General features: G+C 44.6%; 1 protein-coding gene across 3 annotated transcripts; it reads left to right on the top strand.

The window, feature by feature from the left end:
• The first annotated feature begins 14,159 nt into the window (after positions 1-14,159).
• On the top strand, positions 14,160-69,787 carry LOC122940155 (junction plakoglobin). 3 transcript variants are annotated; one of them, XM_044296559.1, is made up of 15 exons: positions 14,160-14,272; positions 41,410-41,624; positions 46,188-46,438; positions 46,597-46,835; positions 46,934-47,135; positions 49,016-49,160; positions 50,859-50,962; positions 56,141-56,479; positions 56,686-56,841; positions 59,151-59,270; positions 62,285-62,435; positions 62,524-62,645; positions 62,772-62,811; positions 66,978-67,129; positions 68,083-69,787. In XM_044296559.1, exons 2-14 carry the CDS (start codon positions 41,417-41,419, stop codon positions 67,112-67,114), a joined length of 2,214 nt encoding a protein of 737 aa, XP_044152494.1. In that variant the 5' UTR covers positions 14,160-14,272; positions 41,410-41,416; the 3' UTR covers positions 67,115-67,129; positions 68,083-69,787. The 3 variants fall into 3 exon arrangements, with proteins under 3 accessions (XP_044152494.1, XP_044152493.1, XP_044152495.1); XM_044296558.1 differs by lacking the exon at positions 14,160-14,272 and adding an exon at positions 39,253-39,386; XM_044296560.1 differs by lacking the exon at positions 14,160-14,272 and adding an exon at positions 39,276-39,415.
• The last annotated feature ends 2,302 nt before the right edge of the window (positions 69,788-72,089 follow it).

Raw genomic sequence — 72,089 nt, 5'->3', positions numbered from 1 at the left:
TGTTTAGACGTCAGGAAAACTGCCTCGTGACATAGCTCTTGACATAGCCACATTAGACACCAAAAATCCAAGAACCTGTTCCAGATTAGCTAAGGAATGTGGAGAAGACACCAAGCTATCACCATCACCAGTTCCTGCTGCAAGAACAGAACTAGCTCCCATTCCTGATCCGTTACAGTGGCTTCTGAGACCCCCTATGCCTTTCATGGTCCCTGTGGAAAGTACTGCTCCAGTTGAACCTGCTGAGGCCAGGTCATTGTAGAAACTAAAGGACCAGTGCCTGGAGTTCCTGATAATCTGCAAGTGAGGGGATCAAATAGATCCACTAAGGGTAAGATGCTTGACAGATACCAGGACTAATCAGTTTGTGCAACATTTAAGACCCTTTGCCATGAACTCTCATGTACTTAAGCCGCAATGTGTCCTAGTCTTGCAGTATTAAGGACATTTAACATTTACCAGAGCTGCAAAACCAACAGTGAGCCAAGTACCAATCCGAGGACAGCTTGCCTTTCAATAGGGGGCTGTGCAGTACCCTAAAGCATGGGGGTATCTGCATTTTATGTGATATTATGTTATGCTATTGTGGGGATTAGCTCTGGTAGTTAGGACTAGCGGTTGCAGTATAGAGGCAAAGTACACAGTTTTTGAATCAAACAGCGTGTTTATTCACACATTGGTGTATAACAAAATGCAGATAAGGTGTATTACAAAACGCAGGTGGCTTGGTGTTTGTTCACACACAAGGAAAGTCCATAAACAATAAAAGTCGCCTTTTCTCCTGGATGTTAATTCACACCCTGTTAGCAGTTCAGCCTCATCAAGTCCATAGGCGACCTGTTCGCCTTTAGAGGGGACAGAGTCCTCCAGCCCGGCTTAAACCTGAAATCCCCAAAGGGAGGTAAATCCACACACCTGGCAGTGCTGGCTGGTTTTTATGCCTTGCAAAACCTGGTCTGGAACATGGGGAGTAGTCACCCACTCAGCACTTTGACTACTCCCAGTAAGAGCTGCCCCGGATCAGCTATAACAGCCATGCTAAATCTTTAGGTGTCAATTAGCAATAGCTGCTGCTGACACATAAAATACCGGCTCTTACTTCACCGAGGCCAGGAACCTCGGTGACACATACCTTCCATCCACCATGATTCCAGGTACCTTCTTACACTAAGTATTGCACCCAGTATGACCAGGTATGGGTGGCACATCCATCTTATCAATCCTGGTCAGTAAGGTAACCTGCTACCAAAAGCTGTTAATACTTTACTGCAGTGAGAGACACTGTTAAGACACCGTTCACACCTGGACATGACCTGGCCAGTCATATATCTAAAACCCTGTATCCCTCAGTGGACATTACAGCCACTGTCTAAAGAGTATGATTGCCTGCCATTGATTCTGCAGAAAGAGACTTCATCTCAAGAAGAGGGCCATAACTCTCACCAGTACCTACATCTATACATCATTATCTGGGAAGAAATGCACTGTGTATGGTTGGAACTGTGTTTTCCTATCGTTAGATGTACTACAACTTCTATTTTGCACTTCAGTGAATAGAGATGTTTATTCTGCTACATCAGGACTAGTTACTGACTCCTGCACTATACACCAGCTATTGAACCACATACGCCCTGCCTTGCATCCGTACAAACACTTAACATCACCTTCACCCCCAACTACCATCAGTCAGGAGCCCTAGAACCAGGAAAGAAAGGGGCGCAACCTCCTTTCACCGCACTGCCCTAGGGAGCAATGGTGTGAGAAAATCCACCGTGATTGACTGTGACAGCCAGAGCCACTACCACTCTTATCCTTGACTCTAGCTTCTCCTTTGACCTGCTGCAGTAGCAATGGTTCTTCCCACAATTAGTATGCATCAGCCTCTGCAATCAGGCTGGTGCAAACGACGAGTGCTGATGGATGTCTTATCTTCTATCTGAGCTCACAATGCTCGAAGATTGGGCAGCGTAATACTGCCTTAACATTTGGACCCTCACTGACCTCCAAGAATGGGATTGTAGCTGCTCTCTTTACGGTGTATGGAAAGTACAAAATCAGATAAGGTGGCATGCTTGACCTGTTTCTTGCCTGGGACACTCCTTTAAGCTGTGTGTCCTCGTTTTCCCACCCCCCAGGTCCCATAGTAGCTGCAAATACTTGGTTAGATTTTTGTCATCCATTTAGGTTTATCTGCAGATGTTAGGTGAAGGAAATATTACGCTGCTCTGCCAGTAAAACAACCGCTATCTGTATTATAGTTAATTAAAAGGTTTGTGCTTTCATTGGCAGCTCAGAAATATGTGAATAAATAGAAAAAGATGTATAATCAGATGAGATGACCGCATGATGCTGAAGTCATATTATATCAAAAATGTCAAGCTCGTCCTAGAAAAACAAAAACATTAATGGCTCACAATAACACAGTCTACCCTCCGTAAAGGCCTCCATACATAATCTGATGATTAACCCCTTCATGCGATCCACCACATGTATACAGCAAAAGGCAGGCTTTAAACAATCCTGAGCAGGCACCATAGAGAGCCGGTGAATTATGTGTTATATAGCACGCGCCTGACAGCAGTGCCCATGATCGGCGATAACTCCAATCATGAACATTTAACCCCTTAAATGCCATAGTCAATTGCAACCACGTATCTGAGGGGTCATTTACCAGGAGCAGGCTGCTCCCCGTGACTGAATGGTTCCTCCGTAGTTGGGTGAATTTTTGTGGAAGAACTTGACTGGCCCGCACAGAGCCCTGACCGTAACCACATCAAACACCTTTGGGATAAACTACAACAGAGATTGCGAGCCAGGCCCTTCCATCCAACATCAGTGTCTGACCCCACAAATGCTCTTCTGGATGAATGGGCAAAAAAATCCCACAGACACACTCCAAAATCTTGTACAAAACTTTGCCAGAAGAGTGGAGCTGTTTTAGCTGCAAAAGAAAGAACCAACTCCATATTAATGCCTATAGATTTAGATAGAAGCTCCTGTAGGTGTAATGTTGTGTCATCCTTCCATAGGGTGAAACAGGCAGAATAATCTGCCCTTGTGTCAATGCCCTAAACTTGTCCGCAAACACTCAAAAAACGAGCAAGCACTCATTTTTTGGTTGATCACATCTTTTATGCACCAGTTGTCGGGACCACATTGCCCTGTGTAAATAGGGATGTGCTGCCGGCAACCATGGAACTGGATGTACTAAATGATCATTTGGGTACATACAGTGTCAATAATTGCTCCATGCAAATGACGCTAAATGAGCACCGATCGACTTGATATATTGTCAGTCGGTGTTCATTGTGGTAAAAAAAGATCTGACTGTATAAAAGGACCCCGAAGATGTGGCCTACTCATCAGTGATGAAGAAAGCCAGCGACTGCTCATCAAGCCTCAGGGGTAAAAGTTTGGAAATGAAGAGCAGTGATGGTCAGTTCGCAGTGTTCGCCAGCGAACACATGCGGGCTGCCATCTTGACTCACAAGTCCGGCAATGCACAGGTAAGCCCTTACCTGTGCCTGTGCCGGGAGACGGTCTGAAATCAAATGCGGTCACCGGGAGCAGGCAGTTCCGAGAACAGCCCGATGAAGGCCCCCGGTGGCTGTTCTCGGAACTGCCTGCTCCCGGTGACCGCATTTGATTTCAGACCGGCTCCCGTCACAGACACAGGTAAGGGCTTACCTGTGCATCGCTGGACTTGTGAGTCAAGATGGCAGCCCGCATGTGTTCGCTGGCAAACACTGCGAACTGACCATCACTGCTCTTCATTTCCAAACTTTTACCCCTGAGGCTTGATGAGCAGTCGCTGGCTTTCTTCATCACTGATGAAGAGGCCACACCTTCGGGGTCCTTTTATACAGTCAGATCTTTTTTTACCACAATGAACACCAAGGGGGCCTTCATCGGGCTGTTCTCGGAACTGCCTGCTCCCGGTGACCGCATGTGATTTCAGACCGTCTCCCGGCACAGGCACAGGTAAGGGCTTACCTGTGCATTGCCGGACTTGTGAGTCAAGATGGCAGCCCTCATGTGTTCGCTGGCGAACACTGCGAACTGACCATCACTGCTCTTCATTTCCAAACTTTTACCCCTGAGGCTTGATGAGCAGTCGCTGGCTTTCTTCCCCCACATCACATTCATAGAAGTCGTAGAGCTGAGTGCTATACACAGCATGCCCATTTATAGGAAAAAGAACAGAGTTATAAACAGAATATTTTGTGGTCACAAAAAATAACAAACACGTGGATGAGAAAAAGTTCTAAAAATACAGTATATAAAGAATAATAAGCCGAGAGGTCACCTCCATTTGTGTTAATGAGGTTGTCCCATCTGGACATTTATCGCATATTTATAGGATCTGGCATAAATGTCTGATAGGTGCGGTTCCCATCCCATCTCATGAATGGGGCCCTGCAGTGTCCTCTCCATTCACTGCTATGGGTTTTCTGAAAATAAAAGTATAAACTGAATGGAAGAAATGCCGCCTCTCTATTTACTGTAGGCGTCCCGTTCTTCAGATAGGAGTGGGTCCCAGATGTGGGACCTGCACCTATGAGACATTTCTGGCATAGTGATATGCCATAAGGCAAGGGCTACATGCGACACCTGTTTCGGCCAGGATCGCTGAGTGGTGGTGATCCCATAGAAATGAAAGGGATCGCCTCTGCAGTCGCAAGAAATCCAAGGGCTACATGGCTACCAGGAGGTCTGCTATGCAATTATCAGAGCTTTGCCCACTATTATCAGTTGGGCATCTATCTATTGAAACCTGCAAGAATTTACCAACTATCCTGAGTCCCCTGATGAACCAGCCTTGACTACATCTGGGGAAACGCGTCGGGACATATTGCCAAAGAAGGGACGAACATCATTGATCCGTTTAGGCAGGGTATCAATAGGCGACAGTGAGGGTTTAGCCACCGAGAGGTGGGGTCGCCCCTTTCGGGGCGGGTGCTCCGCCTGTAGGCAGGGGTACATTGAGGGTTGTATTAGGGATATTGTTCCCTTCCCCTTATCCACCACCTCTCTTTCTACCGTTTGGCCAGGTCCACAGTCATCTAACTGTAAGTTGCCGCAAATTTTTCTATACATCGGACTGCATTATCCTGATACGTCCAAGTAAGGCCTTGTCTAATTATTTGACGTAGCCTAATATATATACTAAGAAGGGGTATTATTTTAACTAACAACAGTAAAAGTTATGTTTTATATGAAAAGTCATTTTTCTCTGTGATGTCGGCCGTGTAGCCCTTGCCTAAATGTTCAGATGGGACAACCCCTTTAAAGGGCATCTATCACCAGATTTGTACCTATGAAACTGGCTGACCTGTTACATGTGCGCTTGGCAGCTGAAGGCATCTGTGTCGGTTGCATGTTCATATGTGCCCGAATTGCTGAGAAAAATGAAGTGTTAATATATGCAAATAAGCCTCTAGAAGCAACAAGGGTGTTGCCATTACACCTAGAGGTTCTGCTCTCTCTGCAACTGCAGCACCCTCTTCACTTTGACTTTAGAAGTCAGGGACAGGAGTGATGACGTTTACATGACGGAGGTATTGATTACCTTCTGCTCGACCCCCTTTAACACTTAACTGACCTCTTAACATCGACCCAATCTATGCCACCCTAGACCACATGTCCCGGACTAGACTTACCCCAATAAGACACAGACACCAAATTGGATTAAATCGGCCATAGCAGCCGTTTTATTAACCAAAAATATATATATACCTTTATTTAATACCATAACCGTAACATAACATGGAGGTCCTTGAAGCCCCAAACAAATGAGTTACCGCGCCGGGGTGAGCCATCTTGCCTCCAGCCGTAGAGCGCTAGCTCGGAGGCACCACTGATGGCTCCCAAAATTCAGTCACAACCGACCACCAACCATGGGAGTCCTGCCCCAACCGTGGAGCCTTCCCATCATCCCCACCTGAGAATCTCTCCAACTTCAAGGACCTCCCACCACCATCAACACACGGGCTTGACCCCTTAAGCCTGCACGTCCCTCCACATCTGTAAAGCAGTCTCGATGCCCACCTGTAAGGCCAGACACCACATATCCAGCCCTACCATGTTCAAGTGAACGTCATCAGCCCGCCAGATACCCCCAACACCTTTTTCAAGTTCCACGTGCCTCACCGCCACTCACCCAGTCCTAGCCATGAAGCACCCGATTGCCCGATTAACCTTCACCCGAGCCCTATTCAAACCTTCCACCGATTGGGCATCCGGCCACACCTTCCGCGGAACTATATCCGAGCAAACAGTCACGAGCCGCGGGAACAACGGCAACAACCATATTATATCAAATTTCACATCCCTCACTAATTCCCGAAAAAGCAGTGCCCCCAAATCGTTACCCTCTACCTGCAACACCAACACATCTGGAGCCCTGTCTTGCTTGACAAACCTGTGGACCTCAGGCAACACCCCGCCTCATACCATCCCCCTATGACCCAGCCATCTTACCACCGCTACTAAACGAGCGAACCCAAGCTGTTGACCATCCGGCCGAACCGATGCCCGAATGGCTCCTCAGAAGACATACGAGTGTCTCAAAATCCATACTAAAGCTGGTTCCGAACCTGCAACGACAAAACAAAACACCAAGAAGCAACAACACCGGAAATACACTATCCTTTTTTTATTTTATTTTTATTTATGAAAATTTTACATCCGCTCCGGACGGATATATGACCGAAAACTAATGGATTCCCACCTCCCGATTCGTTCTAACACTTCATCCCCCAACCCCCATCGAGCCGCCTCCGTCGCAGCCCCAATTCTGAAGGAATGGCTAGAATAACCTGCTTGCCCTACCCCCAACTGAACCAAACACCTCCTGAAAACCCCTGTAAACTGAAACCGGGAAAGGAAAGAACCATCAGCATGTACCAACAAAGGAGAAACTTCCCTCAGTACCTCTGCTCCATGCTCACCCATACAATGCACCGGACAAATCAAGCAGCCTGGGATTGCAAACAACACTACCCTACGCCCTCTACATCCGTTTTTGATCTCCTAATGATGAATTTCTGTCTGGGAACAGGTCCATATCTTCCCTAAACAACCCTCCCACTCTACTCACTGTCGGACAAACCAATTCTCCTAAACGCAACGCCCCGGAAAATGCCAGTGAGAAAGCGATTTGAAATAGCCGCAGCTCCCACACTGAACTACGCACCTTTTCAAAGTGTTCCCCAACCTCAGAAGCAAGGTAAAAGACACCAGACGCCGATCGTCTTCTCCCATCCGCAACCGACACCAACCTTTTAATGCCTGAATGACTAAAAAAGACTTTGTGAAATCCGTAATTTTCCTCAGCCTAAAACCAAGGCTAACTCCGCAATATAACTGTTCATTTTTTAAACTGACCATCCCTCCTCCCTACAATGTCCTATAAACAGCGACAATGGTATCTCCAAATCTTCATTCCCAACACCCAGTCTAGCACTCCACTCTTCCCAACACCGCCAAGCTTTTGAGTATGTCTCCCACGTACCGGGCGCCAATGATGATCGAATGATCCCCACTACTGTGCCTCCAGAAGGACCCATAGGCAACTCGGGCAGTCCGCCCAACCTCCTCTACCTCTGGCGCAAGCTGCCGAAAACGGTCCCACTGTGAACGAGAGAGAGCATCAGCAATATAGTTATCGACCCAGGGTACATGCACTGCCAACACCCATTGTAAGAAGGTACAAGGAATCATTGGATGATAGGTACGTGTCACCGAGGTTCCTGGCCTCGGTGGAGTAAGAGCCGTTTTTTATGTGTCAGCAGCAGTTGCTGTTTGACACCTTAATACATAGTATGGCTGTATAGCTGATCCGGGATGGCTCTTTCTGGGAGCAGTTAAAGTGCTGGGTGGGTGACTACTCCCCATGTTTTAGGCCGGATTTTGCCAGGCCTAAAAACCAGCAAGCACTGCCAGGTGAGGAGGATTACCTCAGTCTGACAGTGGAGCTCAGAAGGTGTGTGTGCTGGGATCTGAGGCTTGTGCCATGCTGGAGGGATGAGACCCATCTGTAAGGGAAACGGGCCCTCTAAAAGCCTGCTATGGAGTGCTGGAGGCAGAACTGCCAACAAGGTGATTTTTGCTATGTGGACTTTCCATTGTGTGTTAACACCAAGACTGCAGTGACGTTTTGTTTTTGCTTTATGAGTGAATAAACATGGAAGTTTGATTTAAGAACTGGTAATTTGCCTCTGTACTGCGTCCGCACACCCTGTCTACCAGAGCGAATCCCCACACCATGTATCGAGCGTCAAACACTCCAATAACAGCCTCTGTACAGCCGTACCACTAACGGCGACCAGGCCGACAACCCATTAATTGACTGAACCACTCCCAAATTGTCCCAGTGGAAACAAACCTTTTTATTTCAGAAAAACTGTCCCCACAACATTACCGCCACTACAATAGGAAAGAGTTATGGGCACAATCCGACACGCAAAATTATGTTTTCCCAGGAGTGACTGAAGCTCCCGCAGCTTAATCTTCCGCAACGTTCGCGCCCTTGCAACCTCCACTTTTAAATCCTCCAACTTATCAACGGGCAACCTACATTCCATCCGAACCGTATCAATCACTATCCCCAAAAAACTCAATTCCGTTGTCGGCCCCATCGTCTTTTCTATCGCGAGAGGAACTCCAAACAAATCGAACAGTACACTCAACGTGTGCAGCAACAATGAACAGACACATGAACTCGGGGGGCCAATACATAGGAAATCATCCAGACGAATCCACTACTGCCCATTCCAGAAATGAGCTGAACGTCTCAAAATACGCGCAGGACAGAGAACAAGCCATCGGCAAACATCGATTCACGAAAAAAAAAACGCCCCAAAAACACCCCAACAGATGCAAACTATCCGGATGCACTGGCAACAACCTAAAAGCTGCCTCAATACCTGTCTTTGCCATTAACGCCCCTTTTTCAAATCAGCTCACCCACTCCATTGCCGCACCAAATGAGGTATAGACCACCGAACATAAAGCCGGAGCAATACCATCATTGACCTACTATACGACCCCTTTGGAAAAGACAGATGATGAATAAGGCGAAACTTATTCAACTCTTTTTTTGGGACCACCCACAATGGCGACAAATGCAAATCCACTAGTGGCGGTTCCAAAAACGGGCCAGCCATCCTTCCTAACTTGAACTTTTTTTCCAATTTCTCCGTAACGACCTCCGAGTGTTCCATCGCCAACTGCAAATTCCTTTTAACTAACAACACGCCAGACGAAACAAATGGAATCCGAAAGCCAAACGAAAACCTATCCCGCAAAAAATTTGCGGCCCTGTTATCCGGGTATCTATCGAGGAACGGTTCAATCCTTTCCAGACGAACTTGTGTCTCCCTCTTTACTATTGGCATCACCCCTTTTCTGTCTGCTTCCCCTGAAGCAACGCGTGGCTCCGTGGGACCTGACACAAGTGGAGCACTCGTGCTTAAACTTTCATTTGACTCCAAATTTACACCCCCCTTCATTGAACAGGAAGCACAATCCCCTTGTGGACGCTGCCGCAAAACCGGATTGTCCTCCACCGCCTGATTCACCCCGAAAGGACTGACCTGACCTTACTGGCGCCATCACCTTCAACCACAAAGTGATGTCTTTGTGATCCCATCTCATATTCGGGCGTACCGCCTTCCGCTGCCTAAACTGCTCATCATAATACAGCCATGTTAGTCCCTCATACACCCGGTAAGCCTCGCCGATAGCGTCCAGATAACAAAAAAGCGCCGAGCAACTCTCCGTCGATTTTTCCCCGATCACGCTTGCTAATATCACAAACGCCTGTAACCAGTCCGGGAACGTACGCGGTATCAAGCGATGTCTACGCTTTTCCTCATCCTCTTTCTTACCCTCATCCTTCCTTGTTCTATCCAAGTTAAACTTTTCTAAGGGGAGAAGGGAAAAAATATCCACATACTCCCCTTTCCAAATCCATTCCCTCACCTCCTGCTTCAAATGTGCCCCCAACAGGCCCTCAAAACAAACATAGACTTCTCCTTTCGCTTCATCCTCCACCAAACCACCCGCCTGCGTTTGAACTGACGCCGTTTTCCCCCTTAATCCTAAAATGGCCCCACCTAAACCCTCGGTCCCACTAGGGCTTCCCGCCACTCCCCACGCTGGCAACAGGAACGCTGCCCCATGCTCCAACTTGCTAATCATCCCGCTAAACCACCCAACAACTGCCCTATCCCCCTACCCAAATCCGTCTGAGGGCCCACAATCCCCCACTATCCGAACTAGCCACCAACTGAGCTAAAGGTCCCCACAGCATCTCACATGGCTGCCTGGGTGCTGTGTTTCCATCCTGCCTCCTGCTGTCCTCTCCTCTGCGCTGATCCAGGCAAAGCATCCTCCAAGAGATGTCCCTTGGCTGAAAGGAATCCAGGGACTTTGACCTTGGCATCTTCCCTCACTGCCTCAGGAGAGGCAGAGCCTTCCACCTCCTGCTGCCTAGAAGACGAGGGCCTGATGCCTCCTGCCACGTAGTGTCTGCAGCAGCCCCATTCCCATAGCGATACTGCTCGCGCTGAGGGGTGCCTTCCTTGCCTGGTCCCAAAAGGGGTCCGCCGTTCCTGCTCCTGCCTCACTGCTGGCCCTCGTTGCTGACTGGGGAGACCTGACATGGCCACCTTGTGAGCTCCGCCTACTGGCCAGATTCCTTCCAGGCCTCTGCGTGCGGGATGAGGCTTTACCCATAAAGGGTCCTGGAAAGGGCTCCGTCTGCAGCGCTGAGCCCAAGGGAGGGGATAGATCCGGGCTGAGGCAGTGTAGATGCCTCTGCCGCCGCCCTCAGCAACTGCTGCACCTGCTCCTGCAGCCAGCCTGTTCCACAGACCGCTGCTGCTGCCCTCAATTCTCCTAACACCTCGTCAAGCTGCTCCATCGCACTATGAGTAACTGCCTATCTCAGCTCTCGTTTTTCACCAAAATGGCCCCTTTCTTCTCCAACCTAGCCTATTTAAGCCCCCAATTCCCGCCCCCTGAAAAAGAAAGTGCCCAATTCCTAACCTCCGGGGTCTCACTGAACCAACCCCCGTCATGTTAGCCTCCCCTAAAGGCTACCGCCCCCAGTCCGGCCATTACTCTGTCTGGCCCTGTCTATCAAAGTGCAAAGGGGGCAGAGCCTCTAGGTGTAATGGCAACGCCCCCGTTGCTGCTAGAGGCTCATTTGCATATAATAAAACATAATTTTAGGGTAACGTCTGCATTGGGTTTTCATGGTCTCATATGTTCTCTGAAGCCACCAGTATTCAACAGCTGACCATACATTACCTCTGCAGCCAGGTTATAGGAAGGGCACACAAAGAGAGATGAAGATAAGCAGCTGCCAGACACCTCTATCTCCACTTATCTCATGGATGTCCAGTATAAAGGCGCATTTACACTGCGTTCCTTCCTGACAACTCTTTAGTGGAGGTGAAGAGCTGCACTTACATGTAGTGATCACCTCCACAGTATGAGGATGAGCCCATTTACACCTGGCCAGGATCAGGTCAATTGTTGGGAACAAGGTGCAGAATTTCCTACAGCGTGTATAGAATTTTTTTTTTTTATCTCATCCACTCATTGCAGACGTTTTCCATCACGAATTCCACGGGTAAATGAAAATGTGGTGCAGAAGGTCAATCGTGGTTGTGGATTTCTGGCGCAGATTTCATCCCTAGAAATGCAGAGGGTGAAATTTGCTGCACTATTGGACGCAGGATGTGTCGCTGCAGAAGTCCACAGCGGGCCCGCTACACGTGACCGTACCCTAAGGACAGGTTCGAAACTGACTGAAAAATCCAGTGGAAAAATCCGCTGCGGTTTTTGCGGTCCTTTCCACAGTAAAGAACAAAACAAAAAATGCAACAACGCTGCAGTGAAATCAGTGGACTCCACCCTCTACACAGCAAAGGCAAGATACCACCCCAGCAGGACCAACTACCACAGTGCGGCACAACACAATGCTGCCCGTGCCGGGGAGGCTCGTCTCTGTCGCGCCCTGCCACTGGCTGACCCCCCCATCGCTGGGTGTTGGCGGGGGGGGGGACATTATAGATCTTGGATGACCCCTATAACGCTGATAATGAACCCATGTGCAGACTGGTGCCAGAGCCATTGCCTAGAGATGCCATGTTCGTGTTCCCAGCCTCATAAGGAAATGAAAAGCCAGAACGGGATTCTTTTTTCCTTTCTGCTATAATGAAGTTGTTCAGAAGTAGAAAAACATGGCTGCTTTCTTCCGGAAACTGCGCCGCATCTGTTCACGGGTTACATTTAGTACCGCAGCTCAGCTCCCTTAAAGGGCACCTGTCACCACATTTATCAACATGAATCCAGCTGCCATGATGCGAGATGTGCGCTTGTCAGCCGAACGTAATGCTGTTGGTCCCATCTTGTTAGGTGGCCGCAATCTGTGTAAATAAGCCCCTTGGTGCAAAGAGGGTGGTGCCATTGCACCTCATTGCACCCAGAGACTCCTCTCCCTATCTCCTATGTCACGCCCCCACTACGAAGGCTGACAGGCCAGGCAGTAAAAACCTATTCACCCCTTGCCCTGATGTCTGGCGGGAGTGCATTTGGCGCATGCACAGTACAGGGATGGCGTGCAAGGTGGTTTCCATCCCTGTACAGCGCGCGCACAATACCACACACAACCTCTGCACAGGTGTGGCGCAGCCATGTTCTCCTAAGGCCTCCTGCACACAACCGTTTTTTTTTTTTCACGTTTACGGGACGTTTTTTGCGTTCTGTATACGGAATTATTCATTTCAATGGTTCCACAAAAAAAACGGAATGTACTCTGTATGCATTCCGTTTCCGTATTTCCGTTTCTCCGTTCTGTTGAAAGATAGAACATGTCCTGTTATTGCCCGCAAATCACGTTCAGTGGCTCCATTCAAGTCAATGGACCGGAAACACAACGGAAACAATAAACGGAACAACGGATCCGTGAAAAAAGGACCGCCGCAAAACACTGAAAAAGTCATACGGTCGTGTGCAGGAGGCCTTCACACATCCGCAAATCCGTTCCCCATTTTGCGGAACGGAATTGCGGACCCATTCATTTCTATGGGGCCGCACGATGTGCGGCCCCGATCCGGAAATGCGAACCCGCACTTCCAGGTCCGCATTTCCGTTCCCCAAAACAATAGAACATGCCCTATTCTTGTCCGCAATTGCCGGTGTCCGTGTTTTGCGGATCCACGGATCCGCAAAACACACACAGATGTGTGAGTGGACCCTAATCCTGAGTTTCTGGACTATCAGATGTCAGAGTAAAGGGCTCATGCACACGAACGTATTTTCTTTCCGTGTCCGTTCCGTTTTTTGGCCGACCGTATGCGGAACTATTAATTTCAATGGGTCCGCAAAAAAAAAACTGAAGTTACTCCGTGTGCATTCCGTTTCCGTATGTCCATATTTCCTTTCTGTAAAAAAAATAGAACATGTCCTATTATTGGCCGCATTACGGACAAGGAGACGACTGTTCTATTAGAGCCCAGCTGTTCCGTTCCGCAAAATACTGAATGCGTCATCCGTATTTTTTGCAGATCCGTGTTTTGCGGACCACAAAATACATAGTCTTGTGCGTGAGCCCTATAGGATTATTAGGTCAGAGTCCCTGTCTTTGGAGTGGACCTTTGTGCGCTGTAATGCCAGCCATGTCGCAGACATACCCAGTACACATGGTATACAGCTGATATAACATAAAGCAGCCACTGTCTGCAGGGGCAGCAGCCCGGCCGCCCATGACTGGACCTGACCATGTCTGCACAGAATGACTAATCCCTGACTCACAAGCCTTTACCTGCCCAGGTGAAACCATCACGTCATCCCTGGGCGGAGCCTATATAATTGCATCTAGGCGGCCGAAAGCCGCTGACAGGCGCAACTTGGTTTGAATGATAGGAGTCCTATCCAATCGTAAGCCAGCCTTTGAACTTGTAACCAATGATAAGTCGGCAAGGAAGAAGAGCGTGCGCCTTAACAAATCCAAACCAAAATGGGCGGGCATAGAAGGGAAGGTCGTATAATAATTGACGGGCGTGTTGTTCAATGAGATTGCAGAGAGGGGCGGTCGGTGGGCGGGGATAGAATAGGGGCGGCTCCTCATTGGCTGGGAGGGGGGTGTCGCTGTCAGCTAGGTCTGTGCTCGGGTTAGTTGTCGGAGCGCTGAGGTCTGGGTGAGTCCGGAGTAGAGTGAGAGGACAGAGGCGCTTCTTCCAGCGACTTTCACCGCAGGGTAATAACCGCAGCCGTTTTTCTTTGTGGGGAGGGCGGCGGCGCTTCACCTTCTACTTGCTTCCTGAATATGGCCATCGATGCGCTTGGTGGAGCACTACAACTCCCAGCGTGCCGTGAATGCGTGCAATAGGCAGTGCTTGCTGGGAGTTGTAGTCAGTAGCATGCTGGGTTTCTGTGGTTTCTTACAATCCTAGACTGATATGACATACCTGTTTCTAATGGGTGTGGTTTGCTACAGATGTAGCAGAGCTGGATTTGTCATTTGCAGCCGCTTTGTTTAATGACTTCTGTGTGGATAAGCTGTGCCCGTTATCCCCAGCTCTGCTACATTTACTTAGGCTTTTTACAGGTAGCCCCATTCCCTGGCCATGTGAAGGTCTAGCAGAGCTGAATGGGTTCTTTACGCTTTGCTTTGTGGCAGTCCTATGTAAAACCACCAGTGCGGTTCAGCATTACCTGACAAACTTGGCTCTGCTGGCTCTGTCTTCTATGACCTCATTGTGGGCAGGCGTTGCTTCCTTTGTGACCCTCCTTACCTGTCCTCCCATTATTCCTGTACTATGTGGTGCAGTATTTGGGGGGTCATTGTAGCAGCCGCTCTGCTATGTCCAGTCAGGGCCCCATCCCTGGGTCTGTCAGTGTAGGCTGTACCCCCTCTGGTGTCAGGATAGCAGCGCATCCCCTTTTTGTGCTCTGAACTTTGCACATTGTGTTTGGGCAGGGTGTCCGCCCACCTACCCGCTGCCCCTGTAGGGAATATTCTGTAAAGTAACCAGCTTTTATTTGCTGATGGAGCAGGACAATGGCCGCCTGTGAGGGGGGAATTTCTGCCTTTGTCATCAGTCGGAGCATGATTTAGGTTGCTGGATGGCTCCGGGCAGTGTGTTGTGTGTGAAGGACATATGTGGGGCGGGCATCGCATTTGGAGACATATAGGGTCTGTAGCCTTTGGGTTTGTTTAGTTTGGATAACCCCCATGGCACGACGGTCAGCTAATTGCTGCGGAGCCCCCCTGCGAAGAAGGCTGGCAGCTGCACATGTCCCCTGAAAAATGTGGTATTATGTGACGCCCGTTCAGATGACTGTGCTATATGGTAGTGTCAAGTCTGGCGAAGGGCTCATGCACACGACCGTATCCGATTTGCGCTCTGAAAATCAACGTTTCTTTTAGTTCCTGCAGAAATGTAATTTTCTTACCCTCAAAACGGACAAGTATAGGACATGTGTGTAAATATATATATATATATATATATATATATATATATATATATATATATATATATATATATTTTTTTTTTTTACATATATATATATATATATATATATATATTTTTAAATAACGGACACACTGAGGCGGACAGCGCGAGGTGTGCTGTCTGCATCGTTTGCAGCCCCATTGAAATGAATGGGTTTGCGTCCGATCCTCAGAAATGCGTTCATGTGGCCTAAGTGCTCACGCGCATGGCCCTATGTATTTTGTGGTCCACAAAACATGGATCTGCCAAAAAAATAAAAATAAAATGGTTTGCATCCGTGTATTGTGCGGATCTGTTGTAACAATGCCGCAAACGGAACGGACACAGAGAAAAAATACGTTTGTGTGCATGAGCCCTAATACAGGGGAGTCCCATGCAAGGGTTCCTGCACCCCTCTTTCAATCCATGACATTTTTTATGTTCACTCCGACCAGCAGGATCAACCCTATGAAGCCAGGCATACTGTAGGTAGGGTGGATCTGGCTGAATAAAACAATACCAGTCTTGTGAAAATCGGTTGCAGAGTTCCTGAGAATAAAAAATATATAAAAAAAATAAAATAAAATATATATATATATATTTATAATTTTTTTTTTTTCTGAAAATGAAGACTTTAGTGCACTGAGGGGCGGGACCTAGCTTTCAAGTTTTCAGGGCCAGTCACGCCCCTCATTTTATAAAGAACAGTCATTCTTTCTCAGGAATGACACAACCAGGGTTCATAAAACGGGTATAGTTTGAATCAGCAGGACCAACCCTATCAGGCGGTAGACCTGGTTTAATAGGGTTGACCTTCCTGATGGTTGCTTTTTATATGCTTGTTGCGTAAATAATTCAGTGGTGACCTTCATTGTGTTCCCCCTTTAAATGATACCCTCAGCTTGGGCTGCAGTTGATGGGGAGCTTTCAGGGCCCACCATTTCCATAGGGAGGCAGTCTGTACTCTGCTGACAGATTCCCAGGACTGTTATATGAGCACTTCCTACTCAAGCACCTTGGTTAATAGTATGTCCCTAGGGCAGGGGTCATCAGTGGTGAAACTACAACTTCCTGCATGCTCCATTCACTTCTATGGGAGAACACCCAAGCAACTGTGCATGCTGGGAGTTGTAGTTTCACCACAGCTGGCGTGCCAGAGGTTGCTGATCTCTGCCCTGGGGAGTTGTTGGGCATTTTTTTTTCTAATAGGGTTACCAAAGGTGAACTTCTGTTTTGGTACCGCTGTGACAGTCTGCAGGACAGATGCCAGTACAAGGTGAGGGCTAGACCCCCCCCCCCCCCTTTCCATATGCTCTATGTAAAGGGGTGACCTGACCTTCTCATTTAGTCACCAGTGATCATCCACCCCCAGATCTGATATATAGACTTTAGGAATCTAAATGGGATGACCTGGGGTTTTATAGACTCGCTGTGCTCCTGGAGGGGTCCTGCCTTACTCCTGTATGTGTGCAGATGCTGCCCTGGTATCGCAGGGCTATTCCAGAAACGCGTGTGGTTGCGTACAAATGGGGACCAAATGTGGAGCTTGGTTAATGAGGTCACCGGAGTTGCATTTTTTAATTTTTTTTTCCCCTTCCCTCACAATGTCTCCAATGTGGAACTAATTGTCCCACCGATGACAACATAGAAACTAGTTTGGTTTTCTTGTTTCGGTGCGCGGCTGCCTATGGCTTGTCGCCAGCAGTGCAGGGGTTAACTCTTTCTATATCTCATGCATGTGATAAATTTCAGGGTTACTCCCTAGTTTAGTCATGGGAAGGTTTCTCCCTACAAAGAGTAATCAGACAAGGGCAGGGCCTGGGGCGAGGCCGGGACGCCACCAGGTTATAGCAGCGCTATAGGAAGCTGAAGACAGCTGGGCGTTGCTGGCTTGAGGTAGGCTTGTCCGGGGTGACTACCCCGTAATCGCACATACTGCCTTACCTGCAAGGAGAAGCTGAGTAAACACTTTGACTAGAGTTTCTGTTGACACGTTAGACTTACCTGTGGGAGTCCTCCTTGTCTCTCCATGGATGGAAGCCAGATGTTTCCATATGTATCAACCCAGATACTAGTCTAAACCGATCATCCTCTGAGCACAGGGCTTGTTGTCCATTTTGGCCAACTCCGGTGACCACATTGTGCACCTTCGGCAAATCAGGAAAATCCAGAGTACAATTTACTAGTGATCCTAGGTGGCGCCTAATGTTTTTGTCATGATGCCGATCAAAGTTCTGCCTGATCTGAAGGTTTCCCATGGGGAACAGTCTTGAAAAAGAAGCCATATTTCTGTAGTTTAGGGTTACCTGGTAGAAAGGTCTCTAGTAAGGTGGGAAACCTAGATCTCCACAGGGGTGCGTTAAGGGGTTCTCAGCTTTTTATACTTTGATGCTAGTGATGTATCTGATTCAGTGGCAAGTTGAAGTTATTTGCTGCTGTGGCCAGCCCATCACAGGGTGCTATCGCTGGTGCTCAGGTGCCACCAACAAATTTCTAGGCACAAAACATTTTGTTGCTGGTTTTTCGAGATGTGGAATCCAACCCAATAGTGTAGTTGGAAAGTGTTTTCCAAAGTGGGACAATCCTTTTAAGTAACTGAACTCTTGGCATAATTAAAGTGATCGTATATATTATCATTTTTTTTTTGTTTCTGTCCTAGTCCTTCTTGACCTCCTGGGGTTTTGGGGAGCTGTGAGCCGTTTGGGGGTTTATAACCTTTTTCTGAGCCTTTTACTCTCTGGTGAGCCCCTTTAACTTTGTAATATACAATACTGGAGGCTTCATCTGTGGGAAGGGTGCACACCGACAGCATCTGCCACCCTTTCTACTAGCTCTGGATGCTCAGGATTCTTGAAGGACCCCTTTAAGACTAAGTAGAAGTCCACCTCAACACTTGGTTGTCCACAACTCAATGGAAAATCCTTGTATTACCGTAACTCACATTTCAACTCAATTTTCTCCTATGTGGGGAAAGTTTTGCCACTGCTGCAAGTGTCGGCATACGCCTAGCACTAGACTTTATCCCACAGGACTACTTCCCTCAATGGGAGCATGCTCTACCACAGGGGGTCGGCTGTTCTGCAACTACGATTGGGAATTGTAGTTTTAATAGCTGGAGTGCCAGAGGTTGCTGACCACTGTTCTACAGGTCCATTCTTCTAGAAACGGCTCCACTTTTGTCCAGTGGCTATGCTTGGTATTGCAGCTTAGTCTCATTCACTTGGATGGAGCTGAACTGCAATGCCAGATACAGCCTATAGAGAAGTGGGGTCTGTAAGAACACCGCCACATCTTTCCAACCTTTGAAACTATATTCATCCTGGGAAAGCTGAGTAACCATCAATCTCCCATGATCTTGAATGGAAGGCCTCCTCTAGACCAGTGTTTCCCAACCAGTTTGCCTCCAGCTGTTTCAAAACTACAACTCCCAGCATGCCCGCACAGCCAAATGCTGGGAGTTGTAGTTTTGCAACAGCTGGAGGCGCACTGGTTGGGAAACGCTGCTCTAGACTTCCCACTCTTTGTATACCTACCTTATTGGGCTTACTAACTATAGGAAAGTTGAGTGACACCCCTAATGTATTGAAGGCCATACTGGTTGCTCCCGTCTTTGCAGTTCCATTGCACCTAGCAGATAATGTAGCAGTAATATTGGAGATCAGCGAGCTATAAACCATATTGACTCCCTATTGTTTTGTTGTTATTAGCCGCCCCTCCGTATGCTCACGGCCTCCCGTTTTGGCAGCCGCGGTACCTTTGCGCTGGCTATTTCTGGCACCGCCGTCCTGCCAGTTGGAATCTTTTTGTTTTGCTTTTCAAACAAATGGAAATTCTTTTCCTGGCAGCTTCTGCTGCGCCTGAAATCTGATTTCATTGTGTTCGGCGTGATGCACTTCCTCCACGTTAACCTCTACCATGCCCCAGCTCTGAATGTGCCATGTTCACATGTAAGGCACATGGGCAGAGTTATTACCTTGGTCTCTAAGCTACGTTTCTGGGCACCAGTGAACCTCCTCTTGGGGCTCGCTTGGGAAACAAAATGGTCATAAAATATCTTTGCAAGGTGCCCCCCTCCCCCCTTCTATTTATCTTGAGATTTATGGTAGCTGGGTTAAAAGGCTAGAATGCTTTTGCTGAGCTTCTGTCAGCGGTCCGACACAATGGCCACAAAAGTTGCCAGCGGATATGTTGGCCATAACCCTATGTGTGAGAATTTCCTTTCTTCGCAGTCATTGTTGTACTAATCCTAAAAGGCTTTACTGTATAAGGGTCCCAAAGATGATCTCCATCCAGAGTGAGACCATGTGGTTGCTTGGTTTCTTCTTCCCACCTCCCAGTGGAGGTATGTGGGCACCTCATGATCCACATTTATATAGGACCATTAATTAGATGCCCACATGGTACGCCTTCGGACAAATCTGGAAAATTTAGGGTGGGTTCACACTAGCGTTAGGGATACCACTATGGCTTTCTGTTATAACATGGTAATAACGGAATCCATAAGACGGAAGGACGGATCCGTTCTTTTGCCTATAGACTTGTATTATGATGGAATGCAAAACGGAAGCCTCTAAAAGGTGGGAATCAAAACTGATCCGTCTGGGTCCCGTTATGCAAGACGGAAAACAGAGTCCTTTTGAAGGCTTCCTTTTTGCATTCTGTCTGGACATTCCATTATAACGGAAAGCCATAACTGAATCCCTAACGCTAGTGTGAACCCACCCTTACTAGTGATCCAAGGTGGTGTCTGATGTTTTGTTATGATGCCTATCAAAGTTCTGCCTGGCTTAAGACCTGACAATTTCCCATGGGGAACAGTCTTAAAGAAGCAGCCATATTTCTGTGGTTTAAGCCTCATGCACAAGGCCGTTGTTTGGGTCCGCATCCGAGACACTGTTTTGGCAGCTTGGATGCGGACCCATTCACTTCAATGGGGCCGCAAAAGATGAACAGCACTCGGTGTGCTGTCCGCATCCGTGGCTCCGTTCCGTGGCCCCGTCAACGCGGGCGCCTTCCATTTTTTGCGGATACGCGGTCTGCGGACCGCAAAAAAAAACACAGCACGGCCGTGTCGTTCCATATCTTGCAGTTTAGATCTACATTAAACATTGAGTTGTCACTTTTTGCTCCAATCGCATCCAAAGCAGTAGCAGTTTGTAGTTGGATATATAACCTAACAAGGTAGTTTCCATTTTAACTACCTTGTTACCCCACACCCCCACAGTGCACCAGTAGGATTGGTGAGGTAAAGCGTGAAAATGGAGTGCTGGGTTATCTGAAAATTCAGGATTCCTAGGCTACTTTTACACTAGCGGCAGGCCGGATCCAACAGGCTGTTCACCCTGTCAGATCTGTACTGCCGCTCCGTCCCCATTGACTATAATAGGGGCGGCGCTCCGGCGCAGCACAGCGAGAGGCCGCCGGACTAAAAGTACTGCATGTCCGGCAGCCCCTCGCTGCGCACTGCCGTGCTGCGCTGCAGCTCTGCCCCCATTATAGTCAATGGGGACGGAGCAGTGGCACAGCGAAATGGCGACAGGCTGGATCAGACAAGGGTGAACAGCCTGTCGGATCCATCCTGCCGCTAGGGTGAAAGTAACCTAAGGTGGTAAAAAAAAAAGTACAGAAAATTTAGGTGAGAGAGCCTGAGGGAAGAACTTTCAAAAAGAGCTACTGTCCATATTACTATGGTTACATCTGTTTGCCAGATTATATTTCAGTTGCATGCCAGAATATCCACATTTCTGTACTATTGGATAAGTGGCAGATTGGTAGGATCCCGAACATTAAGGAGGGATCCACATGGGATTAGAGTAATCCCTATGTTGGTTCCCTTGATAGTTTTGGCGGGAATATTTCCCGCCATTTTTAGTGTTGCCAGGGTTGCCTTGGTGTGGCAACCTTTATTCAATTGGTTAAAAGTTTGGCCAATGACAGTGCTGGATATTCTTTTGCCTTGGTGACAAGGCTGTGATTGGTTATGGCATGAGGGAATAAATATGCTGGTACAGCAGAAGCTGGGACGGTATCTCATCTGAGAAGATAAGATCGTCGCTGCCCCACCCGCCCCTCCCAATATGTTTCTTTTTTTTTTTTTGAGGGGTCACGGCTTGTTTTAAAGTTATGGGGTATGAGTTGTTGATCTTCAATTTGAGCTTATGGCTGAGCTCGTGTAGTGTTTTATCAGAGTTTATAATGAATGTTCAAATTGAGTTATGAATGTTTGTTTATTAAGGCTGTGGCTAATTTATAAAAAAAAAAAAAATGTTTCCAAACAAGTGATTGGTTTCAGTGCTTTTATTTATATTCTTAATGATATTGTAAATTAGGGTTATGCCCTTTTATCCCTTAAAGTAGTCTTGCCGTCTTTGTATGTGGATTTTGCCTACGCCATGTTATCTTGAGAACCAGCTTCTCCTGCATAGTTGCCAGCAGTCCTGAATTTGCAGAGACAGTCCCTGCAAATTTGGTCTGTCCAGGACCAAAAATGGGCATAGCTTGTGTAAGCAACGCCCGAAATGTAGCGTTTCCTGCTGTTTTGGGGTTAAAGGAGGCGGGGTCTTTTTGTCGCTAATTTACCAACTGCAATGTTGGTAGGTATGCTTCTGTCAAATTTGACTGGAACCACTAGGCCTCATTTATTAGAACTGTATTTGTTGCCGATGGCAACCAATCAGGGCACAACTTTAATGTCTTTACCTGTCCTGTAAAAATAAGATTGCTTGCTATAGGCGACAAAGATCCACTGTGTGCAGGCCCTCTCTGTAGTGACTACTGCTCTGATCTTATTTGTATACTTGCTCTCCGTTGTTAGGAGGCTTTTTGGATGTTTTTACCAGTCGTGGGCCCCTGCGGCTCTATAGACTGCACCCATTGCTCACGTTTGGTTTTTGTTCCTTGTAATCTGGTGGGGGGAGGCTGAAGGCCCCGACATCAACCTGTTTTCAGGCAGCGTTCACATTCCTCACATTCTGACAGCAGGGGCCCGGCCTCCCTTTACCCTCCAGTGTCAACAAGCAAAACTGCCCGGCCTGGAATTTGCATCCAAGCAGCGATATTAGAGATACTGTAACTCGTGAGGGCGACATGTTTCTCTACGGCTGTCCAGCATTCCGATATTTCCTTCCAATTACTGTTCCTGTGCATCCCCGCTCATATATTGTTTATATGCCGCTTTTCAGCCTCAGTCCCTGACTGCAAGCAGAGAGCTTGAAAAGGGTGAATTTATTACACACTAGAGGTTGTCTCATAAGAGGCAACCACTTTAAAAAATGTGGCCCCCGGATTGATCATCTGATACCCCCACCTCTTGACACCCCTGATTTTTGCCTGGGGAAGCTCCTTACAGAGTGTCTCATAGAGCGGGGGTGATGTCCATATGTCCGAATAGGTGGTTTTACGAGACAACCCCGTTACAGGTCATCCTCTGCTTCATGGACACCCCTTCTTAAGTGCAGAACGCTACTTGATGAGCGAAAAGCATCAATTTCTGATGGACGTTAACCATGGCGGTGACTTGTGTCCAGTGTGGCATGTAATCACATTGCCAGTCTAAACACGACTCCCTCGTAAAAAGTGTGCCAATCTTGTTTGCAGGCCGTGCGTGGTATTGCAACATAGTCTGGGGCTGAGATGTAGTAGCAGATATGAATAAGTGTGCTGCTGTTTTAGGAACGGAGCAGCCATGTTTTTCCACAAGTCTTTAACCTCATTTTGTGATGCTTCTGGCCAGCCTTATTCTGTTGCTTGGTTTGTATGTTCAGCCCGGATAGGACACAGTAGGCGCTTTTGTCGTGATTTGTGTACGTGGCAAGGTAGCAATGGTGCTGCTTTCTGGTGCCTACATGACCGTGCCGAAGGCTATGCTGACCACTTCTATTTTATGTTGGGACTGACAAATTGTCATTTAAATTGCTCATATTGACCTCTACTTGCAATTGCTGTCGATACCCTACACCCAGGCTGATATGAATATATGGATTTTTGAATCGTGCCGCCTCCACCTACTTGTAGTTTCAAGCTTCTCAAATAACAATTCATAGATTTTGGGAGGTGGCCTGATGTAAGTCATGGGAAACTGCACAATCATCAGAATGCTTATCTGAAACGCGTCTAACCAGAGCGGTTACATCTTCAGGCTTCTTATTGGCGTCAAGTATCTAACTGGTATATTGTATGCAAAATCCACAAAATGGGTGCAAAAAGAATGGTAGACTGACATACGTGCCCAATTCTGTGTCATATAAATAACCACCTCTAATTTTGATCATCACTACAAGACACCTCATGCCCATTCAGAGCATGTATGGGCGCTACTAATGACGTGCCACATACAATTAGAGCGCGTAAAAGGCAACGTTTATAGAGAAAGGAGCCCTGCATGACCTGTGCTGGCGATCTGACAGCTGTTCTGGGAAGTTTCCCCTTTTTCTGGGAGCATACTGGTTCCTGGAGATATGGCAAGCGGGTACCTGTTGGCACAGCTGCTATCCTTAGGCACTTTTAGGGCATATGGACATGATCAGAGTGTCCCCTTAGGCCTGTGATGGCTCACCGACACTCCAGCTGTGGTAAAACTACGACTCCCTAGATGTACACTTGCTTGGCTGTTCTCAGAACTCCATAGAAATGAATGGAGCATGCTGGGAGTCGTAGTTTCACCACAGCTGGAGTGCCGGTGGTTAGCCATCGCTGCCTTAGGCTATCCCTTCAAGCCAAAGATTATATTTTTCAGCTTTCCCAGAAACCTGAATGGCAGTCCTGATTGGCTATGAAGAGGAACAGGAGTGGAGGATGTATCCTTAAAGGGGTTGTCCCATGAAAAAATATTCTGCACTTCTCAAACCAGCACATGGATCTGAATATTTTTGTAATTGCATGTAATTAAGAATGTAGTATTGCCGAAACCTTAATTTTTCGGTACTGCATCAATGATGCTGTAAGCAACGAAAGATGGCATTAGAGATGAACGAAACTATTTGCCCCCTTAGCTGAGAATGCCCACTGCCAATTGACTCGGCTGGCCCTGACAATTCTGCCCCGAGTAGTGACGCAAGTGCAGAGGCTGTTCATGCGGCTCAGTCACTGCTCCAGTAGCGGAAGCAGGGCCTGTGTTTGTGCTGCTACCCTGACTGGGGGCACATGCGCAAGATGTCCAGCCCTGGCAGTCAAGTGGCAGCGGGAGCATCCTCTACTTCACCTTCGCAGGTGCAGAACACTACAAATCGATTCGCTCAACTCTAGGTGGCACCTTTTATATGGGCCAATTATCGGGAATGAGCGTTTGTACGAAGGTTGCTTCCCAACAATCAACCCATGAAAAGAGTTCTTTAGGCTCCTGCATACAGCCGAATTCCAGCCCCTCCATGTATGGATCCATAAAATGACACCATGCACATATAGGTGCCCATAATGTGGCTGACTATGCCTCCTATTTCAGGTGTGGCATGCTCTTACTGAAGTGCTGTCTCCCGTAAGCATTACTTCTGGGGAATATCGTGTACTGTAGCAGCGCCGTCTGCCACCGTGCAGGCTCCCTGCACGAGGCCTCGAATAGAGAAAGTCTACCTTAAGGTGACTGGGGAAAGCTGGATAACAGTCTCTCTAGGACCTGCCGATAGGTTGTTGCCCAGTTGATCTAGAGTCGCATGGAACTGCACTCTAGAATGATTTCCAATTTGCTATGTATCTGGGGCTTCTATAGCGAATGTGTCGATGACGACAAAATGACTTTTACATAGTGATGTTTCTGACAGCCCGTCATATAATTCCGTCTTGTAATGAATAATTTACACAGATGACTTACTAGGGCCTCTGACCCGTACAGTAGTAGCTATCATTGCCGCTGCCCTCTGTTTATCGCTGGCACGTTGGCCGCTTCTGGATGACATAATGCCTTTTAATAGCAGTATATAAGCAGTTGTTGTCAGATGCATTGTGCACTAATGGATTAGGAATGGTATGAAGGTCTAGCAGGGGCTCTCCATCTCCAAGAGCAGAAAGCAAAACACTAGCGTCCAATTAAATGGTCCTGCTATGCTAAAGACTGTAATTCTTCTGCACATCTGAGGGACCATTATCCAGATTTATGGACGTTTCTCACCATGTACTTTGCTGCTGGGGGGAGTTGCTCAAGTGTGTCTGTGTTGCATACTTGCTTGATGTAGACCATGCAAACATGCACTAGCTCGGCACGAAAACATTTCTCTCCCTGACGTTGGCCAGACTGACAAAGTAAGATGGTATCACCTTGTGGACAGCCATGTGGTACTTTTGTCTGCTGTGGTGTTGGGCCCACCTTTCAAAAGTTTCAACACATGTTGGCTCCATTTGCTCTGTCTATTGACTCTCCGCTTGACAAATATTATGGAGTAGGGGACAGAAACATGTCAATGGCTGAAGGAGCTTTGTTCCACCTTTTCTTGGATGGCAGTTTTGGGGTCCTGGGTCAACACAGTGTGTGTGGGTGTGTTGTGTGTTGTGTGTTTTTTTTTTTTTTTTTTTTTTATATCCCTGACCCTTCACTTGCCCATGACAGTGTACCCATCATTGCGTCTTTTGGCTTTAGTTCTTACAAGGACTCAGTCTGAATGTAACTATTGTTGGAAAAATATTTGGCCAGCCACATGTTCCTCTTGGTTTGTAGGTATGGTTTGACTTGTTGCCTCTGGCTCACCATTTGGGAGGGTTTACAAACCTTAAAGTAATAATTTTTCTCTTTTGCCAGTCTGTAGAGCATTAACTATCCGTTTTCTGCACTGAAGCTCCAGGAATGTCCAAGGACATTGAGGCCCTTGGGCATCCGGTTCAGGCCAGTAAGTTAGGTGTGCCATCTCTCCTAGGCTACTTTCACACTGGCGTTTTGGTTTCTGTTTGAGATTCGTTTCAGGGCTCTCACAAGCGGTCCGAAACGGATCAGTTTTGCCCTAATGCATTCTGAATGTATTAGTTTGCCTCTGTTCCGCCTCCATTGCGCTCTGGAGGCAGACACCAAATGCTGCCTGCAGCGTTTTGGTGTCTTACTGATGATGTGGAGGCAAACAGATCCGTCCTGATACACAATGTAAGTCAGTGGGTATGGATCCATTTTCACTGACACAATGCAAAACTGATCCGCCCCCCCCATTGACTTTCAGTGGTGTTCAAGACGGATCAGTTTTTGGCAATGTTAAAGATAATACAAATGGCTCTGTTCTGAACGGATCCATGCGGTTGTATTATCGGTGCAGATCCGTAAGTGCAGATCCATGATGGATCCGCACCTAATGCGAGTGTGAAAGTAGCCCAGGTCAGATCACTGGTCTTTTTCTTTGGTCAAGTGACTTTTTGAACAGCTTGTTTTTACAATTACAGCTGCACCAAAATGACAGACTCCGGTTGTTAGGGTGTATAGCCCAAGCAACCACATTGTCCGACAATTCAGATGTTTGGCTGAAAGATGGATTAGAACCATGTACTCTGGGAACAGGGGAAGGCAGCTTGGTGGTAGTCTAGTTGTGGCAGTCCTATGTCATGCATTCATAATATGGTTAATTGTTTGTTCTTAAAGGGGTTCTCCAGGAATTTAAGAAAATGAAAATACTTAAATATTAATTTATAATATATTCCCAAATACCTTTCATTACTTAAAATGGATTGTTTTGTCTAGGGAGGAATAATTTGGAGAAATAAAATGGCCGCCGTCCTATCAGTACACACACAACCTGTCCTATTCAAACAGGAGGACAAGTTACTTCACCACAATGAGCCATAGTGCTGCCTCATCCTCTGATCTGCTTGTCAAGAATCATGATCCTGAATATAGGTGAATCTCTGTGGGAATGGAGTTGATGAGACATGTGAGGTGTGGCTAATGAGCAGCAGCACTTGTATGCAGTCTCCATTACCACAGCTTGTCCTGTCCATCCTCTCTGTACTTCATGTCTCCTCATGAACTAAATTCCCCAGAGATTCAGCTAAAGTACTTATCTGTATTCAGGATCATAATCCATGACAAAACAGAACAAGAGGAGGATGAGGCAGCTCTTTACCTCAGTGTTGTAAAGTAACTTGTCCTCCTGTGTGATCAGGACAGGTTTTGTGTGAACTAATGGGACAGCGCCCATTTTGTTTCCCTAGATTGCTCCCCAGACAAAACGAGCCATTATAAATAATGAAATGTATTTGAGAATATATTTATAATAAAGTAATATTTAAAGGATAACTGTCATATTTTTTTATTTTCTAGTTTATTAGAGCTAGGCATGTATACCTGAGTTAGTCTGTCAATGATTGTCAAAAGATCTGTAATTACCTTATAAAAACAGCTTTCATTAATGTCCTCTGTCCCTTTCCACTGCTCCCTTAAAAGACCGTTACTAGGACTTGTCTGTCTCCCAACTTAATGTAAACAGAAGACGGAGGGGCGGTCCTTCACACTGCATGCCTGCATTAGACTTCAGAGTGAGGAGGTGTGTCTCTCAGTAATCCGATCTGATTGGGTGGCAGGGAGCTGCTGGCTACAGCAAGTGTGTATGGGAAGGGAGGGAAAGCAGTTTTGGCCTCAGAACTGGCAGAGGAGCCATCTTGAGAAGATCCTCATATTGTAAATATTTAAACAGCCGTAACTAAGGGAAAAACTCAAGAAAAACAGTAGTATGTGAAGTTTTTATTTTCCTAATTCCTGGAGAACCCCTTTAATGTGACTGTAAGAAAGCCAATGGTTTTTATTGAACCGAAGGTGCTAGATCATGATGTTTGGCCAGAGAATGATTCAGCAGTAGGTTCTTACAACCCATTTTGAATAGCAGGACTTGTGGGTAGTGGGAACTATATAGTTGTGGTCCCCAGAGTTTTTTTATTTTTTATTTATTTACTTTTTGTTCTTCCATTGGCTATATCTATATATTCATTTTTTTTTCTTCATTGATTCAGCACCAGACCACAAAGCTCAAACACAATTTTGATTATTCCAGGGACACACTAGAGCATGGAACAATTCATTAACCCCTACCCTCCCACCAGGTCCATTCGCAGATTGAATCCATCACTCTAATTAAAATATCTTGCAACCGCATGGGCACAATTTAGACTTGCTCTTGGTTTATTCCCAAACATCTGTAGCTTGGCATCTGTTTTAGCCGCACTCCACTGCCTTAATCTCTTGCAGCAGGAAAGGTGGTGATTGTACTGTAATTGCTGATCACTGGCGTGGAAGAATGGCTCGAGTGACCTTATGAGACCTGAACGTACACAGGACTTTCTATAAAGTCACAAGAACCCCACTACAGATGGTGGCTAGAGATTCATTTCATCAAATGTTCACTGTGACATCTAAAACAAAGTGGAAGGAGGGTGCTGCCCATAGCAATCATTCCGGGGCCAGGCTTCTTATGCCTTTATAGCTGTAGAGATTATTCTGAGCAAAATTGTCCAGAAGACTTCAGTTTTGAACTTCTAATTTTCTGTAGTTCCCAAACATAAATTTTTCTTCTAACGGAAAATACGGTTCCATAACGTTGCGCCATTAATACAGGTCTTTAAGGACTACACACGCCATCTCTTCTATTGCTTTTAACTTGAATATTAGTGAAACCGCAATACGAAAAACATGGGGGGGGGAGAGCAGACCTGTATTTCTAATTCTGGACTACCCAGCTTGTCTTACACGGGGGGTCAAAGGGTCAGTCCCAGGTGACACCCATGAGACCTCGAGACCTGTATTCAAGGAATATCCATCGTCCATATCCATTTTCACTACTTAGCTGAATTGTATTCACTGCTTCTAAAAGCCTGGGGGAAGCGAGCCGCTCCAGTTCTGTACAATCCACACAATGCATTTGAAGAGTCAGTTCTCAGCTTTATCCAAGGCCTCTTGCACACAAAATTATATATTTTTTTTTTTCTGTTTACATTCCCTTTTTTTGCATACCGTATACAGAACCATTCATTCAATGGATCCACAAAAAATAAGGAAGGGACTTCATATGCCTTCTGTTTTTCCATTCAAAGATAGAACGTGTCCTATTATTGCCTGCATAACTGATAAGGATAGTACTGTTCTATCAGGGGCCAGCTGTTCCGTTCAGCAAAAAACGGAATGCACACGGACATCATGCGTATTTTTGCGGACCGCAAAATACTGAAAAATCTATACGGTTGTGTGCAAGAGGCCTAAGGCTACATGCACACGATCAGGATTGCGTGCGGATTTTCCGCGCCGTAGGTCATGTACATTGTATTCTATGAGAATTTGAAATTCTCAATGCACATGATGCGGATTTTGACCTGCGGTGCGGATTTTAAAATCCGCAGCACGTCAATTTATTTTATCTTTTCCTGACCGGATTTTCTTCATTCACTTAGTGAAATCCGCACCAATTAATGCGGATTGACCGCACAGATTTGCCTGCGAACACCTGAACGTGTGCATGTACCCTAAAGGATGCAGGGAATGTCTGTGCATATTCTGAGTCATCCTTTTCTTACAATGCTTTCCTTTATTGTCCTTTAGGACAAAAAAGCCCCAGAGCTTGCTCAGCCGCACGTACAATGGTAGCCCTGCACATTGACCCGTGCTTTCCCCGCTGCTTTTTATAGCCAGCTAATTGCTGTAAAATCTCAGTGCTGACTTTTTACAGTGACGGGGGCTTTAGGGTATGTGGTCGCATGCAAAGATGGTTCCAATGAACACCTTTTATGAGCAAGTCCATGGGGCTAGAATTCCTCTGCCCGTACATTCAGTGCTCATTTCCTTCTACCTCCACGTATCGTATTAGTTAATTTACCATGCATCCTTGTTTAACTTTTCTGTAAAAAAAAAATTTGAAAAGGCTTTCCAGTACTAAGGGTAGACTGAGACTGTACTTGGTCCAGTGGTGACATCATAACTGGGAAGGTGTCATCACCTAAAACAATTGCCCAGCCTAGTAGGCAACCAATCCTTGGAACCTGAGCAAAAAAATAAAAAAATTGGGAACAGCTTTTGAGGATTGAGTTGGTCAACTCCTAGATCGAACAACACTTGAACCAGTCAGCTGAGTCAGTAAGAACAGAAAGTAATCCTCTCCACGGGCAGCCACAGTAATGGATCCACCATTAGGCCTTGTATGAGGTAGGACTACACGGCAATCTTGGTCACGTGATGGCTCTCATGCTCTAGTATCTTAGCGGAGCAGGGCAGCTATAGAAATGAATGGGTTCTCAGCGAGACTTGCACATTTGCCGAGACCTCAGAATTGGAGAGGACCAACATTGTTGCATTTTTTTTGTTATTCTGGGTTTATGGTCATGACAAATGTGAGTCCTGCTGCCATCCCATACATTTCTATGGCTGCCCTACAGTACTGAGATACTTGGGCATAACAGCTGTTCAGTGACTAAGATGACGGTTTAGGCCTACCCCAAAGGGGGGAAAAAAAGGATCCCTTATTGGGTTCCCTTAGCTGACATTCTTATGTTCCACCACCATCCATGTCTTCTTATGGTCTTCAATAGTTAATTGCTCTTAACTTGGAATCTGTTGCGTATTCTAGTTTAGCAATGGACAAAATGCCACAGACTTCTGGAGCCACCCTAGATGACAAGAAAGCACCCTATAATGGAGCCCGATAGCCAACCAATAAAAAATACTAGAATTCTGTTGTCCTGAGTTTTTGATTATGGGTACGCATCTACGCATCTAGAGTGAGGTCAGTGGATAATTGACTGCTGCAGTTGCCTACAGCATAACGAGTGAACCAATGTGCCAAAAATATGCCAGCTGGGGACATGTGAGCTTGTTAAATGTTTGCTTATGTTCTATAACCTTTGATGTTTTGATCTGCTGATGGAAGTTGCAGACTATTAGGCCCCTTTCAAATAGTTTTCCGCGTGGGTGCAATGTGTGATGTCAACGCATTGTACCCGCACTGAATCCTGACCCATTCCTTTCAATGGGTCTGTGTACATGAGCGTTATTTTTCATGCATCACTTCTGTGTTGCGTGAAAATCGCTGCATGTTCTATATTCTGCGTTTTTCACGCAGCCCTGGCCCCATAGAAGTGAAGGGCTGCATGAAAAACGGATTGCATCCGGAAGCAAGTGCAGGTGCGATGCATTTTTTTCCACTGATGGTTGCTAGGAGATGTTATTTGTATACTTTCAGTTTTTTTTTTTTATCACACGCGTGAAAAACTCATCAAAACGCATTGCACCCGCGTGGAAAAAAAAACTGAACGCAATCGCAGATAAAACTGACTGAACTTGCTTTCAAAATGGTGCGAGTTTCACTGAACGCATCCGGACCTAATCAGTCACGCTCGTGTGAAAGGGGCCTTATGTGTGTATATACACTCGCATAGCCAACATTCTCTTGTATGAGTGGTTTGCATCAGTAGGAAGAACCACAGTTGGGTCTCATGCAAATGACGTGCCGCAAATTGCGGATCCGCAAAAAAACTGATGCTGCCCGTGTGCCTTTCGCAATTTGCGGAATGGAACAGGAGGCCCATTATTGAAATGCCTATTGTCCGCAAAACTGACAAGAATAGGACACGCCTCATAATTTTTGCGGGACCATGGAACGGAGCAACGGATGCGGACAGCACACAGAGTGCTGTCCGCATCTTTTGCGGACCCATTTAAATTAATGGTTCTGTATACGGAATGCAAAAAAAACATTTGTGTGCATGAGCCCTTACTAAAGAAAATCATGAATGGTCAAAAAGTCTCTCGCTCTGGAGAATCTACCACCTCTGTGCATTCTTGTACAGCCTCTTCACTTCAGTGGGCACTGGATAATACTTCATTTTTCCAGTGGCGGCATTGAAAGAAAATTGAACACTCCAGGCTGATGGTATTTGTAATCAAATTGGTTAAAATTGGACAACCCCCTTTTAAGGATTCTGGGTAATTGGAACTTTATTTGAAAAATTTGTGCAAAGACCTTGGTTGTCACTTAGCAATGAGAACACTCACTTGTGGTGGTTCGACCTAGAACTACAACATACTTAGCTTCTATACCCTAACTGAGAATTTGTTGGTACAACACACAATGGTGTTGGAATTCCTTTTCAGTCTGCTCAGTTGTCCATAGGTATGGAAGTACTGTCGGGTAGAAAGGTAACACCACTGTTTGGCTTCGGCTTAGCCCTTGTAGACATTACCTGATGAGCGTGTGATAATTCGCAAGTGACACCTCGCAGGAGTGTTTTCCCTCACACTTTGTACAGTAAATTTTATTTTCCTGCTCCTCAGAAGCTAGAAGTTTTGAAATCTCTCCTGTTGCGCACACATAGACGTCAGACATTTTATGCATTCACTTGGTGCATGCAACCATTTTGTGTTTTCCGAAAGTCCAGCCTTTAACTTGCATGGTTGGAATTATTGCACAGGAGTTGAAGGAAACTAGTAACAAGACAGATACCATCTGAGAACATGTCATTGAGAAGAGTGAAGGCACAAACAAGACACAGGATGTCCTGGAGGAGCTCTAATTACAATTATTGTATGGTCACTGGGCTTAGCAAATATGTTGTAGTTCATTGCCTAGAAAGAAAATGGCATGCAGTTTTTAGAAGAGGGATTACCTGCGTCCTAGTCTAGGACCTCCTAAGGTGCAGTATCTAAGGGTACTTTGATCTTTTAGTGAAATTCTTAGGACTTAAAAACCCCATGAAGTGAGTGACCGAGGTGGAGTTAGCTTTTCATTGTAACCAACTCTGGGCTACTGAACAATGTCACTTCCTGCCTCTTTCAGGAAGGATCATGCTCATTTCCATCTGTCCGTCCATGGAACTGTATCCTATTTTAGGTTAACTCCAGTAATCCCATAACCTGTTCTTGACCCACCAGTGAAATGAAAAATATTTTTCCTAGAATAATGCATCTCTTTTGTAATTAATGCTATGCATACAGACAGACTATGCAGTTACTACAGGTTCCTTGGAAAAGGGGCGGCCTGTCCTGGTGGCTTCCCTTCCCTTTGCTTCTTCATGGTGTGAACCTGTGCAGGATGGACTGCATTGTTGGCAGGAGAGTGGGAAACAGAACCACGGGTTTTGGAAAGGGATTAGAGGGGTACCTGGGTGGCAAAAACCCCTCTGACGAGTGATCACTCCTCCCCATACATATTCTGTGACCCAGAAAAGATGCTGTAGGTGACCACACCAGAGAGGCTTTCACCTGATGAACAAATGTTTGCTTGTTCATTGTAGGGTTTGGCAGCATCTTTAGGCTGGGCAGTTATTAAGAAGAAGCAGTATTTTGCATGCCGTGGTATCTATCTGTCATGTCATTATGATAATGCCAGTATTCTGTTCTTTTGGCAGAACAGAATGCTGACACTTCAAGTGCATGTGTGGAGGTGGCCTAATCATGTCGGGTCTTTCCATGTAAAGCTCTGCTAATTGGCAGATTTGACACTTTGGTTTATTTGGAAACGAATTTCTGTAGGTTCAATTGCAGACTTTATATTTTTTTTATTTTATTTTTTTCCACCCCAAGAGTATTTTTGAAGGTTGTTAAAGAACATGTCCTGGATAAAAGTGTCTCTTCTCCCACCATGCCCTGCAGATAGGCTCATTCGGTTCCCATTAAGTAGATAATTGTAACAAGCAGCAGTGAGTAGAGGCACTCGGGGCCTGTTAATCAGAATTAGCCTGACATCTTTTGGGGTTTTCAGAATTACAGCTCATGCCGGGCTGTCACATCCACACAGTTACTGGAGCTGTCAGCGGTGCTGGGGGGACTTGCTTCTTTTCAGTGTAACTCATCAACTGCTGAGGTTGAGAAGACCAATTTGTCTTGTAGTGGAGTGGGGGAGGGATAGCGCAGGCAGAATGAAGAACCTGGGAGCTAGAGTCAAATTTAAGATGATATTCTAAATGCACTTTTCTAAATGGGCATTTTTAACAATACTTTTTGCATAATTAAATAAAATCGTGTTTTTTTTTTAAAACAGAAATGGTGTTCTCCAGTTGTAACAAGGCGTCTAAAGGGTAAATGGTGCAGCTTGGAACTATTGGTTTGGAGCCACATCCTAGCAAGTAAAAAACGTACACAAAGTCTGAAGAATTAGAGAAACCAAAATATGCATCTATAAAAAAAAAAATATATATATATATATATATATATATATATATATATATATATATATATATATTTATTTCTTATGCCCAATAAACATTGTTATGGCAGCCCACAGACTCTCTATAGTTCCTTTTGTAAAGAACCGCTTTTTGCCATATATCTCCATAACAAAGGAACATGAAACGCGCTACATTTTTGGGCTGTAAGTTGGCCATGTCCATGAGCTTGGTGCTATATATTAAGTTTTGGAGCCCTCAAAAGATTTCTTTGCATTATTGGTGTGCAATGCAAATGAAAGTGTGTGTCCACATGGGTCTTGTCCCAGGTCCATGGAATAGAACAGTCTCCTTGTAGTACTTTGGTCCTTGAATTGTATATTTTAGGGCTGTATTACACCAGCAGATTATGAGACAAGTTTTCTGACCAATCATTGGTCAGATGGCCATTTAGTCTTTCACAAACACACAAACCTCTTGTTGTACACACCAACTATTGGTCTAATTGGACATACACTGGAGATAATCTGATGTAATACAGCCCTTACAGCTAAATCTCATTTCCAGTTGCCTTCTTTGTCTCTTTTAATGGCCCGGCATCAGCTGTGTCTCTCTCACTTGGTTTTAGCAAAGATCAGTGCAATCTAACGTGTCCTCTCCAGGGAGTAGCACCTCGTCTTCTATGTGGCAACTTTCACTCACAGCTATAATGAGCAGAAAATTGGATTTTTTCAGTCTGCAGCGTCTGTATGTTGGACGACTCAGTATGGAGCTGTCTGCAAGATGTTTTACTGCCAGATGTTGAGTAGGACGGTTTGGTTTTCCAATCGTGTAGAACAACATTGTTGAATGTTATCGGGGTATGGTTGAGCCTATGTAGACGAGGGTGACTAGGACTTCACACTCTCCCTGCTGCCCTGTGCATAGTGCACACAGCAGCAGGGAGAATACCATGGCAGCCAGGGCTTCAGTAGTGTCCTGGCTTACATGGTAACTAATCAGAGCCCCAGAATTTTACTGCTGGGGCTCCGATCAGAAGCTACCACTGCCACCAATAAGAAGGGGGGGGCGCACTGCGCCACCAATGATAATTTACCTTTAATACAGGAGGCGGGTGCCGGCAGCAGATCAGCGGCAGTTAACTCCTCAGGTGCCGCACCTGAGGGGTTAACTGCCGCTAATCACAGCTCCCTGTCAGAGGCAGGGTGCCGGCTATGTTATTCTGCTGCCGGCACCTGCCTCCTGTATTAAAGGTTAATTATCATTGGTGGTACAATGTGCCCGCCCCTCTCCTTAGGCTACTTTCATACTAGCGTTCGTCGGTCCGCTCGTGAGCTCGGTTTGAAGGGGCTCACGAGCGGACCCAAACGCCTCCGTCCAGCCCTGATGCAGTCTGAATGGAGCGGATCCGCTCAGACTGCATCAGTCTGGCGGCGTTCAGCCTCCGCTCCGCACGGCCAGGCGGACAGCTGAACGCTGCTTGCAGCGTTCAGCTGGCCGTGCGGAGGCGAGCGGATCCGTTCAGACTTACAATGTAAGTCAATGGGAACGGATCCGCTTGAAGATGACACCATATGGCTCAATCTTCAAGCGGATCCGTCCTCCATTGACTTTACATTGAAGGTCTGAACGGATCCGCTCAGGCATCTTGCGCACTTAGAAATTTTTCTAAGTTATTAATGCAGACGGATCCGTACTGAACGGAGCCTCCGTCTGCATTAATATGATCGTATCCGTTCAGAACGGATCCGATCAAGCGCAAGTGTGAAAGTAGCCTTATTGGCATCAGCGGCACAGGGGGGGGGGGGAGAGTGACTCCTTCTCCCCTTCTCTTCTTTAGGCCTCATGCACACTGCCGTGTTTCACGGCCGTATGCGGGCCGTGGAACCGCGGCCTGGATCCCTCCTGAGAGCAGGAGCACACGGCGTCACTGGTTGCTATGACTCCGTGCGCTCCCTGCTGCCGGCACAGTACAGTAATACACTGGTATAGATCATACCAGTGTATTACTGTATTGCGGCGGCAGCAGGGAGTGCACGGCGTCATAGCAACCAGTGACGCCGTGCGCTCCTGCTCTCAGGAGGGATCCAGGCCGCGGTTCCACGGCCCGCATACGGCCGTGAAACACGGCAGTGTGCATGGGGCCTTAAAAGAAGAAAAACTGCTACAAGAGGACATAGTTTTAAATTAGAGGGGCAAAGGTTTAAAAGTAATATCAGGAAGTATTACTTTACTGAGAGAGTAGTGGATGCATGGAATAGCCTTCCTGCAGAAGTGGTAGCTGCAAATACAGTGGAGGAGTTTAAGCATGCATGGGCTAAGCATAAGGCCATCCTTCATATAAGATAGGGCCAGTGGCTATCCATAGTACTTAGTATATTGGGCAGACTAGATGGGCCAAATGGTTCTTATCTGCCGACACCTTCCATGTTTCTGTGCTGCTGAGGAAACATGAGGGCGCTGACTCCATGTTCTCTAATGCTAGGCTGCGAAGTAGGGCAGCCTAGTATCTATAAATGTCAAATCCCGGTATCGTTATTTATTCCATCATAATAGAAGTCTATAGCCTGCAAAACGGATCTGTCCCGTTTCCGTTATGCAGGGGAGTCCTCTAAAGGTATTTCTTTATGCATTCCGTTAAAGACTTGCGTTATGGTCCGTGGTAACAGAATCCGTTACGCAATTCACCTTTTACCAACAAATGAAGTGTGAACAAATTTCAAAATGTGAAATCTCTAGATACCTAGCCATTAAAATTGTATAGGTCCTTTAGCGCATGGTCCACTTTATGCCCCATTTTTTAAGGGTTTTCACATAAGTAAATTTTTACTTGTAGTAAAAAAATAAATTTACTAGTCTAAAGCAGGCAGTATATTTTTTTTTTTTTTTTTTTTTTTTGGGGAGGGGGGGGTTTGTTGCAGTTTTTGCAAAAAAAAAACACACCACCTAATTAACAAACAGCAGTAGCAAAATAAAACAAAAAACTAGAAAATAAACTCTAGGATTGTAGTGTTTTGTGTTTATTTATTTTTATTTCCCCCCCCCCCCCCCATGCTGTGTGTGATCAGAGTTTAGAACGCCCCATTCACTTGCATTGGGTGCAGAGTATTGGTGGATTTGATGAGTATTTAGAAAGGGAATCCTCCTCAGATCCTTCATGTGTGAACAGAGCCTTACAGGTGTGGCAAGCATTTCACGTCTTCCCATGGGTTGTGATTCACTTACCATTAGTATGAACATTACTGAATTACTAATTGTATATCTGACCTGACAGATGTCACTCTGGTTTAACAAATGCCTTCATAATGTCACGCCCCCTCCTCCCCTGTCCTCCTTCAGCCGAGGGTGTTTTACAGCGCATACGCAGTGGGGGGCGCTGTCCACTAAATTGATGCCACCACTCATTTTTATCTTGGGGAATTTGCTATACTTTAGTATTCGGAGAGACAGTTCCCCTCTGACTGTCGTGGTCTCCCGCCTTCGATGGGAAGCGAATGTGTCACTTGCTGCATTATTTAGCAGGCCTGGCGGTGCAGGATAATACGCTTGACAGGAAGCCCTAGTTTTATTGTGGCGGAGGAGAAGCACGCAGTTGTGAATCACTGGGCAAACAATTTACAAAAGACCTAGCTGCATGTACAGTGCCACCATGCCAGTCTAAAAAAAAAAAAAAAAAAAAAACATGGTGCACTTGGCGAGTGTCTGCAGCCTGAGCCACGTGTGAATTTGTAGCTTGTGGTTGGGTTTCTCCTCGCTGTTATCTGTAAAGGAATTTCTGATTAATATGTCATCTGTATGAACTTGTTATTGACACCCCCACCAGCCCTGATAATGGCATTCCTGGTTAATGTCATAGTTACAGGCTGGGGGAGGGTCGGCACATGGCAGAACCCATTACCCCTGCCTTATTTCAGCCTCTGCTCCTGGAGTGGTGTCACGTGCAAGTCTCCGAGCAATGAACTTCTAGTTGACAGCTTGCACTACAGTCTAGACCTGCACCTACAGAGCAAGAGGGAATAGCAATCTTTGGGTAAGAATGCCAAATTCTGAAAAGCTGGGTGACTAATTACTGACGCTGTAATCGTGACCATTAGTGGTCGTGTCATTCATCTAACATATAAGAAACTCTTAGCTTAATCACCAATGCAAGATCTGCAGCAGCCCCCACCTACCATGTGGCATTTTTGCCATGTGACTGCTACCTTTTGCACGCCCTGAACTAAGAGGAATAGAACTCTTATATTATCCCATGTTTAATTAATGAAGCTGGTATGAACGGTGGGGGCGTTCTGTCCCGTTATACCAGCTGTAATAGTCCAGTACATCTAGCTCTCACGATTGTGGCACACAGATAAGTGCCCCTCAAAACTTGGCATCAAGCGTGCCCTTTCTGTTCCTCTGTATGCTGGCAGCACATTCGCATTTCAGTCTAACAAAACCTTGCAGTGGGTCTTTGTCGATACGTTGTGTTGACACACACTTAACATTGTGTGACTGATCAGCGCATTGTGTGGCCCTTTGTCTCCCTGTCCCGTGGGGCGGCAGAGGGCACAGAGATTCTCCATCCCATCCCTTCCCTGCCTTTTTATTTTCTAGATAAACCTGCTTGTCCTCTTCTCCCCGCCCTAGAACTCCAGAGGAAACCCTAAGCAGGGACTGTGTGACAGGCTGACATTCCAGCTCAGGGTGTGCCTCCCTCGGACGAGCAGCTGGCTTTGTCTCTGCTTGTTTATGGTCTTCCTTATTTTTCTTTTTTCCGCACCCCTATTTGGATTTTTATTTTCTAAGAAGGCGTCTTTCCTCTGGTCAAAGAATGATTCGTGCTTCCTTGCTGTAAGCTGATATTATTCTTGATGAGTGAGGTAATTTGTCTGAAGACCATCTTCAAAGGATTAGGGTTATGAGAGCTGTACCCAGCCCTACCTAACTTTTGATTATTTTTCAGAGGGTAGAGGAGGGTGAATCACTTGGTTGTTTATTTCTATAGTATCTATGGCTCATGGTACATTGGACAGTCCTTACATTGATGGCATTATTCTTCGATTTGTTACTTCAAAGTTTCTGCTCCACAGGCTGTTTGGGTCTTTCCTTTACTAGTGCTATATATTGGATTGCGTTATCTGAACCAGAAAGACTTTGAGGTGTCTGGAGCTTTAGAAAATGAGGTGTTAGATCAGCTCCATATTGGTGGAATGGGGTAAATTGTCAACAAGAACTTTTTATAGGGTTCAAGGTAAAAGACGAGCACAATTATTTTGGCTTAGTCACCTAATAATTATTTCTCTTTCATACATATAACTTATAAATCTTGTTTGTGTGATATGGTTCAGTTGTAGAGTGTCCATGGTGGTCTTCTAGCTTCTTACTACTATATTGCATTGCTACTATTCTAAAATATCTTAGTCAAATTTTTGTAGTATGGCTCTATAATGGTTTGATAGCTGCAAGGAGTTAGAAAAAGATCTTTTGGCTTCTGTACAAACAGACCACCTCAAGGTTTCACGAAGTTGGCCAAGCATGGTGAGATGTCTCACCAAGAAATGTAGTCATTGAGGAATATTCCAGTCCTCCTACAATGAGTTCCTTCCATCCCTCATTGCTAGATGAACAGGTTACAGTTGTTTCCTTTACTATGAGAAAGGCGACTGATTATTTGATTGGAATGGGAACACTTTGGGTCACCTTGAACCTCTTGATATTTCCAGTGTATGGCTACAGAAATGTGACTATGTATGAGCAACATTCAAAATAACTTTTTAGAGGTTCAAACTGCTATAAATCACTTCACTGTAAAGTTAATCATTCCTATGAAATATTATTTGACCGCTTTAGCAAATGTTGGGGCATTTGCTAATGATCCAAAGTCTACTGCACACCAAGCTACTAATATCTAGGACCTTGTCGAATTGTCTAATCTGGTAATCTTTTGTCCTAACTTGGCTTGAGTGGCAGCCAACTACTCTGCTCTTTTATGTGGATATAGTAATATTTTTATGTTCACATTGAAGTCTTCTGCTATGAAGTGTTTCTCCACCGAGTGAAGAGGGTAACGAGTGTGATAATGGGATTTTTGGCTTGCTAATTCCTTTTAGAGCCTTGAGACTGCTCAGTTTCTTCCCAATTCCAAAACCATGTTTAAAAATGCATTTTGCAGAGCATCTGCTGATATCAAACTGGGAATAATCTTCTCCAGCATCTGTTCTTTCGAGACCACTCGTCTTGAGCAGTAGCAACCCAACTGTCTATTTAGCCATTAGTGGCACTGTTTAATGACCGTATAGCTATTCGCACAGTCCTGTTGAAGATTGTATAGTATGCCGTCTGTGTTACTCCACTTTATCTAACTTTGTTGTAGTATAGTATATTCTTTGCATTTGGGTATGCACAGAGGACACCCACACACACCTATGTACCACCACTACATGTGCACTGAGAATTGCTGCTGCTTACTTCCCGTTCCATGACTATGTGCCAGCTGTCTCCTGCATAAAACATTTTCACCATGGACGCCAGCTGTAAATGTCTTTTGAGGTTTTTGTTTTTTCCACTCTAGAACAGCTGACTGTTTCACTAATGCCAGATCTCTCCATAAAAAGCGGCAGCGCATATATCTTTAGCCTCTATTACATACATACCCCTTATTATATCTATAGAATTTTGAGGGCGATGTCGTCTATTTAGTGTATTGTTTGCTTCGTACATGACCTATCCATATGGATTTAGCATTCTTGTGATTACGTTCAGCTACTGGTTATTCTGCAGACAGATGGCTTCCTGTGGACTTGGTGCGCTCTGTGCATTGCGGGTAAATTAATTGAGCAGACGGAACTGATTCTCGCTGTTTTCTTCTTTACAGAAGTAGAATGGAGTTAATCGACGTAGCGGATCGGCCTATTAAGGTCACAGAGTGGCAGAAAACTTACACCTACGATTCTGGTATCAACTCTGGCATGAACACCTCTGCACCATCGCTGAACGGCAAGACCGTGCTTATGGAGGATGACGACATGGGCTACACTAAACAGTACACGACTGTGAAGACCACCACCTATACACAGCAACAAGCACCAGGTATGTTTTGTAGGAGGAATTGTGAGTTTTCCAAGTGCAGCGTTCCCCTCTGCAAAGAGAACATGAGTTAATAAACAGAAACAAAGTAAGGATGCAGAGCACAACCTGTGGCACAACCGGTGAAAAAAATAAAAATAAATCCCAGCACGCCACTTTTAGTTTAAAGGCTATGTACACCTTCAGGAGCATGTGTGTTTTTTTTTTTTTTTTTTTTTTTTTTTTTTTTTTTTTTTTACTAAAAATCCTTTTTTTAATTAGTCGTTATGAAAAAATTCAGCTGTTTCTGAGATACAAGGGTTAAACAAAATCAGTTTGCAAGCTGTCACTTTGTGTTTGTAGCTCTCATTCCTGATCTCCTGACCTCATAAACACTTATTTAAGCCTTAGGCTACTTACACTAACGTTTTTTGCAGATTCATCATGGATCTGCAAAAAACTCTTCCATTATAATAATACAACATGAACGGATCTGGTTCTATTATGTCTTCTATAGCCATGACTGATCCGTCATGAACACCATTGAAAATCAATGGGGGACGGATCTGTTTTCGATTGTCAGAGAAAACCGATCCGTCCCTATTGACTTACATTGTGAGTCATGACCGATCCGTCTTGCTCCGCACCACATCGCGGACAGAGAAACGCTGCTTGCAGCAGCGTTCTGTCTGCGATAGGAGCGCAACCAAATGGAACTGAATGCATTTTGGTGCATTCAGTTTTGACAATGAATGGGGACAAAACTGAGGTGTTTTCTTCCGCTGTTGAGATCCTATGATGGATCTCAATAGCGGTATTGAAAACAATAATGTGAAAGTAGCCTTATCAGTTTGAAACAAATTGAGCTATAATGAGTGTTTCAGGCCAGAAGGTCATAGATGCTACACATGAGCCATGGAGGGAATTTGGAGAATGCAGAGTGACTGCTTACAAACAAACTGATTTGTTAACCCTTGTATCTCAGAAACAGCTGTAAAAAAGCACCTGCTTTACTCCAAAGAAGTGATCTTCTCACCAACAATGTAGGCACTGTCCTCTTGCTAGTCTCCTCGTAGCATCCTTGTCGACATTCCCTCCTGTATGGATCACTAACGCTGGGTTCACACCTGAGCGTTCTGAAAGGAGCGCTCTGTATGCGCGATTGTACCGGGGTTTACAATCGCGCATACAGAGACAAGCGAACGCCCATTGTTGCGCGTTCCCGAAAGTCTATGTACGGGAACGCGCGACAAAACGCCCCAAAGAAGCTCAAGAACTTTTTTGAGCGTAGGGCGTTTTTCAGAGTGTTCAAATGCGCTGTAAAATGCTCAAGTTTGAACCAGGGCCATAGGGAAGCATTGGTTTTCATGTGTTGAGCGTTTTACAGCGCGTTTGAACACGCTGTAAAATGCTCAGGTGTGAACCCAGCGTAAAAGTTGCTGTAGATGGCCACACTTCAGCCTCCTCACACTTTCAGATCACTGTTTGCCAGCTGGCACTATGCATCTTGGATCACAATCCTCCTCCAGTCACAGGAATATGGAGACACAAAGGGAGAACCTTGTGCAGAGTCATTTAAGGTAAAACAATCTGCTGGATTGTTTCAGGTCAGTCAAAGATGAACATCTTGTGTAAATCATATAGTAAAATGGTAGAAAAGATCTCAGGCTGGAGCTCATAAGTACCAAACTAATGTCCCCTTACAAGGCTTCTTCAGGTGTTCCTATTCTGAGCTTGAGACCACATTTTTTTAATTTCATAAGCACCAACTTTTCCAGGTCACAAGTCACGTCACTTAAAAACCTCATAAGGGTGCATTCACAGTGTAGCTACCAGCCTGTATGAAGTAGGACTCGGCAAACCCATTATAAAATAAATTCTCAGTCCCAAAATTAAAAAGGAGGGGGGGGGAACTGCATCGAAACTGCACCATGTGAATACGGCCCAAAATTGTCAATTTCAATATTTCACCTACTTGTCCAAAGAGTGTTGGGTTAAAATATAGAGAGAAATAAAAAAAATAAAAATACCAGATCCCTATTAGTGTATCTGATATATCAAATCGATCATACTGGTATATTCGGCCTGCATGGCTCTAGTCTAGCGCAGCCTCCAATACAATCATGGCCATCTCAGTGCACCAAGTAAACTGCTCATTCGGAGAATCCATTTCCCAGCCAAAGAGAAAGGAAAATGATGCTTTAAGACTGCACTCTGTGAACACAGCCCAAAAAATTTGCATTAAGCAATTACATGTAAATTTCCACATTAAATTTTATCAGAAAAATATGTTTTGTGTCTTTTTGCAACCGTTTTAATGAAGTGACCCCCCCCCCGCCTCCACGGTGGGTCCACCCGACAAATCCACCAACAGCATTCGGACCTTTTGGATTGCATTCATGTTCTTGTTTGAAATGCTGGTACACATTGTGAGTGATCAAACCCTTTCTAATGTTTCTAATATGTCCAGCCAATCTTGTTTTTACTCCCCGCCCATCCTACCACTGTACTGGTCACCACACATACACATCAGTACGACTACAACATTCCTGCTCTGGCAATTTGTTTCTTTATCTCAAATAGTTTTTGGGGATTATATTCTGAACTGAATTTAGTTGTTAATTTAAACTAACTTGTGCTTCGGGTACTTCGTTGGAGATCTGGCTGCTGGCACTGACTGCAAAAATGGGGGTCTCGAGTTCCCTGGATGAGAGTGGTGGTTGAACATGCGCACTGCCACTCCATTTATTCTTTGAGACTGCCAGAGATCGTGGTAGAACAGTATACTCCCATCTATGCAGTGCCATAGTGAAGAAATAGAGTGTAGCACCCATAGTTGACCGCCACTCTATTGATCTGGGGAAAATTGTGACTCCCATACTTATGATTCGTGGAGGTCCAACTGCAGGGATGGTAATGGGAGTCCCAGTTTCTCCAGATCAATGGAGCAGCAGTCAGATTAGATCCTGAAGATGGGGGAATACATTTATATCTTTGGGTAACCCCTTTAAGCTGGCACCATCTTTCCTCCACTTGACACAGAGGAAGCAATTTTTTGCTTCTTTGGCCCTCAAGCTGGAGGAGTGTCCACAGATAGCACATACCATAGAAGGCTGTTTGCTGTTCACGCACTATGTCTCGTTCATGTGAATTTCCAGGGGGAACTGTTTCTTTTTATTGCAGCTGGCACCGGCAGCCTAGTGTGGCAGCGATTCAGACCTTGGGTGTTGGAATAAAGGCTTCATTGTTACTCTGCACTTGTCTGCAGCATATTTAAGCAACCTCTTTAGAAGCTGCTTGCGTCTTTATGGCAGCTTCCCATGATGCCAGCCTTGGCTGCGGCCTTAAACTGGTTTAGAACACCAGTATCATACTCATTGTGGCTTTTGGGACACCATTTGCAGATTTCACTAAGAACTATTGATTGTTACGAATGTATCAGTTGCCTTGACACAAGTTTTAGCCTGGTGGCAGTTACCATACAGGAATATACGGTAACCAACCCATACTATTCATATTGAGCAGTCACGGCTCTGCAAGGAGAATGTTAATGGACAGCTTTTCCGTAATGCATTGTATATTTGCCAAATGCGTTTTGTTAGCCATTTTCTTTGTTGCCTCTAATTGACTCCCAGGTTTTTCCTGCCTGTAACAGTTTTGTGTAATTGGCCAACTGCACTGTAAATAGGCTGTGGTTGGAAATGGCTGCTTGAGGAGACCCTCAGTCCCTTTCAGGATGGCAAGCAATGGCTGTACTGTTGGCCGAGGTGCTTCTCGGACATTGGGATCTGTTGCATGGGGGAGTAAAATTATGGTCTTCTGATAGATATGGCTGCGGCAAGGCCCTATATGCTTCGAATTTAATAGTATGTAATACAATCAAAATGTCACCAGTAGATATAGTTGACCTTCCGGTTTAATCTTTTAGTAAGCCAATACCTTTTTTCTTTGAGAACTGCATGTCAACCTAGAAGAGTTGTTCTTATAGGTGAAGGGTACAGAAAGCGATCCTTCATCAGCTAAGTCCTCCTTAATGGTTTCATTGATTCTGTCCAACATTTTGTACCATTGTTTATTTTAGGGGTATTATAATTGGGACTGTAAAAGGTACCATCACTCAGTTTAAGGAATTGAGGATTTTCGATTTGTGGTTTTCCTTTGTCGTGACTGATATTCCTTTTATGAACCTAATCCCATGAGGTAACCCTCAATGTAGGCTAACCAAGTGTATTCTTGAGATTCTGCCAGGGGCGTAACTATATCGGAAGCAGTTGGTATGGGGCAAACCCAGGAGGAGGACTAAAAGATTTGGTCAGGGACCCCTCAACAGTAGTATACAATTACATTATATACAGTGACACTATATACAATCAAATGACATACAGTATATGCATGTAGGAAATGGATTGAGCGGCTACTGGGCCTAGCCTTAGAGAGCCATCTTGCCTAGGCACAGGAGTGGGGGTTGCAAAGAAATTTTGCATTAGAAAATTTGCTGTGTGGCCCAGTAATTTCTAGTTATGCAACTGGTTTCTGCCAATATTTCTTTATCAATTTCTGAATGTTTACTTATCTATCTTCACATAGAGATGGAGTCTCAGCTTGCCATGACACGAGCCCAGCGTGTTCGTGCAGCTATGTATCCAGAAACTGTGGAAGACACATCTTACCTATTGTCAACACAAATTGATGGACAACAGACCAATGTGCAAAAACTTGCAGAGCCCTCACAAATGCTGAAATCTGCGATTGTCCACCTAATCAATTACCAAGATGATGCTGAACTGGCCACCCGTGCTATCCCCGAATTGACCAAACTCCTGAATGATGAGGATCCGGTAAGGTCACATCCTATATAGATAAGCAGATAGATGTGCTTTGGATAGATGTGCTTTGGTGAACCTTTTAAGTTGATTGATCTTGGGTGATAAAAAGGTGCAATTTAAGGGTCATGAAGGACCTAAGTGACAGAAGCTCCATCTTTTTGTTCCATCAGGTGGTAGTGAACAAGGCCTCTATGATCGTTAACCAGCTCTCCAAAAAGGAAGCATCCCGTAGAGCGTTGATGCAGTCCCCACAGATCGTTGCAGCTGTTGTGCGTACCATGCAGAACACAAGTGACATGGAAACTGCCCGCTGTACCACTAGCATTTTGCACAACTTGTCCCACCATCGAGAAGGGCTCCTGTCTATTTTCAAGTCTGGAGGAATTCCTGCTCTTGTTCGTATGCTTAGGTAACTAACTTCCCCACCATGGTTTCTGATTACTGTGTCTTGGTCTCATTTAGACCGTAATACAATTTTTAAAAACTTCTTGTCTTGTATTTTTTTAGCTCTCCAGTGGAATCTGTGCTATTTTACGCAATCACAACTCTACACAATCTCCTGCTGTACCAGGAAGGTGCCAAGATGGCTGTGCGCTTGGCCGATGGACTGCAGAAAATGGTTCCACTGCTTAACAAGAATAACCCCAAATTTTTGGCCATTACAACAGACTGTCTGCAGCTCTTGGCATATGGCAATCAGGAGAGCAAGGTGAGCCAATATGTTGCACTGAAAACTGAGACTCTTTAGTTACCCAAGTTTAGCTTTGTGTCATTCTCATAGAGCGGTGATTGCTAACCTCCAGCACTCCAGCTGTGGTAAAACTACAACTCCCAAGATGCACATATGAATGGAGCATGCTGGGAGTCGGAGGTTAGCCAACACTGTCATAGATTTAGCATATTGTAATTGGTTTGCACGGTTATCTTGGTGATCAATGAAGTTGAATGCACCATGTGGTTTTAAAAATGGCCTTAATCATAAAAATCTGAATAATCATCCCAAATATGAACAATTTATTATTTTTTCCCATAGAGAAATACTGTTAAGGTGCTCATACACATGGGGCCTCTTGCACTTGACCATGTGTATTTTGCAGTCCATAAAACGTGGATCTGTGAAATACGGTTGACGTCTGTGTTGTCTGTTGACTAAAATGGGTCTGTTGTCCGCATTTTGCCTTTGTCTGTTTTCACACAAAGATGGAACATACGGATGCAAAAATCAAATGGATCATCTGTGCGCTTTCTGCATCCATACGTCTGTTTTTCAAAAGATAGAACATGATGTATTCGGGCCGAAGTCCATGGACCCAGAGTCTAAGGGTTTGGAAAAAATAAATGGCTTCAACATGGACATCATCCATATTTTGGGAATCTGCGTTTTGTCCGTTCAGTTCAGAAAACATGCTCTGTCACTGCTGTATATCCTCGACCAAACACTGCTACTGACATGCTGAACTGTACGCACACCATTATGTGTGTACAGTACAATAGATATGCGGTGAGGCAGGAATACACAGCTAGCTCATGTCAGAGGAACAGACTACAGCCTGGACTGAACACGCGTGTGTGGAACTGGCCGTAGCGTTGAGCACTTATTGCTGGAGGAAGCTGTGGGTAGACAGACCCTTCTCTTATGCCCATAAGAACTAATAGAGTTGAAGGATAGAAATTATTCAAATGGAACAACCCCTTAAAGGAACATGGACAAACTTGCTGGTAAAATTGGAAAATGTTTGACCTTTTATACTTCTGAAGTTGTCTTTAGGATTAAAAATTAACACTCTGAACTTGTCTAATTTTACTAAACACCTTTTTCGCAAAGTTTTCTCCACTTCTACAAATACTAGTGCAATGACATTATTTCTGTGCATTTTGCTTTGCCCTTGATTTGTAACAAGCTGCTATCCAAACCACATAAAGCGTAAAATGGTTTGAGATCTGTCCTTCTGGAAGCTTTGCAAAGTCAAATAAACCCGGAAAGAAAATCGCCCCCACCACCTCCTGCTCAAAAAACATTCATATTTAGAAATGCAACAAGATGGCAAGGGCAATTGTGGATTAGTTATCTGTAAACGTATATCAACCTAATCCTCTGAGTATGTAGATCGCTACCTCCAGTGTACACATACTGAGCAGAACATTCTGCATTATCATTTGCCTTTGCCGCTTATAAACTTTAGGTCTATCTTAAAGTAAATATGGTCTCGACTTAAAGGGGCTACTTTATTCCAAAATCAGTACCACACCTGCGTCAAGATTAAAACTTGTTTAAAACTGCGGGGAGGTTCTCATGATCGTGAAAATGGTGGTCCTGTATTGTCCACTCCCCCCCCATATGAAGTTCAGCATGACAACTGTTCTCGTGTTCAGGGGTACCAGCGGTCGGACCCCAACCGATCAGGCACAAACCTCCAAATAAAGAATCTGTTTTCTGATTTGGCCCTATGATGCTCCCTTACGAAGTGGTATCATTGCAGGGTCAACAGAAGCATTGTAGGGGGAACTTAATATGTTTGGTATTGCAGTCTGTGTTGTATTAACCTTTCAACAAAGCTCTATCTAAGCTGAAACCTTGCATCTTCATAGCTCATTATCCTGGCCAATGGAGGACCTCAAGGTCTGGTGCAAATTATGAGGACCTACAACTACGAGAAGCTTTTGTGGACCACCAGCAGGGTTCTGAAAGTCCTGTCTGTGTGCCCCAGCAACAAGCCAGCCATAGTTGAAGCTGGTAAGTACATTGTAATCAGCCAGCTAGCATTTAAAGAGGACCTTTCACCGATTATGACACTGAACTAAGAATACAGACATGGAGAGTGTCACCCGGGGATCTCACTGCACTTACTATTATCCCTGGGCGCTGCTCCGTTCTCCTGCTATGCCCTCCGGTATCTCCGCTCACTAAGTTATAGTAGGCAGAGATTTCGGTCACAAAGTTATGGTAGGCGGAGACTGCCCTTGTTCTGCTCTAGCGCTGGCCAATTGCAGAGCTCACAGCCTGGGAGGTTATTTTCTCCCAGGCTGTGAGCTCTGCGATGCGATTGGCCAGCGCTACAGCAGAACAAGGGCAGACTCCGCCTACTATAACTTGGTGACCGAAGATACCAGAGGGTATAGCGGGAGAACGGAGCTGCGCCCAGGGATGATAATAAGTGCAGTAAGATCCCCGGGCGCCACCCTCCATGTCTGTATACTTAGTTCACAATGTCAGGATCGGTGAAAGGTCCTCTTTAAATCTGAGTGGTGGAGCAGCCTACTTTTTCTTGTTTTCCTTTTTCTCTTTCTGTTTCACAAAGCCCATTGTGAAGATAGTTGATTATCCCAGAGGAATTCATTGTAGATACAGCTGCAGATGTTATATCCCATGTTTTCTGAGCTGGAGCCACAACATTTCCTCTTTTTTGTCCAGGCCCGTTGATAAGGTCACAGTTGTAATTTTTGTTCCACTTTCCTTTCCATGAGGATTCTCATGAGGAGCATGGCTCAGAATGATATACAAATTACTCTCTAGCTTTTATTTTATTTTTTTACATCCTAAGCTGGTTACTGTATGGTGACCTTGTCCTAGGGGGATATTGGGGCTTTTTTTTATTTTTTTATTTTTTTCATTTTTGGTGATGTATGACTGACATTTCTGCATTCTTGTGAAAGCAGGATAGATTTCCTTTAATCTCAGCTATATAGTATGTAATTTTTTCTCCATTTCCTTCACCGCTACGGTAATTCCACTGATTTCAACTCAGTGGGTCAGCTGCTAGTCTGTCTGTTCTGAGCATAACTTTGTGATGTACTTGAAAGTGCTCCATAACCTGTCACACATGTCTGCGTGCCATGCTGGTCCACAAGGGAACCTCAGCCATGTACTATATCCCCATGGGTACAGATCCTAGTAGTCATATGTTATGGAGTGGAAGTAATTGCCCTCCTCAGTTGCGCAGCTTTAGTACAGGTCACCAAAGTTCGATTTTTCCACATTATGCATCCATTTGTTGTAGTAATTTTTTTTTAACGAAGACCCATTTTCATGTTTGGACATCCCTACCTCGAGATTGCAATGACTTATATGCCCTTTCTTCATCATGATCCGTTGGCTGATGGACTGATCGAATTTCTAACCTTGCCTGTTGTAAACTTTTTGGATATGCCCAAAGCCTTGTGATATTAGATCTTTGGGGAGACTATACGTGTGGTGGGACAAGTCTCTTTATGATCAAAGATGAAGGTGAAAATGATCATTTAGGTATGTTAATAGCTGATTGTTTTGCAGCCTGAAGGGCCATCTCACATTTTAGGCTGTTGGAGACACTGGGACATGTCATATCATGCGTATTAGGGTTGCCTTCGGTCTCGTCATTTGTGTGTTTTTTGTTTTTACATTTCTAATCATCCTATGTTCAAGTAGCTCTTTAATAGTCATCTTTGTTTCTAGGAGGAATGCAGGCTCTGGGAAAACATCTCACTAGTTCCAGCCCTAGGCTTGTACAGAACTGCTTGTGGACTTTAAGAAACTTGTCTGATGTCGCCACTAAACAGGTGAGGAACTTGACCATCATTGTAAAAGTCTGAGATGTATGTTCAGTTGATATCTGCTTGTTGCCATTTTTTGGTTAATAGGATGTCAGCCAGGCATGGCTACTCTTCACCCAGTCTGTGTTAGCAGATTTTAAGATGGTTGCTGGTTCCCAACTGTCTATTGAAGGCTCTGAATGGTGTTGACAATAATACTGAAGAAAATGCTCATGTTTCTGACCAGTCATTTGTTGTCACGTCTGAGAATGTCCATACAGAAACCATATTAAGGTTTTCTTTGAAGATGTGAGGTCTTCAGAGAATGAAATGGTTTCCCTGTGTTACAGTAGTGAAATGTTCTGACAAATTCTGGCCTATAATAAATTATGCAATATTGTTTATAAGGAAGTGGTCAGTGGTTAAGGCAGCGTTGTATAATTGTGTTATCAGCTCTGTCACCTCTTTTCGGGGACTGCATGTGACATATGGACCTTTTTGTGTCACGACAAGCTGTTTTAAGCAGATTCATGACACGTACAGGGAATAATAATGACTCAGTGTTTTTTTTTTAAGCTGAAATTCCCAAAAATTTTAAAAATGCCTAATAAGTCACATTCGTTGAATAGGTTAAAGTTTTCCAGAATAACATCTTGTTCACTTACATTTGTCGCTCCCAAAACTTGGTCCGACATACCAGTGGGTTATAGCTGAATTTATGCTGATTGATCCCTTTCCCACCTTTAATCAGGTCTGTAAAGAAATTGCTAGCAGCAGACTGGTTGCAGCTCAGCTGCTGGATCCAAAAATTCACTTGTCCAAAACATCCCAAATTTTGGATCCACAGTCCAGCCAGGAAAAACAGCGTCCAGATGTGAATTAACATAATTTATCCACTCTAAAAAAAGAAACATTTTCTACTTCACTAAGGTCATTGTCAAATATATAATCATATCATATTAATTTACATCTGGATGCTGTCACACTTTTATTTCTTAGACCCATGATTAATGTAAAAAAATTAAATCGCCCATTCTATAGTAATTGGCAATCTCTTTCTAGAAAAGAAAAGCTAGAACCACATGAATCCAGCGATCTCTCCATTCATTGCTCCGATTTTGTTCTGCTAGATTTATTTCAGACTGGTAGCTTGGGGGCATGATTTTTTTTCTGCCCATTACAGCTCATAGGGTATGTCCTTTCTCAGGTGGCATGTCTTTTCTGCTGCAGTCTTCTGCAACCTGTAAATGTCACAGCATCTACCAGAAGATCTGAAGGATAAAACGGAGCATGTGTGACCACCTCAACCAGGTGGACAGAGATATAAGGCACTATACAAAAATAATTTATTGAATAATGCAGTAATTATACAAAATTTTTAATTACAAGCAATTACATAAGTATTCAGTTCAAGTTGCTTTCACCAGATCTACTGGCTATGCGTAGGTCGTTCATATCTCTTACCCTGGGTTCACACCTGAGCGTTCTGAAATATTTACTAACTATTAGCCCACTTAGGAGCTACAACCCTTGTCTTATTCACCCTGATAGAGCTCTATTAGGGTGAATAGGACTTTACACTGTCCCTGCTGCCCTGTGCTTTGTGCACACGGCAGCAGGGAGCTTACCATGGCAGCCAGGGCTTCAATAGCGTCCTGGCCGCCATGGTACCAATCGGAGCCCTCGCGATTACACTGCTGGGTCTCTGTTGGGAACCGCCACGAAGGGGACCCTCTGGCCACTACCACCAATGATTTTAATACTTGGTGCTGGGGCGCCACCAGTGTTTTTAATATTTAATACTGGGGTAAGGGGGGGGGGGCGGCAGGCCCACTGCGCTACCAATTATATTAACTAACCCACGCGGCAGCAGATTGCAGCTACCTGTCATAGAGCCCAGTCGCAAATGGAGACAAGGCTAAAAAGCTTTGTCGCCATCTGCTAATTTGAAGGCGCATTGGCAACCATTTTGGTCGCCCTCTCTAGTGCTGCCATGAAGTTAGTCTTTTCTACCTGTACTACCTAAGGGTACATTCACACAACTAGATGAATTTTGCGGTCCACAAAATGCGGATGACGTCTGTGTTGCATCCTTTTTTTGGAATGGACGTACTGATGTGGATACAGCACAATGTGCTGTCGACATATTTTGCGGACCCATTGAAATGAATGTGTCCACATCCGATCTGCAAAAAATGTGGATCGCTTGAATACGGATGTGAGAATGGGGCCCAATTCTCATCTGATCATGGGTATCAAGCTATAGACTGGGGTCATGGCCAGAATTGTCTTTTACCCCAACTGGACGACTACTTTTTAATGGGAGTTGGCATCCATATACACTGACATACCTGCATTACAATCTTGAGTCAGTGATGACAGCCAGTGTAGATGATCCCATAAACTGCTGGCGTTTATTGAACCGGCCTCCTTTCCAGTGACGGGTTGAAGAACAATATTCCAGGCAGCAATTAAACCAAACATGGGTGTGTAGACCTGAGATTGCACACACCTCACATGTAAGCCTGCAGAGGTGTGCGGTTTATGAGCAGACCACACCTCAGCGTGTGTTGGAACTCTCGGCCATTGTGTCCTCTCCCATTTGTCACCACTCACGCCTTATTTCATACTGCATAATCCGGAAGAGCGGATACATATATGCATTATTGGCATCAACTGTGATTAAAAGGAGGGATTACTTCAAGAACTAGACAGCAGCTTAGTACCATTATTCCTCTTAATATCCTTCCTGGAGTATCTCTTGGTATTTTTAGACTGTTTTTGCCATGCTTATATTGAAATTCCTTCCATTAATAAAATTGACTATTTCATCTAGATATGTAAAATGACATGTAGAATCCTTATAATGCGTCTGCATTTCTTCCAGAATTATCAGTTCAGATAAAGCAGCGGTTATCAGATCTGATTCAATGAATTGATATAACTTGAGCAGTGTATGTTTTTTATGAGCATGGATGCTGGTATCATTTGTGGGTTAATGAGCAAATGAGATCCTCAGCCCGCTCAGGACAGTAACTGTTTTCTGTGAACTCTGTGGCATACTAGGAAGTTGGCCATCCAGGCTCCATAAGGCTACATTCACAAGACAAAAGTGAAAAAACTATGGATATTAAAAACGGACACTGGAGGAGAGTTGTCAAAACTGATATAAAGGAAAACTGGTTTAGTTGCCCATAACAACCAATCAGATTGAGCCTTTCATTTTCCAAAGGAGCTATAACAAATGAAAGGTGGAATCTGATTGCAATAAGCAACTGGGCCAGTTTTCCTTTGTACCACTTTTAAAATAAATCTGCCCCACCGTCCGTTTTTTTTTTTTTTTTTTTTCTCTGCGGCCATTCTGCGTCTGTCTGAATCCATTTTCTGGTTGTTTGTCCGTTTTTTTTATTGGCCATTTTGCATCCGTTTTTCATGGCCATTAAAAATGGCCATAAAAAAACATCCCAACCCCAGCAGTGCCATCAATATAAATTATACACCGCCACAATGGCCACGGTTTAAATAGCCACCATAATCCATAATGAACCCCTGTAGTGCCCCCAGTGTTTATAATGCCTCCCCCATAGTGGCCCCATGTCTATATAAGGCCTCTCACAGTATCCATGTATATAAAATGACCCCAATAGTGCCCTACAATATAACTATTGGCCCAGTAGTGCCCTCCAGTATAAATATTACCCCAATTGTGCCCTCCATTCTGCAGGGTCCTATTTAAATAAATAACTCCTCTCAACCACTTGAACGCGAGGGAGCTTAACCTGAACCTCCCAGCGTTGTGATGTCACACTATATACTGAGGACACTGCAGGGGTTGGGATGTTAAAAAGCAAAACAAAAAAAACACTGCAACCATCAGTGAAAAACGCATCGCATCCACACTTGTTTGCGGATCCGATGCGATTTTCACGCAGCCCCATTCACTTCTATGGGGCCTGCGTTGCGTGAAAAATGCAGAATATAGAACATGCAGCGATTTTTCACGCAACGCACAAGTGATGCATTAAAACCAACGCTCATGTACACAGACCCGTTGAAATGAATGGGTCCGGATTCTGTGCGGGAGCATCACGCGTTGCACCCGCACGGAATACTCGCCCGTGTGAAAGGGGCCTTACAGTGTACCTGCTGGTCTCTGCTTCTTATTTTCATCTTGGCCACACCGGAAATGCCAGGAGGTACCTGTTCGGCCTGATATAGGTCAAAGTGATTACTGAAGTAACCTTTTATGGTGTATTCATATGGGACTGATGGCTGCAATTTTGCAGTGTATCTGCACCATCTAGAGCAGGGATGCCAAACCTGCGGCCCTTCGGCTGTTGCAAAACTACAACTCCCAGCATGCACTGATGGCTATAGGCTGTCAAGGCACGATGGAACTTGTAGTTTTGCAACAGCTGGAGGGCCGCAGGTTTGGCATTCCTGATTTAGAGTATCTTTGAAATCAGACATGATGTGGGTCTGTGTAGACTGAAATCCACTGCGAAATGCACAACGTATTCTCATGTGAAATGGGTTATGCCCGTGTGGACGTTCCCTTAGGCCTCTTACAGACGAGCGAGTTTTCCGTGCAGGTGCGTTGCATGAAGTGAACACATAGCAATCCTGTCACATTCATGTCATGTGTGTGTTTGTTTTTTTTTTTTCTTTTCTTCTCATGCATCAGTTCTGCGTTGCGTGAGAATCTCAGCAAGTTCTACTTTTTTTTTTTTTTTTTTTTTTTTTCACAGCCCTGGCCCCATTTTTTCAATGAAGGTTGCTAGGAGAGGTTTGTAATTCTTCAGTGTGTGTTTTTTCTTTTTTTTTTTTTTTTTTTTTTTTTTGTTCAACACTGAACGCAATTTGCAGACCAAACTGACTGAACTTTCTTGCAAAATGGTGCTAGTTTCACTGAACACACCCTGAACACATTCTGACACGATCCGTATCGTTCGTGTGAAAGGGACCTTTAGTATTGCGTTTTATAGGCTAGCATAAGCAGTATTTATGTCCCACGTCACAGGGAGCGTTGTACGGAGGAAGGATAGTACACTGTACGTAGCCTTCACCTCGCTGGCTCTGTGAGCACTGTATGGCAGAGTAATAAGTCTGTAAATTATATTCCGAGGCTCCTCATGTTGGTCAGGGCTCACATTTGCTCACTTTCTATTCGTAGTTACAGTATTTGCTTATCCCTTTCATTTGCAGGAGGGCCTGGACAATGTGCTGAAGATTCTGGTCAACCAGCTGAGCTCAGATGATGTCAACGTCCTGACCTGTGCAACTGGCACTCTGTCCAACCTGACCTGCAACAACAGCCGCAACAAAACTCTGGTGACCCAAAGCAATGGGGTGGAGTCGCTGATCGGCACCATCCTGCGGGCAGGTGACAAGGACGACATTGCTGAACCTGCTGTCTGCGCTCTACGGCATCTCACCAGCCGTCACCCTGACGCAGAGGTGGCTCAGAACTCGGTGCGACTTCACTATGGCATCCCGGCCATCGTCAAACTGATCGGCCAACCTTTCCAGTGGCCGCTGGTCAAGGTAAGATGGTTCTACTTTCTGACTGCCTGCAGCCATTACTAGGGGGAGCATATCTGAGACAGACTTGTACAGCTCCTGTTTAACAGTCATTGGTCTTCAGTGAGCTCTCCCTGATGGTGGCTGTGGGCAGCAAGAACTACATTGCCCGAATGTCGTTCTTTTGCCTCTCTTCTGTAATATATAACTGTCGTTTGCTTAATTAATAGGCAACTATTGGCTTGATCAGAAACCTGGCACTGTGCCCTGCCAATCACGCCCCACTTCATGATGCTGGGGTCATTCCCCGTCTGGTGCAGTTGCTGGTTAAAGCTCACCAAGATGCCCAGAGACACGCAGCTTCAGGAACCCAGCAGCCATACACGGTGAGTCTTGGATGAGAAATCATGACATGGGGGAACATGGTTTAGGAATTTGTCAGTAGGACTGCATTCGTTTTGCTTATGTGGTGATGGTCGGTGGCCATTTCTTAGCTATCTCAGGCTTAATGTTATTTTTAAGGGCTCATGCAGATTAATGATTTTACTGTCCAGGTGTTATCCAGGTGTAGTGTAGACAGCACATGGACTGAACGCTCATCCATTAAAGTCAATGGGCCAGTTCCCTTTTCCTGCATTACTGGTCCATGCAGACAAAATGGCAGCATGTACCATATAGCTCCAATTTTCTCAAGACTCAATCAAGTGAGGGTCTGTGAGGAAAAAGGGGCAGCACACCGACGCCATCTTTGTCATCTCTTTAAGAACGTGTTTCCGATCGCTCATCTGAATAAGCCCTAAGTATGGCTTAATGGACTAATCATAAGCACAATCCAGTAAGTAAGGGGGATAACTCGCCCGTCACCACTTTCTATTTTACAGCCTTCATGTTTAGTGTATTTTTTAACTTTTTTTTTTTTCTTTTTCTTTTGGATTTTTTATTTTTTTATCCATCAAGGAGCTGCTCTGATAGTTCCATGTGTAGCCCTCATCTCTGAACTCCTGACAGCTCATAAACATTCACTTAAATGGGTAATATTGGTAAAGATAATGATGACCTATCGTTATCACATTGGCGGGGGTCCAAGTCCTGATAATCCCGATGATCGGTTGTTTCAGGGAGCCTCTGCCTTTACTGAAGCTCTGGTGAGCTCTATGGGCTCCCGACAGCTTTCGAAGCTGTGTACATCGTATAGTGGCTATGCTTGGTAATGCAGCTTAGCTTCATTGACTTCAACAGGGCTGTGCTGCAACTGCTTTGAAGTCAAGGAGGCAGTACTATCAGTGATTGACAGCTCTCTGTATTTACAGTCATGGGGGGGGGGGGGCTGTCAATCACTGATAGGACCGCCTCCTGGACGTCAAAGCTCGGAATGAGCAGGAATTTAAATGTATGAAAACGTTTTACTGAATCTTTTCCCATAAAACTAGATATCGATCTGCTCAGCATCCTCCTGCAGATTATACTGAATAGTCGTGGTGACAGGTTTCCTTTAATACAAGGCACTTACTAATGTTATTATACATATTATACACTGCTTATATCCAGAGCTTACATCCAAACTGCAATCCAGCAGCAGTGGCTGTGCTTGCACACTATTCTTTCCTATGTAATTTTCTTATACTGTGTAAGCACGGCCACCACTGCTGGATTGCAGGATGGTCGTAACCCCTCGATACGAGCAGTGTATAATGCCATTAAAAAAATAATAATAATAATTTACAAAGAAATTAATCGTCAGATACACTAAGATTTAAGGTTATAAAACAGTTAAAATTTTGAGTCAAATGTGATGAAGAAAAAAATTGCCTCTGAAGGTAGTCATAGCTTTAAACTCAGTGTTGCTGTACATTAGATTTCTTTTGGAGTTGTGCTTGGATTCTTCTAGACTTAAAGTGGTTGTGTTTGATTGGAAAAACATGCCAGGAGAAAGGATTGTGCTTGTTGGAATCTCAGCATGCCCTATCCTTTGTTACTGCAGGAAATGAGGCAGCGGCTTATTCCCTCCCATTGAAAAAACATGCATGCAATTTATGAGTTTTACAGAATTCGAAAAACATGGTTGTTTTCTTCCAAAAATGGCCCCGCAGATTTGTGCGTGGTCCTGCAGCTTAGTGCCATTGAGGCGCTGTGCACAGGTGTGGTGCGATCTATGGGAGGAAGTTCATGGGTTTTTGTACTCCTGGAGAGCTCACTGTAAGGAGGGTTGCAAGAACGTGGTCCATAGACTGGTCTCGCATAGAAGAGGCTCGCCTGCAGTTTTGAGTCCACCCCTGGCACAGTCTTCGGGGGGGAAGGGGGGGGGGGGGGGTGGTTTGAGGGAATTCCAGTCTGCGTTTCCTTGTTTCTCGTTAATCATTTCCGCTGGCTCCTTCCTCATGCATGCTGCACCTTTTAGTTCAGCAGCTACCCGTGTTGCTTGCCCTTGCTGCCCGCTTTCATTTACACCGCTGTTAGTTTAGTTTGTTTCTAAATGTTTTATTCGGGGACAGGCAGAAAGTTCCTATCGTGTCCCTAACTCCAGTCACCCTGAATGTTGTCACCATCCTCTAGATCTGACAACATGAATTTTTCATCTCCAGCCGTTCCCTCGGTTCAGGCTGCTCTATATATTTGAGTATGCGATTCATTGTGCTAAGTAGAGTGGAAAACAGGCCAGTTAGTCGTCATCTGCTGTCACATACTATTTCCCCAGGATGGTGTCAGAATGGAGGAGATTGTGGAAGGCTGCACCGGAGCCCTGCACATCCTGGCCCGAGAGCCCATGAATCGCATGGAAATCTACAGGCTCAACACCATTCCCTTGTTTGTACAGGTAAGGACTCTATACACTGCCTTCTGCAGGATTCATTTGTGACGGGAAGGATGAGTGGTGTTGTAGGCCTCCTATGTGGCTGCTTCAGTTATGGGATCACATATTAAAGGGGTGGTTTCATGAAGACCCTTTCCATCCCTTCTCCTTAATGAGCTGGGCACAAAGACCCAGTGGAGGCAGAATACTTGCCAGAATAGCTGGAATTACAAGCTAAGGGGGGTTCACATAGGCGTTTTCAGTTCCAGTATAGCTTTCTGTTATAACATGCTTATAATGGAATTGATATACTGGAAACCAAATGGAAACCTTTCCGTTTTATTCCGTCCTCGTATACTTTAATGGATAATAAATAACGGAAACCAGCATTCTGACTGGTTACCGTTATTTTGTTAGGGGAAAAAGTCATGTCCTTTCCATTTGGTTTCCAGTAAATCAAATCTGTTCTTTTTTTTATAAGCATTCTATAACTGATTGCCCCCCCCAAAGTCAGGATGTAATATATCCTCATTGGCTTGCCATCTCTGTGTTGGTAGATGACTATTAAATATTATTTTAAAATAATTTAAATAGATAATTCAGAAACTTTGATTTTCTTTGGCCCCTCCCATAACTTCAAGGGCATGTATTAGCAGATTTGTACCTATGAAACTGGCTGACCTGTTACATGTGCACTTGGCAGCTGAAGACATCTGTGGTACCATGTACATACATGCCCGTATTGCTGAGAAAAATGAAGTTTTTTTATATATGCAAATAAGCCTCTAGGAGCAACAAAGGTGTTGCCATTAATCCCACAGACTCATTTGCATATATTCAAACTTCATTTTTCTCAGTAATGCGGTCACATATGACCATGGAACCAACACAGATCCATTTAGCTGCCAAGCGCACATGTAACAGGTCAGCCAGTTTCATAGGTACAAATCTGCTGATAGATGCCCTTTAAGTAAAGGACTTGTCTGATTTTTAGGAAAACGGCACCATTCTTGTCCATGGCTGTCTGGTATTGCAGCTCAAGTTGCAATACAAGACGCTGCCCATGGTGGTGCTGTGTCTAGGGGGGAAACAAATCTGAAACCACCCCTTTGTGTATGTCACGTTGTTGTGACCACATGCTATATAAAACTAAAAGTTGGCTGTTATAGCCCATTAAAAGATGTGGTCTTCCTCGGATGGTGATTTATTACTCTACAATATAGCTTCCATCAGCGTAAGGCTCCCGTCTCTGTGTGGATGCTGAATCCCTGGTTATATTAGTGGCCTCACTGCGTGCCCTCTTCCTGACCTTGGCCATTAGGCCTTTGTGATGGGTGCTGGATGTAAGTAAGAAGTGCTGACGAATGTGGCAGCCGCTCTGCAGAGGAAGTGTTGTGCGGCAGCCGTGCCTGGATCTTCCAGAACTAGCCTCTGCACGAGGTCATTGATTAGTCGGGAATTTCTGCGCTGGGAGCACACCGCCTCATTAATTAGTCATTTGTACATCTAATTGCTCCATTAACTTGATCCTTATTTCCGGGATGTTGCTAGGCAGGGTCATGGTTAAAACAGATGACTGATCAATACAAGGTATAGTGGATCTGCTTCTAGGATCTTTAGTGTAGATATCCCTTAATGGTCCGCCTGCAGCGGGGGATGGGAAATGGGGTGGCTGCCTCTAGAAATTAGTGACTGCAGTCTGATTGGTCAAGGATAGGAAACTTTACTGCGGTATTGCTTGTCTGTTTAGGTAGGCCCCATACATGAATGGACTGTATGGCTGTAACAGACCTGTCTACACAGGAGGCAGAGGCCATAATGGAGTGGATGCTGAGAGGCCTAGTAGGGTCCGTCGTTGGTGGGACCACACCACGATCTAAAGCAGGGGTGCACAACCTGCCGCCATCAATGCTATCCTGGGCAGCCCCTAACCAACTGGTAGAAGACACATATGTCTGTCTTGTGGTTGCTCACATGTATTTTTTTCATGTATTCTCCCATTAGATGGGAGCCCGGGAAGTGTAACTGGACATTTATGGTATATACTGTATGTTCAATATGGCAGAAATACAGTATTTCAGTTGGTCATACCCATTTGTTTTATTTTTGGACCTAAGGATTGGTTCAGTCTGACAATGTGGCCCCCAACCAGAAGGTTGCGCACCCCTGAATCTAAAGTGTATTAACATGCACACTTGGCTGAGATAGGAGGAACATCTGTCGGCTGAATGCTCTAAGGCCTCATGTACACAACCGTATCAGTTTTACGGTCTGCATATCATGGATTCACAAAATTCGGGTGTGATTGTGTTTTTTTTGTTTGTTGTTTTGTTTTTTGTGTGTGGACCCATCGACTTCAATCAGTACGTGGTCTGCCTCTTATGGACATATTCGATCTTTTTGTGAGATGGACACACTGATGCGGAAAGCACATGGATAATCTGTGTGCTTTCTGTGTCTGTATGTCTGTTCCGCAAAAAAATAGAACATCATGTCCTATGCTTGGCCACAGAATGCGGCCCATTGAAGTCTGTGGGTCTGCAAAACACGCAGATGCAACACGGACGGTGTCCGTATTTTGCAGATCTGTAAGTTGCAGACCACAAAATACATACGGTCATGTGCATGAGGCCTAAAGAGTATGGTCAGCTTTACACCGGATGAGAAGGCTTTTTTGTCTGTAGAGGCTTTTTTTTTTTTTTTTTTTTTCAGAAAGGGAAACTAGCAGAAAGTTTTAGTTATATGTCAAAATAACGCAATACAATGCCTTTATACCGCCACGTAGTGCTCAGATAAAGGTGATCAGGTCCCAGGTTTTTAAGCCAAGCATTGGAGACTAGTAGTTAGCTTCTACCATGAATCCTCTCCAGGAAGTGTGGTGGAACCAAAGGGCATTTGCCCCTCTTGTCCTCCCTAAAATCCAGCCCTGTTTCTAAACAAAAGCCTCATGAACTGGAAGTAGGAATGCATAGTCCAGTATACATTGTATTCTGGGGAATGACTGACTGTTCTCTAATAACATTGTTTTGCCCCTACAGCTCCTGTACTCTCCAGTGGAGAACATTCAGAGAGTGGCGGCAGGAGTGCTGTGTGAGCTGGCACAGGACAAAGAGGCGGCGGAGACCATAGATGCTGAGGGAGCCTCTGCTCCACTTATGGAGCTCCTGCATTCCCGCAATGAGGGCACGGGTAATTAGTTCAGTTTCCCCCACATATGGGGAGGGAGTGGTCGGTGGGTCCAGATCTGTTAACCATGGTTCTCCGTCTTGCTCTCCAGCCACCTATGCTGCCGCTGTCCTGTTCCGTATCTCCGAGGACAAGAACCCTGATTACAGGAAGCGAGTGTCTGTGGAGCTAACTAATGCAATCTTCCGCCAGGACCCCGCAGCCTGGGAGGCGGTAAGTAATCAGCGCTCCGTTGGATTAGCTATAATGACTTTGCTATTTATGTGCCTACTCTTAGTTTTCACAGGCACGTTCCATATCTGCAGATCATCTGACCTAATTCCTTTTTATTTGTTGTAGGCTCAAAGCATGATCCCCATTGGAGATCATTATCCAGACGGTAAGTTGTAGAACCTACTGTTCCTGGCTGAGGACCTGTTCCTAGCTGTTGTCATTCTTTAAGATGTAACAGAGCAGAGTTTGTCATTTAACTCTTTCTTGTATTCACCAAGACATATTGTTAAAGGGTTCGTTGATTTAGAAAACCTGTTTTCTGATACCCTATAAGGGAAATATTAGGTACTGCTGCCGGACAGATTACAGCTGATCACTGCAGCTTCCAGCAGTGGGCCACCATGTAATCGTCTCATTAGCTAACAAAACCTAGACCTTTCCAGTGACTGTCAGTCATTTACACTGTACGGCGAATTACAGCACCAAGTAGAGGGTGAAGGACATGAGCAAACATACCTTTTGTGAGGTAAATCACTATTTTAATTAAAGGGATTTTCTGGGAGTAGAACATTGATGACCTACCCTTAGGATACGTGATTGTTTGAAGCTGTTTGAAGATTCCACAGCGCTCCTCTAACTCCTCAGTGCTGTATAGGGGCTCTGCTTGGTATTGCAGCCCAGGCCCATTCATTTGGACGGACCTGCATATAGACCATGGAGGGAATTTATCATGAGGGTATTGTCTGAAGTAAGTTTTCCTTGAGTTTATGCTGAAGTACTTAATCAAAATGGCATATCTTTAATACTTGGTTTTGTCTGGAAATGCTACTATAGTTTTATATAACCCTCCCTTTTTACTGGCATGGCTTTGGGACTTTATTTATTTTTGTTTTTTTACTTTTTAAAAAGTCTGTCATAAATCTGAAGTAAACCTCATTAGCAGCTAAGTATGACCACATTCCAACCTGTTCTTCAAAAGTAGAGTGAGTTATGTACAAATTGTGCAAGTGACCTCAAAGTTGCAAAAGCCCTGAGTTCTGGAGTGCAGAGCTTTATAAATTCCCCCCCCCCCCCCCCCCCCCCCCCATTTGACCGGCAACGTGGCAGGTGTCAAACCCCACCGATCTAATATTGATGACCCATCCTGAGGATAGGTCATTAGTATTGTACTCCAAAAAACACCCTTTAAAGGTTAATTGAGTCAGAGACATATGAGAGATTTTGAGCAGTGCAGGTCTGAGTGCTGAGACACCACCGATCCCTAGAAGAAGGAGAAAGAAGCACTCGCGTAGCACTCTCTCCTTGCTGCAAGAGGAGGAATTGAGACGGGCCCATAAAAAAAACTTACTATTGAGCCAGTCTCCTGCATCGAGGAGACTGCAATATATGATTGCTTCTCTCTCTGTCCTAGCGATCAATGGAGGTCTCTGCACTCAGACTCCCACTCATCAAAACGTTTGCTATGTCTGACATATTGTAACCTGCAGTGGGCCGCAGAGGAGGCGGGTTTGTTGAAGGCCAGGAGAGGATGGTTTTGGTGGTGGCAGATGAGGGTGGTTATAGTTCTTCACGGTGGCTAAACACTCTCCCTCCAACGCTCCCTGGGCTGCACATGCAGTGAAAGGAGAGTGCACTCTTTCTTCCCTCGGGACACAACCTGAACTTTTTGTGGCTGGTGGGGAGCTTTGACGTTAGGCAGCTGGGTGCAAGGTAGGAGAGCAGACTGAAAGTCCTGGTCACTGACTCCACCATCCAGCAGCACATTTTGGTTATAATAACATCTCTTATTACTGAGCAGATGGGAGTTGTAGTACATAGAGGAGCAATAGACACATTTCTGAGGTAATTTACGGAGTAGGCTTCTCCCAATAGTTGTGTATAGGCAGTAGCAATGATTGTAGTAGTAACCCTCCCTGAATCTGTCTAGGTAGACTTGGCAATCTTCTCAAATAACCACAGGTATGCAATTCTATTTTCTAACTTTCTGCAATGCCCAGGCTGAGGGGTGCAGAACTCGGATCTGGTTGGTCAGACCATCTCAAAGTGTGGTGGGTGCCGACGCAATATACCCTTTCCACAGCAGTAAAGTCTTTTACCATAAAAAGAGCGAATACCGAACTGTCTCTACAACCACGGCCTTGAAAGTGGCTTTCAACCATCGAGAAATGTCTGTTCTTTTTCTGTCTGTGTAGTCTTAGTTCAGTTTCCTTTTCTGATAGCTTTTCATTTTCCGGGATGAAGTTTCCTTGGGCCACGTCTAGTAGTCTACAGCTCATTAGGCATGTCCACGCTCTAGCTCTGCTGGCTAGGAACTCGCTATCTAGGCGGTGGGACCAGCCCATCACATCGGCAACTGTACTAAGGCTGCCACCTTTTAACTTTTGGCTGCCTATAGACAACCAATTGGGATACACAATGCACAAGAGAAGCATACATGTATCACAATGTTAACTCTTTCAACATACAAATAACTCATTAGCAGTGATCCTCTACAAGATCATCCATTTAGCAGTGATCCACTGGGTCACTGCCCTATTGAATGTTTTTAAGTCAGGGACCCTTTAATATGCAAATGAGGCCAACAGAGTGAGTGTTCAGTGTCGAATGTTCAGGCTCTTGGCCATAATCCCTGCCTTATGCCTCCCTTTGTCTTGATTGATATCCATGATCTCAGCACTGTAATATCGTACATGTGCAGTGTCTTAGCAGAATGGTGCATGCGCCGCACTCTCCAAGCCATTTGCATTGATTTTAGCTCTAGAATCAGTGGTTTTGAAACCGTGGTAGAAGTGCGTGGCAGGGAATACTTGTTGCAATGTCATTGGGCAATTAGGCCCTTATTTGCTTATTGCCTATTGATTAAAACTTAGATTTATTGATGTGTATTTAGACCATGGTCCACATGAATACATTTGCTGATGTCATTCTCACTTTGTCTGACCCTGTACATATCTGTATGGCAGACTTATTTGATTATGCAGCATCTGTATGTTAACAGTACAGTTTTGCATGATTGCCCTATGAACAGGACTATATACAGATGGGGACTGTTTGCATAAACAGGTCTTCCTGTGCAAGTTGGACAGCACTTAAATGCTATGTACAGCTTCGGGGGCAGTTTAATTTTTGTTTGATTGCATTTTACTCATTTTGGGCTAAAAATCATTTTTTTCAATTGGCCTTTATTATGAAAATGTTGAGTGTTCTGTCACAAAGGGTTAAGCGTTTTTCTAACTGTGTGAATCCTACTTACACTTTGTGGCATTCATCTAATAACCCTTATCCCAAAATTGCTAAGAGGTCATAACCACTTGTTTAAGCTACATTCTTATCAGTAAGATAAGAACTGAGCTATAGTGTTTATAAGGTGAGAGAGCAGAGAGAAGGAGCCATCAGCTCCCTGCCTGAGGGAAGAGAGAAAATTCAAATCCTGGTAATGGAGCATCTCAGCTCTGTACAGAGAAAAGGACTCCATATTTTTATAAAGACTAATTGAAAAAATGAGTACAATGCAACAATAAAAATCCCCCCCCACACACAAAAAAAAAAAAAATGTACATAGCCTTTAAAGGGAACCTGTCACCTGGATTTTGTGTATAGAGCTGAGGACATGGGTTGCTAGATGGCTGCTAGCACATCCGCAATACCCAATCCCCATAGCTCTGTGTGCTTTTATTGTGTAATTAACCTGAGATGAGTCCAGCCTGAAGGAGCCCAGCACCACCCCGCATCCTCAGAATCTGCTCCTTGCTCCACGACGTCATAAAGCTAGAGCGCCGTAACACGGGAAGGAACACTATGAGGACACTGCGCATGCGCTAGCTCACGCATCGCGAGATTACGGCACTTTAGCTTTCTGACGTCGGTGAGCAAGGAGGGGATTGAGGATGCGGTGCTGGGCTCCTTCACGCTGGACTCATCTCATGCAAATTAACCTATGTATCAAATAGTTTTTTTACACAATAAAAGCACACAGAGCTATGGGGACTGGATATTGCGGATGTGCTAGCGGCCATCTAGCAGCCCATGTCCTCAGTTCTATACACAAAATCCAGGTGACAGGTTTCCTTTAAATCTCTCATTTGGAGGTGAGATATTGGGAGGTGTGGTATGTAAAAGTGTTAGTTCATGAAGTGTTTTTCAATATGGATGCAATAACAAAATGTAGAAAGTCCAATTTCTTATTTTGCTGGGGACCTCTGCTGCTGACCTATGGTAATCCAGCAAAATCACATTTTTCCTCTCGGTGCTCCGAAAACATTAGCCTATGTTTTTATGATCTACAAGATTCTGTAGCATATTTTTATTCACATGAAGATTCTTGCCTTGCAGAAATGGAGAATTATCGTGGCATGTACAATGAGGATATTCAACAAGACCATATGGGTGACCTTGACCCTGACTATGGAATGGATGGCTACAGTGACCATGGAGGCAGAATGGTATACAGTGATAACATCATGTCCTGAACCCATCCGTCCAAGGTATGCCCCAATCCTCAGTAGTCCACACCAGGTGGTGTTTCTCAGAGGTTGCCATTTTGAGATTGTTGTTTTTCATAATCTTTAGCAGGAATTGATCTAATTTGAGCAGGGCCAAATTAGGGATGTGTAAAGAGCCCTTTATGCAGGCCAATAATTGGCCAGATAATCATTGACAAGCGTTCATAGGAACTCTCTTTAGTAGTGATGTGGCAGGGTAAAGGTGCTGCCGATTACCTGAACGAGCGTTTTGCATAATTTCATCTTTCATGCCGTCACCTAAATCGTTGTTTGCCGGCAGCAGATTTTGCCGTCTATACAGCCTCTGTTACCTGCAAACAATGGTCATGTATGAGGACGAGCGATGGCAATAGCGATTGCTCCTCCCCATACTGTGGAAGAGATCGCTGCATGTAAATGCAGGCGCTTGCCAGGAAGGAACACTTCCTCCCAAAGAATCTCTTGCCAAATTGACCCGTATAAAGAGACCTTTAACTGTTTATCTCTCACTAATGAAGAAAATCCAATAAAAACTTATTATGACTAAAGAGACCTTTAACCTGTGCAGAAATAAGTTGTCCTCCAGGTTTCACATAACCATTCCCCTTTTCCAGAAGAAAATGTCCTTCATAGTTGGCCACCGTCTTTTTAGTGCACTGTTTGAATGCTGGGGCTAATGGTGGATTTACATGGGGTGAGGAGCAACTGGCTTGCCATTCGGGGGGGGGGGGGAATTCACATGCAACAATCACCTCCACAGTATGTATGAGCGATCACTCATCCCCATGCAGATCACTGTTTAGACAGCACAGTCTGCTGCCCAGAAACGACAGTTTCACCCGATAAACAAGCGTTTTGCTGCTTCATCGGGCGATTGTCTGCACCTTTAGATTCGTCCCCAATAATCTGCCTTATCATGTAAACTGATCCTGTGATGTCTTTTTTCCCCCCTTCAGCTCCTCACTGTGGAAGAATACAATCCAGACAGAAGTGCCTAACAAATCCACTGTCCGCACCTCGACCCCTACATCTCCCTTTTAAAAGAAGCTTTTATTTGATAAACTTTTGCATGGGGTCATTTGTTTTTTGTTTTTTCATTTTATATCTTCTGTATGGGAATTTGCTTTTAGGATGCAGTCTATTAACCCCTTGTCTCTTGGGCGTCGAGTTTAATGCACTGCTCTGCTCCATGCTACTTTTAATTCTTTAATGTTTGCCTTGACTTTGAGTTTTTGTTTCTAGAGATTTTATAAATACATAATTTTTATTTTTATTTAGTAATTTTAATATGCAAGAAGCTTCTACACTCGGCTTTATTTTTGCAGTATACCCCCCACTATTTAGGAGCTGTATTAAGAGGTTTTTTAATCTGCCTAGTTACCCATCTACTATAGTGCTTCATGCCCTGAGTAGTGACACGTATAAGACTTGGCACATGCTTAATTAATGTTCCTCTATACACAGCCATGCACTGTCACCAATGTCACTACAGTGATTGAGGATTTTATTATTACTATATTTTTTTATTACTCTGTGGTAATTGGCTTTTTGTGAATAAATCCCACAAAAATGAAGTTCGAATTTGCTGGTTTTCTGTTGATTTTGTCTGCAGGCTTTTCTATTTGGAGGACCCATCTATACACCATGTGGGGGGAATAATTTGAAATTATTTCAATAATTATTTTTTATCTATGAATCGTCTACTTTTTAGAAATACACTATCTCACTCACATTCCATGTTGCTTGATGGTTAAGCAGCAAGTTGACTACCATGGGAGCTATTTACATCTCTTTGTTTTTTTTTTTTTTTTTTTGTTTTTTTGGGGGGGGGGAGGGGGGGGTTAGCCACAAATTAATTTCGTTACCAGTATCTTAGTTTAGCAGATTAAAAGTTTCAGGACTTATTGTCCAACATGGTCTTCTTCTTTCATTAATAAGCCAAATATTTTACTTGTTGAAAGACCGCTACATAAAAGTACCCCAATACCAAATGGTTACCACTATATATCAATTTTTTTATTTTATTTTTTTAACTCGTGCAAGTGCTACTGCTTATCTTACCATGCTGGAGACCTTAGAGTTTTCCAATTAATTTTTACATGCTTTTTTGTTCCCTTTTTTTTTTTTTTTTTAACTTAATAGTAATCGAAAAATATGTATAGTAAATAAAAATATTAACTCTTAAATGTGCAAGTAATCGAAAAGTTTTTCTTTTCTGAACGTCATGTGAAGCCTAACACCCTGCACTTGGACAAAAAGTCAAATACCAAGGTGGTTGTCTTCTTGTGGGCAAAAGGTGCACTTTAAAGTATATATTTTTTATTTTTTTATTTTTTTTTCATTAAGAAATATCTGGACTTTTAAAGTATTTCCATTCTATCTACAAGCATTGGTGTTTATGATGGAGACCAGATGGCGAAATGCACAGTAACTTGTGGAAATGTTTTTGACCATGTATATACATTCCCCTATTCAGTTTCATATGAATCTGTTTTGGCAATAAATCTAATCTGCTGCTTTGTGGTTTCCCTTTTTTTTTTCTTTTTTTTTTTTTCCCATGTTTAGGGATGAATAAAATTGGAAAATGCTTACCTTTATACTGTAATATTTGTATAGACTCAAAGCAGCTAATAAAACAAATAAAAAAAAAAGTTTATTTCATTATTATCTCCATTATTGCTTGGGTTATCCAAATTTAAACTACTCTGTAAACTCCAGACTGGCCCACCAGAGAATTAAGGGATCCTATTCTGGGCCCAGGCTGTGACTCGCTAGGTCCCCTTCCCAAAAAGTCAACCGAAGACAAGCAGATCTGGATCTGTAGGTATGTCATCAAACTCCTAGTGATCAGCTGGATAATGCAGGAGAAATGGGGTATAAGATTTTAAATCTATAGTCAACCATGTACTTATTTTTTTTTGCGGATCCATTGAAATGAATGGTACTCCGTGTGCATTCCGTATTTCCGTTCTGCCATTCTGCAAAAAAATAGAACATGTCCTATTATTATCCGCAATACGGACAAGGATAGGACTGTTCTATTAGGGGCCAGCTGTCCCGTTTAGCAAAATACGGAATGCACACTGATGTCATCTGTATTTTTTGCGTACTGCAAAATGCATACGGTCATGTGCATGAGGCCTTAGGATTAAGGGTCCATTCAGGTGTACATAGAATGGGTCCGGATCCGTTCCGCAATTATGCAGAACAGGTGCGGACCCATTCATTTTCAACGGGACTGGAAAAAGATGCGGACAGCACAGTGTGCTGTCCACATCCGCATTTCCGGTCCGCGGCTCTGGAAAAAAATAGAGCATGTCCTATTCTTGCCCGCAGCTGCGGACAAGAATAGGAATCCTCTAAGTACTGGTGATGTGCGGCATCAGTGTTTTGCGGTCCGCAAAACAATACGGACGTCTAAATGGATTTTTTTAGTTTTTTTTATGGCGGGTCAGATTACACAGGTCTGCAAAAAAAAATTTTTTTTCAAGAGCTGTTCTGGTTGTTCCACGTAATCTTTTGTTTTTTGGTGCGCTGAATCCGAAAATGACCTCCATTTTGTCATAGGACATCACGTTTCCTGACGATTTAGGCAACTGTTAAATAAGGCAATACCTCAAAATAAATGGAAATTAGACTTATAAAATTAAAGTTTTAGTACAATTTTTCATAAATCTTCTTTTGAACTGTAATGAGCTCACCTACACACACTAAACTCTATTCTTCCCTGTGAGGCTCCTCTTGGTGCATTTACGCTTGTGAGTAGCATCTGGAATGTCTCTGGAGCATCCAACAGTAGTCTGCCATCATTGTAATGCTCAGTTTTTCCTGGTATCTCTTTTCCATCTCTTTTCCATCTCTTTAATGTCTTGGTGGAATCGTTCACCTTGTTCCTCACTCACAGCTCCCAAATTTTCAGGAAAGTAGTCAAGATGGGACTGGAGGAAATGCACTTTCAAACTCATCAGGCAACCTAAAGCTTGAAATGCTTTCAGCATTCGTCCGATCTTTTTGTAGTGAGGATCTTATTGCCTAAAAATTTCTGTACGACTTCTTTAAATGCAATCCACCCTTCTTTTGAGGATCAGTCATGGTACTGACAAACTGTTGATAAACTATAAGCCTTCTAATGTCTGGTCTGACGAACACACCTTCCTTGATTTTTGCCTCTGACAGGCCTAGAAACTTGGTGACCAAGTATTTGAAGCATTCTCCATCTCTTGGAAGTGATTTTACGAATTGCTTCATCAATCCCAATTTTATGTGGAGAGGTGGTAGAAGAACTTTATGGAAAGGTACCAAAGTTTTTCGGAGGAAATTTTTTTTTTTTCGCCAACTGTTAGCACCCTCAGCTGCCCAACTCTTCTTGGTCCAGTGATTTTTGTCTGTCTCGACTGTCCCATAGACACAGAAAACCAGGTTATTTGGTATGCCCAGCTTGTTGACTGAGCAGCATGCACAAGACCTTCAAGTCCCCAGACACTTGCCAACCATGGTCTTCATATTTAAGGCTACTTTGACACTAGCGTTCGGGTGTCCGCTTGTGAGCTCCGTTTGAAGGGGCTCACAAGCGGCCCCGACCGCCTCCGTCTAGCCCTAATGCATTCTGAGTGGACGCGGATCCGCTCAGAATGCATCAGTCTGGCAGCGTTCAACCTCCGCTCCGCTCAACAGGCGGACACTTGAACGCTGCTTGCAGCGTTCGGGTGTCCGCCTGGCCGTGCGGATCCGTCCAGACTTACAATGTAAGTCAATGGGGACGGATCCGTTTGAAGATGACACACTATGGCTCAATCTTCAAACGGATCCGTCCCCCATTGACTTTACATTAAAAGTCTGGACGGATCCGTCTGAGGCTACTTTCACACTTAGAAATATTTTAACAATATAATGCAGACGGATCCGTACTGAACGGAGCCACCGTCTGCATTATATGAGCGGATCCGTCTCAGACGGATCCGCT

The sequence above is a fragment of the Bufo gargarizans genome, chromosome 6, assembly GCF_014858855.1.
Source record: "Bufo gargarizans isolate SCDJY-AF-19 chromosome 6, ASM1485885v1, whole genome shotgun sequence".
Taxonomy (NCBI): domain Eukaryota; kingdom Metazoa; phylum Chordata; class Amphibia; order Anura; family Bufonidae; genus Bufo; species Bufo gargarizans.
This window is presented reverse-complemented; position numbering and strand designations above follow the sequence as displayed.

What these genes read in the sequence shown, in the direction of transcription:
- LOC122940155 (XM_044296558.1), top strand. Translation starts at nt 39,367, where the DNA reads ATGATTCGTGCTTCCTTGCT. An exon ending in TCCAGTGGCCGCTGGTCAAG is followed by an intron (nt 56,480 to 56,685) that starts GTAAGATGGTTC and finishes CTTAATTAATAG; the next exon opens with GCAACTATTGGCTTGATCAG. An exon ending in TGGAGATCATTATCCAGACG is followed by an intron (nt 62,812 to 66,977) that starts GTAAGTTGTAGA and finishes CTTGCCTTGCAG; the next exon opens with AAATGGAGAATTATCGTGGC.